Genomic DNA, 72,089 nt, shown 5'->3' on the forward strand with positions numbered 1-72,089 from the left:
GGGACCTCAATGAATTTAGCATATCACCAAAGGGCGAGTGCTGAAAGATATCCGCGGTGGTGAACTCCATGATCGGCGCCCAGTCGGATTCGACAGGCACGGATGTAAGCGACTCGGAGTCCGTGGCCGGAGGTGAATCCAGTGGTTCGGCGACACGGCTCTCGTAAGCGGTGAAGTCAGTATCCGGCTCCATCGCCACTGAGAGTGCGGTCTCCATGGCGGGGTCTATCCCTCTGCTCTCGGATGGCACGATTTGCTCTGGATTGATGGCCGGAGTAGTTGCAGATGCGATCTCCCGAACACTGTCCGGTGGCAGAGCTACGTCGTGCTAGTCGTGACTGTGCGGCGCACCTGACACAGGCTCGAATCCATCGAAGATCAAGTCTCTGTGGACGTCGGCAATGTAGTTTAAGTTTTCGAATCTGACCTGATGGCCAGGGGCGATGCTTTCTATCTGCTCCAGATGGCCAAGTGAATTGGCCCGCAGTGCGAAGCTACTGAATACGAAGATCTGTCTGGGGAGGAAAACCTCACCCTGGACCGCATCACTACCAATGATCGAAGGAGCCATCAAGCCTTATGGTGACGACACAGTGGAACTCTAAATGAAAGCACCAATGTCGGTGTCAAAACCGACGGATCTCGGGTTGTGGGTCCCGAACTGTGCATCTAAGGCGGATGGTAACAGGAAGCAGGGGACACGATGTTTTACCCAGGTTCGGGCCCTCTTGATGGAGGTAATACCCTACGTCCTGCTTGATTGTTCTTGATGATATGAGTATTACAAGAGTTGATATACCACGAGATCATAGAGGTTAAACCCTAGAAGCTAGCCTATGGTATGATTGTATCTTTCCCTACGGACTAAACCCTCCGGTTTATATAGACACCGGAGGGGGCTAGGGTTACACAAGGTAGGTTACAAGGGAGGAGATATACATATCCGTATTGCCTAGCTTGCCTTCCACGCCAAGTAGAGTCCCATCCGGACACGGGACGAAGTCTTCAATCTTGCATCTTCATAGTCCAACAGTCCGGCCAAAGGATATAGTCCGGCTATCCGGAGACCCCCTAATCCAGGACTCCCTCACCGACCAAGCCGCAACGGCATTCATTACTCCATACGGCCCCTTCTGTTTCAACACCATGCCTTTCGGGCTCAAAAACGCCGATGCAACCTATCAACGCATGATTCAGACATGCCTGGAAGCACAAATCGGCAAAACAGTGGAGGCATACGTAGACGATGTGTTAATTAAAACCAGACACGTCGAATCTTTGATAGACGACTTGAGGCTCACGTTCGACAATCTCCGAACATATGACATTAAGCTCAATCCGGAAAATGCGTTTTTGGCGTACCCGCAGGAAAGCTCTTGGGCTTCATCATTTCCAATAGAGGAATTGAAGCGAGTCCGACTAAAATCCAAGCTCTGTCACAGTTGGCTATCCCAACAAACCTCAAGCAAATCCAGAAATTTACTGGATGCATGGCTGCCTTAAGCCGCTTTATCTCCCGATTGGGAGAAAAGGCATTACCTCTTTATCGCCTTCTTCGGCACACCGAACACTTTGAGTGGACGGACGCAGCTACGGCCGGTTTGGAAGAAATAAAAGCTGCCTTGGCCAGGAACCCAATCTTGGCCGCGCCAAATATCGGCGAACCAATCTTGTTATATATAGCGGCAACACACCAGGTTGTAAGCGCAGTGCTCATCGTCGAACGAGAAACGGTCGGACATAAGTTCCCGCTTCAAATTCGGTATACTACGTATCTACTGTCCTCACATTATCAAAAGATAGCATACGTGATCTTCATGGCATCCCGAAAACTACGACACTACTTTCAAGAGTGTTCGATTACGGTGGCCTCCGAGGTTCCACTCAACGACATTATAAACAACCGTGATGCCACGGGCCGGATTGCTAAATGGGCTATTGAGCTCCTCCCGTTCGACATATCATACAAACCACGGCGAGCCATTAAGTCACAAGTACTGGCCGATTTAGTCGCTGTCAGGACCCCGACTCAATGCCACATCGATCTAGCATGTAACACCTCATATCACTTTGCAGCCTCACGCACGGTATCCCCATGGGTGTCGCCTTACCTTTGCCCGGGACCGTTTGCGCCTTTTGGCACACGTATATGATAGTGTCGCTAGCATCCATATGATAAGGAGCCCGGGCTGACATGGCTAGTCGTAAACCCAAAGTGGCACAAACTTACAGGGACAGGCATCCATGACCCAACATCGAACGTGTCGGTCATCAGCGAGTGAATCCAGGCTGTAGCACTGGGCTAGCAGGACTCCGGTGAACCGGGCTGTAGCGGGCTAACAGGACTCCGGTATTCATCGCGTGACATTTCCCCGAAGGAACAGACACAGGAACGAAGAAGGACACATGCCGGCCAGCCTAAGTGTTCCGGAGCAGTAGCAAGCTACCATGGCTCAGTGGAAGCACTAGGAGACATTTCCCGGTAAGAGAGGCTACTAAGGATAAAGAACTAGATAGTCAGATCCCACACATACCAAGCATTTCAATAACATACACACAATATGCTCGATGTGTGCAAATACAACATGGCATCACAACATGACTCTACGACTCAAAGTATTATTCAATAGGCTCCGAGGAGCGAGATATTACAAACATGGGTCTCATGACTCAACAATCAGAGCATACAAGTCCAAGCACATGCGGAAGCTTAACATGTCTGAGTACAGACATCTACAAATGAAAAAGGCTGAGAAGCCTGACTATCTACCAGATCCTGCTGAGGGCACAAGATCGTAGCTGAGGTAACAAGCTAAACGTCGAAGTCCACGTGGTACTACTAGCGAGACTGAAGTCTCTCTGCAAAAACATAAATTAAGCAACGTGAGTACAAATGTACCCAGCAAGACTTACATCAGAACTAACTACATATGCATTATTATCAACAAAGGGGATGGTGGGGTTTAACTGCAGCAAGCCAGCTTTGACTCAGTGGCTAACCTGAACTACGACTGCAAGTAACTCTTTTGAGGTGGCGCACACGAGTCCACATATTCACCATATCAATACACCACTATGGATCCGCTCCCGTCTCCCTACGAGAACGCCATCCATAGCACTCACACTTATCTTGCGCATTTTAGAGTATCCACTTTCACTTGTCTATGAACTATGCAAGGGGTCCAAGTTTCCATATCCGCGGAATCCGGCTATTCGAATAGATAATGATAACCCTGCAGGGGTGTACTTCTTCACACACGCTCCCGCCACTTATCGCCCTGTACACGTCATGTACCTCGGCAACCTTCAAGCGGAAGCCGGGCGAGGGAGTCGGCCACGACCTGACTAACCACACAAGTCTCTCGTCCAGGTTTATCGCCTATTCGGGTTCCATCCGCAAGGAGATCCGGCCGGGGTGTCGCTCACGGCCCCAAACGATGTGAGCAGGGTTCCCAAGCCCACCATCCGGGTGCCACTTGGTACACCGTGCCACTGTGCCTAGTCTGTCCCAAGCCCACCTGTACCGGGTGCCACTTGGTAGACTACTAACACTACCTACAAACACCAGAAACTAGTTGCAACTCCTGGACAGAGATCATGTTGATTAATAAGTCGAGAGGGGTCGAGTTACCGGAACCAATGTGTGGTAGTAACTGGTCATGGATCACAAACACAGAACTCAGTTCCTGAAGACGGCTGCAATGAGACAACCCACCATGTACTCCTACATGGCCTCTCACCGCTACCTTTACCAAATCGTGTTCACACACTTAGCTCTCAACGGTAGGACATGTTCACACACCTCTGATTCATCCCCGATGAATCAGACCTGACTCAACTCTAAGCAGTAGCAGGCATGACAAACAAGCATGAATGAGTAGGCACAACAGGGCTCAAACAACTCCTACTCATGCTAGTGGGTTTCATCTATTTACTGTGGCAATGACAGGTCATGCAAAGGATAAAGGGGTTCAACTACCGCAGCAAGTAACAGATGAATCGGTGTTGTCCTAATGCAGTAAAAGAGAGCAGGAGCGAGAGAGTAGGATTGTATCGGAATGAACAAGGGGGTTTTGCTTGCCTGGCACTTCTGAAGATAACATTGAGTCTTCATCAGTGTCAACGATCACATCATCGGTACAGCGTCTACCGAGGGGGAACAACACCGGCAAACACAGAAGAAACACGATCAATGCAATGCACAATATGATGCATGCTATGACATGGCAATATGAATGTGTTTTGGGCTAATGCATCTAGCAACAGGTTAAATGGGGTTGGTTTGAACACTAGGTTCAAATTCAAACTCCATATGTGAGAGTTTAAATGCCATTTAATTGATTTGTGCTAAACAGCAGCTATAAGTTGTTCTAACATGCATGAAAATGGTACAGATGGATAGATTGGATTTTTCTGATCATTTTTCATATATAAATTATTTCATTTGGAGTTACGGTTGATTTTATATGAATTTTAGAAGTTTGCAACAATTTCTGGAATTTCCTGGATTATTTTAAAACCAGAAAATGATTTATTGCGTCAGCACTAGGTCATGCTGATGTCAGCAGGTCAACTAGGCGGGTCCAGGTCAAACCTGACCAGTGGGGTCCACTGGTCAGTGACTGGGGCTGGTTAGTGCCGCTGATGTGTGGGCCCAGTCAACGGCCACGTCAGCGCGGTCAAAACTGACGTGTGGGGCCACTGCAATTAGATTAAACCTAATCTATTTTAGTTAGCCGGTTAGTTAGGCGGTGGGGCCCGGCTGTCTGTGACACGGTGGTGATTAGTGGCTAATTAAACCAACCACGTCAGCAAGTGACGCCGGCGACGACGACGTCGGCGAGACCTCGCCGGAGTTGCTCGGGACGGCGCTACAGCCCGCGGCTGGTCGTGCTGAGGGCACCAAGAGGGAGCCCGTGCTCCCGCGCATCTAGGGGCGCACGCAGCTGGGCACAGGGAGGCCGGGGTCGACGGCGGCGACCACTTAGGCGGCGGCCGGAGCTACGACAACGACGGGTTAGGCGATGCAGGGCGCCAGGGGAGGCGTTGGTGAGTGCTATGTGCTCCTGGGACTGTGGTGAGCACGGCGGTGGGCTCGAGAACAAGCTGCGGTGGCTGTGGCCACGGCCACGCCATGGCCGGCGGCGAGAAGCTCTCGGCCGTGGTGGGAGATGGGGCTAGGGGGCGAGAATGGAGGGGGCGAGCACAGGAGAAGCAGCAGAGGCTCACAGCGGATCCATTCGAGGCGGAGACGAGGCCGGGGGGGGGGGCGTCGGAGGCAGCACAGGGTCGCCGGAGATCCGGGCGGCTGAAGGTAGAAGACGACGATGGCGGCGACGTTGCAGGGCGCCTAAGGATGCGTGGCTCATCTGGGATGATGCGGACGACGAGGCGGAGCCGACGAGCACGATGGTTGCTCGAGGGACGGCCAGTGAGCGCGGTGGCGGTGTGCGGCAGCGACGGAGGCGTTCGGGCGCGAGAGGGGAAAAAAGCAGAGAAGGGGGAAAGGGTCGGGGGAGAGTGAGAGAGAGCCAGGGGGTCCAGGGGGTCACGCTGGCGTCGTCTAGGCGCGACGAGGGGGAGCCAGGTAGGCTAGGAGGGAGGAGGTGGCCGGGGCGCGTGCGTGCGCGCGTCGGCCGCACGCGCGTCCTCCTGGCAGAGGAGGAAGGCGACAGGGGGGGTAGCGGTGGCGGGCTGGGCCGGCTCTGGTGGACTGGGCTGCTGGTGGGCTGCCAAGTAAGGCCAGGTAAGTGGCCAGGTATGTACTCTGTTTTATTTTCTGTTTGTTTTATTTTTTTAAATTTTTTTTCCACTGTTTTGAATTTAAAATAATTCAAACAATGCCAAAAACTCCTCTGAATATTTTTATTTTGCTAGATGGACTTTTCCAAAAGCTCATAAAATATTTCAGGGGTATTTGAAATTATATTCTAGTTATATGAATATAATTCAAATTCAAATAGCTAATGATTTAAATTCAAAGTCCCAAGATTAAGTCCTTAAAAATGTTCAATATTTTGGTTGGGACCAGAACCCTTTGCCAAAATTATCAAACATTTAAGAAGAGCATTTTGGAACAATGAATGAGATTTTAGGGTTTTTGCCCTTCTTTTATTTAGGGTTTTGAGGCTTCCAAATTTCCCCAGTTCAAGTTCAAAAATTTAAACATGATGCAAACACTAGGCAGCACCAGAAGCTAGGGATGTGACAACTCACCCCCACTAAACAAGAATCTCGTCCCGAGATTCAAGCGTAGGGTAAGATGAAGGGGGAATGCAAACTAACACAATATTCATGATCCAGGTTGCACTCCAAACGAACGTTGATTCAGTCACGATCTTTGCCTTGTCGTCTTGCTCTGAGAACTCCAGCCAACATGACCACGAGAGGAGAAGGAGACTCTAGAAGGATCGATCTTCTCGAAGATTGAACAACTTAGGATCAACTCACAGAATGAGGCATAGTAACACCACTCGAGCTGAGACACAAAACACACATCTAGAGGGATGGAGTGGAACAAATGATGAGGGTTCACTAGGTAGACAACAATTCCACGCTTAAAAGGGTGGTGAACGGTTGTCAACGTAGCGAGGAGTTGAGTTTCCATGATGCCACAGCGGAACATCCTGGAGGAGGGTGATTCGTAGATTATTACCTTAAGTGGCAAAAAGAATTACCTTTGATTCAGAGATCATCGAAAATCTTTTATACCAACCTAAGGCAATTCTCGAGCGACCATTTGGAGGGGTTCGGTAGAATGGCATACCCGGATTAAAATGGATGATGTGGATTACCTTGTTGAAAACAACACAAGGGATGATTTTAGTAACTAGGGAGAAGCTCAACAGTAGAGAGTAAGTCCACTGTTTAAAAGGTTATAGCATTGCCGGGGAAACTAAGAGCACTATACAGTTAATGCCGACGATCAAACCTAGCACGTGCGCGTGCTCTCAAGAACTTGAGCATTTCCATAATCATCAAGATTTTACCAATATCCGTGTCAAGGATCCTGGCAACACAACTTGCTACCATGATGAATGATGATGGATGATGCAGATGCAAAGGAAGATAACACTTTCTCAGATTTCACCCTTGGCGGGGCCAAGGAAATAAAATCTGGATGATCGACCGAGAGACATTTAGCACTCCGCCTCTAATGTTCTCCTCGATGCGCTAGTGTATCCCATTCATAGATATGGTTTGATATCTAGAACATCAAGTAAAAGGTCGGACTTCGGAACACAAAAATCCATAAGGAACAACTAGGGAGTAAATCCTACGAAATCCTTATGGGGAGGTGGCCAACTTCCTCAATCAAGATACTACAATAACAGGTCTTCCGGCTGGGTGTGTTGGCCACGACATCCACTTTACCGGTTATAGAGGGACCAATATTGTAGTTCTTGGGAAACATTCCAACCATCAAGTCTGCCTGAGATTCAGATCTGGTTGGTGTCAGAATATTCCAGACCCATCGAGTCTAGGAAGAAAAATGAAAGTTTGCAACACCAATCGACGAGATGACGTTGCGGGATTCTCGGGAGATGAACTACGATAGCAAGCTCCAAAACATGAGCTGGTTCTGCTACACACATGTGAACATGTTGTCCCAGACAAACATGATCACATGGTAGTCTTACAATAAAACACTACCGAGTTCAGGTGGGGAACCATCATTAATGACATCGAAGTCTCCACGCGTGGAAGTCCAAAGAGTTCACCTTGGACAGACTCCTTTATCTTTGAACAACTCAATCAGTGGCTTGGTGTGCTAGGATATACATATGGAATGAAGATGATCAGTCTAACAGACCACAGAATTCTTCGCACGTGCATGACTGACTTGGGATGATTCCAAAGGAGGTAAAACAAGCCTTCTCAAATTCATGGCGGCAACTTGCATCAAGTGCACATGAATTAGAGGGACTCACTTCTTTTGTCCAAACATATGCTTCACGAACAAGTCATGAAGATAATGCTTACACAAGTTTCCAACACTAGCTTAATGTTCAACAAAATCATGGAGGAGATAAGGATGTTGTCAATGGGCTCAACAACAATTTATCCAGGTTCCCATGGAGATGGAATTCCATAACTATGTGAACAAGGTGATAGTATTGGTCAGACCCAAAAGACATAATGGTGTATCCTCGAGGGAAAATCCACGAGTAAGACAACATTACGAACATCGTTGGTTCTGATTTGATTTGAGAATAGCCCACACTCAAATCAAAGTTTTGGCAAGACAATAGCTCCAACAACTGGTCTCGAGGATCAATTGATGAGGATATCATCTTTCTTCAACACACATACAAGACATCCCTTAAGATGAACTAAATCGGACAAGCTTCCATCTTCCAACTCTCCAAGTTGTTGTTCAGCTTAGCCAACTAGCTCAGGGGTACCCAACACAGACTCTTGGAGAAGGGGTGGTTTACAAGGAACCAACTTGATCACGAACTCAACATAGCGGTCAGGTAACAACCTGGTAATACTTCCGAGAAGAACTTCGGAAAATCACGAACCACCAATATGTTATTAAGCTCGAGAATGACCTTGCTTTTCAGGGCAAGACGATATGATCCAAGAGCGAGGGACTGACTCAATCCTAACTCATTGATCAGAGGGTGCACCAGAAATAAAGACTAGGTAGCACGATCAATCTTAGAATGATGACTCAATAATCAGCATGCTAAGAATGAGATTGTTGTCCATTTAACTACCAAGCAACGGAGTTGCTAGCAGTATTGATTTCACACACCACGATTCACTTGTCGGCATTCCGGTTACAATAACATAGGAACCGAGGAATGAACAATGATGGCAAGAAGTATCACTGTACCAAGAGTTCATAGGATGGTGTGCAATTCCTATAACAATCCCGATATAAAGATGGTAATACTCCAAGGTAGAGCAGAACAAAAGCTGGATTAGCAATTTGATCTGCGGAGCACAACTTCTTTGACCCGATCCTGGATATGGATGAGGTACTGGAGTTTGTTTCTCCTAGTCATTCCAGAATAGAATGGCTCGACGGACCACAAGAATAATAAGCATCGATAACACGAATGCACAATTACTCTTGACTATCAACGGATAGATGAAGACTGGAATACAACTAAAGAGGGACAACTCAATGGAACATACAATTTTCTGAGTTGTGGATACATGGATTAGTATGCCGAACAAATTCGGCATATTTCTTTCGGATAACCCATGCTGAAAAGGGAGGACATGCAGATTCACAATGTGGAATGGAGAACTCATCAAGAGCACTCTGGTTGTGATCTTTTGATCCAACAAACTTCTGCCATAAAGTGGTTTATAGTATTTGGAAGAAGGAAATACCACGAACTTCGAGGACTATCGCAAGGTTACTAATATCCTAAAGGAACTAGCAAACACTATCAACATGAAGTAAGTAGAGTGAATCTCGGGTTCAAAACCGAGGAATAGAATACCTACTATTAAGTAGCATCACCGAATGCTTTCGAGGATAAAGGCCAGAATCATCACACTGGGACACAAATCATGGCTAGACCACTAGATGATTCCCTAAGCACTTAGGGTCATAATTATTAACTCCAACATATATGTCGAGGCAATAAAGTACCTCAACTCACTAATTTGTGTGATTAATCTGACCAAAAGGACATCGGGAACGGGAAGAAGGGATTTGCAAATGCATCAGACTGTTTAGAAACCTGGGATGACTCAGACAACATAACGGCTGTAAATGCTCAGAAAAGATTTGAGACATTCACAAAAATGGTGGCATAACCACTCAGAAGCACAATATCAAGGTTTCGAGATCAACAATTAATATACGGAAGTAATAGGAACTGAAACGAGGCTTAAGTCCAACAATCTTACAAGTCTACAGATTAGTAACACGTGATCCTGATAGAAAGAAGAGAAATCCTAATTCCTTAACCCCGTAGGAAAGATAAGATGACTCAGATCAGAAGGGCATAAGGTATAAGGAGTAAAAAGAGCCTTACGTTCCATCCCACAATCAATTCCCTTATATAACTAAAGAATTTCTAGACTCAACTTCGACCAGTTTGGCTTGGTAATCCTACAGGCAGTCAAGCTCTGATACCAACGCTGCTAGGACCCCGACTCAATGCCACATCGATCTAGCATGTAACACCTCATATCACTTTGCAGCCTCACACACGGTATCCCCATAGGTGTCGCCTTACCTTTGCCCGGGACCGTTTGCGCCTTTTGGCACACGTATATGATAGTGTCGCTAGCATCCATATGATAAGGAGCCCGGGCTGACATGGCTAGTCGTAAACCCAAAGTGGCACAAACTTACAGGGACAGGCATCCATGACCCAACATCGAACGTGTCGGTCATCAGCGAGTGAATCCAGGCTGTAGCACTGGGCTAGCAGGACTCCGGTGAACCGGGCTGTAGCGGGCTAACAGGACTCCGGTATTCATCGCGTGACATTTCCCCGAAGGGACAGACACAGGAACGAAGAAGGACACATGCCGGCCAGCCTAAGTGTTCCGGAGCAGTAGCAAGCTACCATGGCTCAGTGGAAACACTAGGAGACATTTCCCGGTAAGAGAGGCTACTAAGGATAAACAACTAGATAGTCAGATCCCACACATACCAAGCATTTCAATAACATACACACAATATGCTCGATATGTGCAAATACAACATGGCATCACAACATGACTCTACGACTCAAGTATTTTATTCAATAGGCTCCGAGGAGCGAGATATTACAAACATGGGTCTCATGACCCAACAATCAGAGCATACAAGTCCAAGCACATGCGGAAGCTTAACATGTCTGAGTACAGACATCTACAAATGAAAAAGGCTGAGAAGCCTGACTATCTACCAGATCCTGCCGAGGGCACAAGATCGTAGCTGAGGTAACAAGCTAAACGTCGAAGTCCACGTGGTACTACTAGCGAGACTGAAGTCTCTCTGCAAAAACATAAATTAAGCAACGTGAGTACAAATGTACCCAGCAAGACTTACATCAGAACTAACTACATATGCATCATTATCAACAAAGGGGATGGTGGGGTTTAACTGCAGCAAGCCAGCTTTGACTCGGTGGCTAACCTGAACTACGACTGCAAGTAACTCTTTTGAGGTGGCGCACACGAGTCCACATATTCACCATATCAATACACCACTATGGATCCGCTCCCGTCTCCCTACGAGAACGCCATCCATAGCACTCACGCTTATCTTGCGTATTTTAGAGTATCCACTTTCACTTGTCTATGAACTATGCAAGGGGTCCAAGTTTCCATATCCGAGGAATCCGGCTATTCGAATAGATAGTGATAACCCTGCAGGGGTGTACTTCTTCACACACGCTCCCGCCACTTATCGCCCTGTACACGTCATGTACCTCGGCAACCTTCAAGCGGAAGCCGGGCGAGGGAGTCGGCCACGACCTGACTAACCACACAAGTCTCTCGTCCAGGTTTATCGCCTATTCGGGTTCCATCCGCAAGGAGATCCGGCCGGGGTGTCGCTCACGGCCCCAAACGATGTGAGCAGGGTTCCCAAGCCCACCATCCGGGTGCCACTTGGTACACCGTGCCACTGTGCCTAGTCTGTCCCAAGCCCACCTGTACCGGGTGCCACTTGGTAGACTACTAACACTACCTACAAACACCAGAAACTAGTTGCAACTCCTGGACAGAGATCATGTTGATTAATAAGTCGAGAGGGGTCGAGTTACCGGAACCAATGTGTGGTAGTAACTGGTCATGGATCACAAACACAGAACTCAGTTCCTGAAGACAGCTGCAATGAGACAACCCACCATGTACTCCTACATGGCCTCTCACCGTTACCTTTACCAAATCGTGTTCACACACTTAGCTCTCAACGGTAGGACATGTTCACACACCTCTGATTCATCCCCGATGAATCAGACCTGACTCAACTCTAAGCAGTAGCAGGCATGACAAACAAGCATGAATGAGTAGGCACAACAGGGCTCAAACAACTCCTACTCATGCTAGTGGGTTTCATCTATTTACTGTGGCAATGACAGGTCATGCAAAGGATAAAGGGGTTCAACTACCGCAGCAAGTAACAGATGAATCGGTGTTGTCCTAATGCATTAAAAGAGAGCAGGAGCGAGAGAGTAGGATTGTATCGGAATGAACAAGGGGGTTTTGCTTGCCTGGCACTTCTGAAGATAACATTGAGTCTTCATCAGTGTCAACGATCACATCATCGGTACAGCGTCTACCGAGGGGGAACAACACCGGCAAACACAGAAGAAACACGATCAATGCAATGCACAATATGATGCATGCTATGACATGGCAATATGAATGTGTTTTGGGCTAATGCATCTAGCAACAGGTTAAATGGGGTTGGTTTGAACACTAGGTTCAAATTCAAACTCCATATGTGAGAGTTTAAATGCCATTTAATTGATTTGTGCTAAACAGCAGCTATAAGTTGTTCTAACATGCATGAAAATGGTACAGATGGATAGATTGGATTTTTCTGATCATTTTTCATATATAAATTATTTCATTTGGAGTTACGGTTGATTTTATATGAATTTTAGAAGTTTGCAACAATTTCTGGAATTTCCTGGGTTATTTTAAAACCAGAAAATGATTTATTGCGTCAGCACTAGGTCATGCTGATGTCAGCAGGTCAACTAGGCGGGTCCAGGTCAAACCTGACCAGTGGGGTCCACTGGTCAGTGACTGGGGCTGGTTAGTGCCGCTGACGTGTGGGCCCAGTCAACGGCCACGTCAGCGCGGTCAAAACTGACGCGTGGGGCCACTGCAATTAGATTAAACCTAATCTATTTTAGTTAGCCCGTTAGTTAGGCGGTGGGGCCCGGCTGTCTGTGACACGGTGCGGTGATTAGTGGCTAATTAAACCAACCACGTTAGCAAGTGACGCCGGCGACGACGGCGTCGGCGAGACCTCGCCGGAGTTGCTCGGGACGGCGCTACAGCCCGCGGCTGGTCGCGCTGAGGGCACCAAGAGGGAGCCCGTGCTCCCGCGCATCTAGGGGCGCACGCAGCTGGGCACAGGGAGGCCGGGGTCGACGGCGGCGACCACTTAGGCGGCGGCCGGAGCTACGGCAACGACGGGTTAGGCGATGCAGGGCGCCAGGGGAGGCGTTGGTGAGTGCTATGTGCTCCTGGGACTGTGGTGAGCACGACGGTGGGCTCGAGAACGAGCTGCGGTGGCTGTGGCCACAGCCATGCCATGGCCGGCGGCGAGAAGCTCTCGGCCACGGTGGGATATGGGGCTAGGGGGCGAGAACAGAGGGGGCGAGCACAGGAGAAGCAGCAGGGGCTCACAGCGGATCCATTCGAGGCGGAGACGAGGCCGGGGGGGCGTCGGAGGCAGCACAGGGTCGCCGGAGATCCGGGCGGCCGAAGGTAGAAGACGACGATGGCGGCGACGTTGCAGGGCGCCTGAGGATGCGTGGCTCATCTGGGATGACGCGGACGACGAGGCGGAGCCGACGAGCACGACGGTTGCTCGAGGGACGGCCGGTGAGCGCGATGGCGGTGTGCGGCGGCGACGGAGGCGTTCGGGCGCGAGAGGGGAAAAAGCAGAGAAGGGGGAAAGTGTCGGGGGAGAGTGAGAGAGAGCCAGGGGGTCCAGGGGGTCGCGCTGGCGTCGTCTAGGCGCGACGAGGGGGAGCCAGGCAGGCTAGGAGGGAGGAGGTGGCCGGGGCGCGTGCGTGCGCGCGTCGGCCGCACGCGCGTCCTCCTGGCAGAGGAGGAAGGCGACAGGGGGGGGGGGGGTAGCGGTGGCGGGCTGGGCCGGCTCTGGTGGACTGGGCTGCTGGTGGGCTGCCAGGTAAGGCCAGTTAAGTGGCCAGGTATGTGCTCTGTTTTATTTTCTGTTTGTTCTATTTTTTTAAATTTATTTTGCCACTATTTTGAATTTAAAATAATTCAAACAATGCCAAAAACTCCTCTGAATATTTTTATTTTGCTAGATGGACTTTTCCAAAAGCTCATAAAATATTTTAGGGGTATTTGAAATTATATTCTAGTTGTATGAATATAATTCAAATTCAAATAGCTAATGATTTAAATTCAAAGTCCCAAGATTAAGTCCTTAAAAATGTTCAATATTTTGGTTGGGACCAGAACCCTTTGCCAAAATTATCAAACATTTAAGAAGAGCATTTTGGAACAATGAATGAGATTTTAGGGTTTTTGCCCTTCTTTTATTTAGGGTTTTGAGGCTTCCAAATCTCCCCAGTTCACTTTCAAAAATTTAAACATGATGCAAACACTAGGCAGCACCAGAAGCTAGGGATGTGACAGTCGCCGAATGGACAGAAGCCGAACTCCCTAAAGAATATGGCGCGTACTCCAATTGGATCATGCACTTCAATGGCTCTAAAATGCTGGCGGGTCTGGGGGCAGGCATCGTCCTAACATCACCAACCGGAGATACAGTCCAATACGTACTCCAAATATTATACACAGACTCCAACAACGCAGCGGAATATGAGGCCTTGTTGCATGGTCTCCGGATGGCAGTCTCCATGGGCATTCAACGCCTAGAGGTGTGCGGGGATTCGAACCTCGCAATATCCTAGATAAATGGAGATTTTGATGCCAAGGACCCAAAAATGGCAGCTTATCGCAATGCCGTCCTCAAAATGTCAGCTCGATTCGAGTGGCTCGAATTCCACCATGTGGTCCGAGAAAACAATCAAGCGGCGGATATCCTCACCCAAATCGGCGCTAAGCGCGACCCTGTCCCACCTAATATTTTCCTGGAAAGGTTGTTTAAGCCATCCGTGGTGTGGGAAGGGGAGACCGACAACAACAGTCCGGATCCGGCCACAACACCAGCCCCCAAACACTCTGACGTAATCGGAGGCTTCGCCACCGAGATAACACCTTCGGCCCACGTGATTATGGCTATCATCGCCCCGTGGACAGAACCCTTCTTGGCTTACCTAAATAGGCAAGAACTCCCAGAGGACCAACATGAGGCACGTTGCATTGTGCGGCGGTCTAAGGCCTACAAGGTCCACGAGGGAGAGCTTTATAAGAAAAGCGCTACCGGAGTACTGCAAAGTTGCATCTCCGAGGAGGAAGGACGACAACTTTTGGCAGAAATTCATGCTGGACTCGGCGGCCATCACGCCGCAGCTCGGACCCTTGTAAGTAAGGCCTTCCGTACAGGTTTCTACTGGCCGACAACTCAAGCAGACGCACAGGTCCTCGTTCAACATTGCGTCAGTTGCCAGCTCTTTGCAAACCAAAGCCATATGCCACCTACCGCTCTCCAAACAATCCCCATTACTTGGCCCTTTGCGGTCCGGGGGCTTGATATGGTCGTATCCCTTAAAGGAGGAAGCCATAAGAAAAAGTACCTATTGGTCATGGTGGATAAATTCACCAAATGGATAGAGGCCAAACCAGTTAAAACGGCCGAATCCGGACCAGTGATAGATTTCATATCCGGGGTTGTACACCGCTATGGTTTCCCCCGCAGTATCATCACCGATAACGGCTCGAACTTTACAGCCGATGAGGTAAAAACTTGGTGCAACAAAATGGGTATTAAGCTCGATTATGCATCTGTCTATCACCCTCAAACTAATGGTCAAGTCGAATGAGCAAATGGTCTTATAATGAGCGGTATTAAACCCAGACTAGTGCGGTCCTTGAAGGAATCAGATACGCACTGGGTCGAGGAGCTCGACTCCGTACTATGGGGGCTGCAGACCACGCCAAATCGCACTACCGGATACACACCTTTCTTTATGGTGTACGGCGCAGAGGCGGTACTGCCCTGCGACATCATTCATGACTCACCTCATGCGTGCATGTACGAAGAGAAAGAAGCCGAGCTAGATCGGCAGGACAGTTTGGATGCCCTGGAGGAGGAGCGTGACATGGCAAAAGCCTGATCCGCATTCTATCAACAACAGGCTCGATGATATCAAAACAGAGAAGTACAGGCCAAAACTTATAATGTTGGCGAACTCGTTCTACGCCTACCAGAGAAGAAAAAGGACAAGCTCAAACCCAAATGGGAAGGTCCCTTCATTATTGACAAAGTTCTGACCGATGGAGTGTACCGTCTGCGGGATGCATCAGACAATCGACTCGAGCCAAACCCATGGAACGCGTCCAGACTCCGAAGGTTCTACGCCTAGCGCCGGACTCTGTGTTCGTCTCCTTACCTCCGTCAATTTTTTATATATATGTTATCTATATTTTCTGTCTTTCTTCCTTTTCTTCACGGCCTTCAAAGGTTAAATTGTGCCTTGATTGCACAATTTGTACGTGCTAAGCGTGCTCATTATACCGGGGGGCTTCTTATATAGAAGCTGAATATAATTATGATTTGGGCTCTATGCCTGCCGCACATGTGTTATTTTTACACATGCACCTTTTCTGTGCCATTATATGCATCGATATGACTTAAGTTTTGGCCAAGCTGGGTTGCCTGGCTCTTGTGTTTATGCCCTACGTTCCCGTTAATTCGGCTAGGGCATAAGGGGAGCACCTCTACGATTGTTACTGCCGGGTCAGCCGGACGTGTACCTCAGACTGGGTGAAGCCGAAAGCTAGCGTTCTTAAGGGAGTATTCGGTCAGTGAACAAATGATGACTTTTTTACTTATTAGAATACATACCCCCAGATGTTTATATCCTGCGTCTCTTGTTGCAGTTCGGACATGCACATTAAGCATGCGTACCCAGGGAAAGGAACCCTTAACGGAACTATTCTCCCTGGAAGATGTTTCTTACTATCCATGTAATATAACATAACTAGTTGGGTACTTGTCTGTTCAAGCACTTATGACCCCTACACCTGGTTTCCACGCGTACCCCGGTTTTTACATAACCGAGCGGGTATTCGGATACACTCCAGACTGTCGGGTCCGGAGGTCGAAGCGAAAAGGTCCATCATGACAAATGATTTACAATCCGGCTAGGGACAATATATGTCACTCTAAGTACAAAGTCACTTAGACTGACTAAATTCTTCTTCTATACCATCCAACAGGCTGTCTAGCCTACAATCCTGTTGGGAATACTTTGCGGCTAATTTCACCTGGTCATACACCAAGCTGACGGGGATCTCTTTCCCGTCAGGCCCTATAGGTCCGACCTCGGCCATATGGTTGGGATCAGCCTTGGTATATCGAGTCTTCACCATGGCCCAGGCTTCCCTTGCACCTTGTTGGCAGGCAGATATCTTCCATAATCGGAAGCGCCGCCGCGCTCCCTTGAGTATGTGTACAAGCTCTCCCATGCCTCCTAGCAGGGACGCGGACGACCACAAGGCCTGGGCAAGGTCCAGCATTACCTGCCGAACTCGTTCATGCAGTTGTGAGAGCTCTGGCAGAAGATCTCTCGCAGACCCGGGCATCTCCTCTCCGGGACGGCCGGTCAGCATACCTACAGATATAGCTCTATTAGCTGGTTTCTTCGCCGAACTCTATAGGAGTTCGCTCAAGCACTTACTGAAAATGCCGCGTCGAAGCCTTTTATTCTCCTTTATGGAGTCAGTCAGCTGGGCCCGAACATCCTTCAGTTCAACATCCAGCCGGGTATTGGCATCTTAGAGATCGTTTTTCTCCCGCCTTACTTGTGTAAGCACGCGCTCGCCAGCCTTCAGCTGTCGTTGAGCATGTTGCTCCTCCGGATTCACTCCGGGATCATCTGCATAATCTATTGATTAGATTAGCATGCAAGCCAAATATTAACTGGTACATCTCGTTCTTTTCGATAGGAATAAGGGTTACCAGATGGGGCCTTCTGGGACTCCTCCATTTTGGAAACTGCGGCCCGTAGCTGGGCTTTGCAATCCTCCAGCTCTTGAGACAACTAGGTATTCTTCTCAGTAAGAACCTATGCAAATAATGATCCTTAAATCAGTTTTGCCAACTATTTCAAGTCTTAGGGGCTACTGGTATATATATAATTATCAGATTTTCTTACCCGTATATCCTTTACATACTGGTCCGTGGCTGTGGCAAGACCATTTTGAGCAGCTTGGATGTACACGCCCCCCAAGTTGAAGGCATCAAACGCCTCTTCAAAAAAACCGGGGTCGCGGAGTACGGCCCGGCGACGCCTGTGCTTCATGGCACTCTCCACTTCGGAATTTGTGGCGGACAACCTATCCGCATCCTCGGTAGGAGGAATATCCGGCGCTATCCCCACGTTAGCATCTGCCTCCAAGTCCGGCTCTGGAGCCCGGCTGGTGGAGGCATGGCCGACAGGCTCTCCGGATACGGTCCGACGAGCGTTTTTTCTGGTTTTAACCACAGATGTTATTATATTTTAAAGACAATAACCACGGAGCAGGGTTCTTTTTCATACCTCCGCGATGGCATCTTAGTCCTGACTGCTTTCCTTTTAAGCCTACCCGGTTTCGGTGCCCCTTGTGGAGTCACTGCGGGTTCGGCATGGCGTCCTAAGGGCCATCCCTGCAAGGCACCATACGTGTGCGGTGGGTGAAGTGCGAAAAAGGGGATCCTTCTCGGAAGTTGGGACTCCGGTTTTACTTACATGTGATGCCAGGAGCAATCTAGGATAATCGGCGGTGGTGGCCACCAAGGCACCGTCGCAGCTTAACTGATAAAACATCCTGTCGATGAGCTCCACGAATATGTCCGGATCTTCTTCGAGTCCGGGATCAAGGGCCCGATCAGGGTCCTCTGGCTGTGGAGATGGGCTGTGAATCTCCCTCATAGCTTTTCGTAGTTCCTGCTATGAAATAGCAAGGTAAATATTTATGACAAAGAAAGCGGGAGTTGTACATGGAGAATCCATCCCGTAGCTTAATACGGATGAACTCCTCTTCCTCTCTCTTATATAAATCAGACAGTATTTTCACCAGAGCGGCAGCGGAGTCCGGACCTTTTCGTCCGCAGTGGGTGCCATCGTTTTCTCCATTGAAGTGCCACATGGGTTGTCCCCGATATTGAAGTGGCTGCACCCCCCGCATTATACATACTAACATAACCTCGATTATTGTCAGTCCTGATTCGGCCAATGTCTTTATCCGGCTCATCATGTAAAGGACCTCTCTGTTATCTTCCTCCTAGGGGCTCCGAGGGCACCAGCTACGGTGTTTCTTCAAAGGGGCGTTGTTGAACTCAGGAAGGCCCATCCGAATAGGGTCCGGGAGGGGAACATCCTCCATATAAAACCACTCCAAGGGCCAGTCTTCGGATGTCTTCTTCAGAGTACCGGACAGGTATCCGGTCCCGGTGATGCACCATATTTCGTCTCCGCCCACTTGAAATATTGACCCCTTCTGTGTATGGGGCACGAGGCAGAATAGCCTCTGCCATAGCTCAAAATGAGCTTCGCAGCCGAGGAACAGCTTGCAAAGGGCAACATAGCCTGCGATGTGTAATATGGAGGCGGGAGTAAAATTATGCAGCTGGAGGCCATAGAACTCCAGGAGCCCGCGGAGGAATGGATGGATTGGAAATCCGAGTCCCCTCAATAAATAAGGGACGAGGCATACCCGCTCCCTCGTGGATGGGCTGGGGAAGCTTTCCGCTTGCTCTCCGCCATTATAAGTGGCTAGTCCGGCTTGGACGGGGACCATGTACACAGGAGGGAGAAACCTCTGGGTCTGCAACTCCACTAGTTGGCTATGGGGAATAGAACACTTCTCCCAACTACCTGGCTTAGGGCTACAGGGTGAGAGGAGGAGCTATGGTGGCCAACCATGATGGGTTGGATTTTTCCGGGAATGCTCCGATGGATACTCGCTGTGGGAAGGTGGTGTGATATGGATCTGAAGATCCCCGACTATTTAAATAGACGATTCATATACCTGGTTAGGGTGGTAAATGTAAAAATACCCCGACCTCTCGCATTCGCTCTACACGTGGAAGATAGCCATTGTTAAGGCACAGAAGCTGAGGAGTGCAACATTCATGGGAGGCCGGACACAACTCGCTACGACAGGTACTCAGGACTTGGAGGAGAACCCGCCTTGCAATGCCGAAGACAATCTGCGCGCCGGACTCGTCGTCATTGAAGCGTAGTTCAGGGGCTACTAAGGGAGTCCTGGATTAGGGGGTCCTCGGACAACCGGACTATATACTTTGGCCGGACTGTTGGACTTTGAAGATACAAGATTGAAGACCTCGTCCCGTGTCCGGATGGGACTCTCATTTGCGTGGAAGGCAAGCTTGGCCATTGGGATATATAGATCTCCTCCCTTGAAACCAACTCTGTGTAACCCTAGCCCCTCCGGTATCTATATAAACCGGAGGGTTTTAGTCCGTAGGACAACAACAATCATACCATAAGCTAGCTTCTAGGGTTTAGCCTCTTCGATCTCATGGTAGATCAACTCTTGTAATACTCATACCATCAAGATCAATCAAGCAAGAAGTAGGGTATTACCTCCATTGAGAGGGCCCGAACCTGGGTAAACATTGTGTCCCTCGCCTCCTGTTACCATCCGCCTTAGACGCATAGTTCGGGACCCCCTACCCAAGATCCGCCGATTTTGACACCGACACCCAACTCCATGGCCAACAAATCAAACTTCAATCGATATCCTTGCATCTCCTGCTGTACACCAGAACACATCCCATACAATTGGCCCGAAGAGCATCAATGAGCAGGCCTACTAAATAGGCATAGAGATACATTAGCCGAGTTTTCTTACAACAACCGCTATCACTCTAGCATCGGAATGGCACCATTCGAAGCACTCTACGAGAACCTTTGTCGTACCCAGATTTGTTGGGGTTGGCACATACCGACCGACGAGGCCACAGAAGATGAAGGAGAGTGCCGAGAAGATTCCACTTATTCTAGATTAAAAGCAGTTCAGGACGAGGTACGCCAACCACGATATTTGGAGTTTGCAGTAGGTGATCATGCTTGACTTCGGCTTGAACCTACAAAGGGTGTGATGTGTTTTTGAGTGAAGGATTAGGTATAGCTGACCGATACATCGGACCTTTCTTGGCCCATATCCCCCTAGCCCTTACTCCCTTGTTTCGGTGGTTGGTCTCTACCTTTTTCCGTCTCTTGTCTAGTTTGTCTTCCTCTTCATTTTGAGGGTAACATAGTAAAAATCCGGATTTCCCTTTTCTTTCCAAACGAATTTATGCTTAGTCTAAAATTGGTAAATACCAAATAATATATATATATATATATTATTTCAAATATGTACCAGTTTCCTGAAACTAACAAATAGAGTTATACTTTGATTGACTTACTAGCTTACGAGAATGCTTTGAATCTCAACTTACTTTGAATGAGTGCTTCCCACATATATTGCTGGAAAGAGGAGTGAGCCAGGGCAGAACTTGAAGCACGGGAGAAGGAAAAAGAAGTATACAAGGGGTGTGTAGTTGGTATATGTACGGTATAGACCTTTCTTTGTGAATAGCTAGTTCAGTTACAAGGGTGTATACAAAGGTCTAATTATAGGTTGAAAAAGCCTGTAGAGATAGCCTAGATATCTATCTAATCTTATAAAAAGTAGAGTTGGTGATGATGGTGTGCCTGCCATCCTGTAGTATAGGCCGTCCGATTTATATCTGACGGATAGGAAGGAAACTATGGCAATTTTGCAAAAATATACCCACACCCCTCTCCACATTTGCAAATAAGGCCTTCCCTCATTCATCCTTTTCTCCCACAAGATAAACTACTCATACAAATGCATATTGATGTTAGCCTTATTTGCAAATGTGGAGAGGGGTGTGGGTATCTTTTTGTAAAATTGCCATAGTTTCCTTCCTATCCGTCAGATATAAATCGAACGGAACATCAAGATGCATTTGTATGAGTAGTTTATCTTGTGGGAGAAAAGGATGAATGAGGGAAGGCCTTATTTGCAAATGTGGAGAGGGGTGTGGGTATCTTTTTGCAAAATTGCCATAGTTTCCTTCCTATCCGTTAGATATAAATCGGATGACCTATACTACAGGATGACAGGCACACCATCATCAACAACTCTGTTTTTTATAAGAGTAGAGTAGAGATAGAGATAGAGACTACTACTACCAATGTGCTGGCCTGTGCGTTGCAATGGATCCAAAGTAGTAGAATAATACTTGTTCACGGGCTTGAAAAATAAACACTCTAGTTTTGATATACATATATCAGTAAAAATAAATCATGCTTCACTCAAAATATATTCCTCGGGTTGTTTTGATGAGGTGAGGGACGGGTGTGGCTGTGTCGGTGCACAAAAGGAGGGGTCCTATTTTGTACCCCTTTACTTATGCGCAGGCAGTTGGAGCCGCGCCCACGACCACACCTAGCGGAGCAGAGGAAGGAAGCAAAGCCACAAGACAACCAGAGCAACGCCAAGCCAGAAACACGAAGAGAAGAGGGGCGAGGTGAACTCCCCCGGCAAGGCCCTTGCCGGGGCAGCCTCCACAGCCCCGGCAAGAACCTTGCTTGGGCAACTTGCCCTACACCAGCAGAGCCGCCACCCTTGAGCCCAAGAGTTCCAACACCATCAACCACTTTGGAACCGAGGCTTGGGAGGCACCTCCATGGTGGCATGAAGATCTTTGTGGAGACCAAAAACACACAAGACTAGATGATAACCAGAAGACGACGATCCTCGGCAAGATCCTTGCCAAGTATACCCACAAGACCCCCGGAAAGACCCTTGCCGGGGATGACCAGGATCCCATGGCAAGACCCTTGCCGGGGCCCCGGCAAGACTCTTGCCGAAGACATCCGCGGGGCCGTGGCCAGGCCCACATCTGCCAAGACTCCACCGCCGTCCCCATGCAGCTGCCAGCCCACCAGCTAGGCAAGCACCTGCGTGGCGATGTGCGGCCTCTAGGCCGACTCGGCAAGCACCTACGAGGTGGCATGCAGATCTTCGTGAAGACTCTTCCACCGCACCAACTCAGCAACTAGCCAGCATGGCGCTACACGCCTCGTCAGTTTGGACGTGCATCGAAGCCAGGCGAGGCGGAGACAACTGGGACGAGCTTCCTTGCCGTCCCCGATAAAGCAAGAAGGGCACGTCGATAGCGCATTAAATGCGTTTGTCCTATGGTGCCAGGAGATAGACTTGACTACTGTATAGCTTTCCACCTCCTGTGTGCCACTTTGGCAGCTCCTTTGACTATAAAAGGAGGCCCACGGCGTACTGAGGGAGGATTGAGATTTTTTGGACCCTTCACGCTTTGTAGCTAGTCCAAGAACACCAGATATACATAAACCAACAGGAGTAGGGTATTACGCATCACTTGCGGCCCGAACCTGGATAATCCCCCGCGTTGATCTCTCAATCCCGCTCTTTCCACAGCCCCACACCCGCCAACCATAGCAAAAGGGATTCCTCGTGATCCCGTAGGTGTCATCTCCCCCAACATCTTTGGTGCGCCAAGTAGGGGGTGCGCAAGCCGTGGAAATCTGGTTTTGGAGCCGACGCGTCGACTCTTTCATGGGGATGGCTCAAAGGAAGAAGGCGGCGTCGATCAGCCGCCCTCTGGTGCCGTCTGCAGCTTCGGCAGCCATCCGCGTGGCCCTGAAAAGCTAAGTCATGCAAAATTTTGGCTAATTTCATTTATATAAGTCCGTCCTCCTTGGAAGATCTCTTTCCTTGTATGGGAAACCTGCACGCAATGGGACCCTTCCGCTATTGGCAACACCCTTGTCTCTGTCTCGAGTCCGCTCAACAGTTTATGCATCCGCGCTAAGAACGGCAAGGTGGCCTACCCGCTACTAGCCGCGCTCTTGTCCTGTCTAGAGTCCACTCGACAGTTCAAGCGACCACGCTCGGAGCGGCAAGGTGGTTTGCCCGGCAGCAAGTGCCCTCCCGTCAGGGTGCTAAGGATCCGTCCTCAAAGCACCACAGCATGGGTTTACGCGCCGGCAGCCTTATCTCACCAAGCGTAGGGTGCAAACATACAAAGAAAGATCTAACAGGAAGAAAGCATGCTTGATATTGAAGTGCTGTAGAGTTATATTACATCAAATAATCGCCGCGGTTCTAACTTAAGATAAAATTGTCTTGGTCTTGAACTCGCAGCGGCAACGAGAAACGGGGTGCCTAGTCCCAGCGCTGGCCCTCTACCCTCTCAACTCCATCGATGCAGTTGATGATGTCAGGACCCCGACTCGATGTCACATCGATCTAGCTTGTAACACCTCATATCACTTTGCGGCCTCACGCACGGTATCCCCACGGGTGTTGCCTTACCTTTTCCCGGGACCGTTTGCGCCTTTTGGCTCACGTATATGATAGTGTCGCTAGCATCCATATGATAAGGAGCCCGGGCTGACATGACTAGTTGTAAACCCAAAGTGGCACAGACTTACAGGGACAGGCATCCATGACCCAGCTTCGAACGTGTCGGTCATCAGCAAGTGGGTCCGGGCTGTAGCACTGGGCTAGCAGGACTCCGGTAAACCAAGCTGTAGCGGGCTAATAGGACTCCGGTACTCAATGCGTGACATTTCCCCGAAGGGACAGACACAGGAACAAAGAAGGACACATGCCGGCCAGCCTAAGTGTTCCAGAGCAGTAGCAAGCTACCATGGCTCAGCGGTAACACTAGGAGACATTTCCCGGTAAGAGAGGCTACTAAAGACAACCATTTACTTGTCTATGAACTGTATAGGCAACCAAGTAGTCCTTTACCGCGGACGCGGCTATTCGAATAGATCATGATAACCCTGCAGGGGTGTACTTCTTCATACATGTTTCCACCACTTAGCGTCTGCACACGACATGTGCTCGGCAGACTTCATGCGAAAGCCGACGTGGGTGTAGACCACGACCTACCTAAACACCTAAGTCTCTAGTCCAGGTTTATCGCCTATTCAGGTTCCATCCATGAGGAGATCCGGCCGGAGTTTCGCTCACAGCCCCAAACGATGTGAACAGGGTTCCATGACACCAAACGGGTGCCCGGTTTACCCGGCCACGTACCTACCGCATCACAGCCCACCCCTACGGTCAGCGCTGTCCACGGCCTCCAGTAGGCTACAAACACCAGAAACTACTTGCAACTCCTGGACAGAGGACTAGGGTGAATAAGAAGTCGAGCGGGGTCATATTTCAGGGCCCAATGCATGGTAGTAGCTGTATCTTAAATCACACATACAGATCTCAGTGCTTAAGGTCGGCTTCAATGAAACAACCCACCATGTACTCCTACATGGCCTTTCATCGATACCTTTACCAAATCGTGTTCACCACACCACTCTCATTACCGACATAAACATTTCACTCTAGTCCATCACCCAGATGAACCAGACCTGACACGACTCTAAGCATAGCAGGCATAGCAAGGTAGGAACAACACATACATATGGCTCAATCAACTCCTACACATGCTAGTGGGTTTCATCTAGTTACTGTGGCAATGACAGGTCATGCAGAGGAAGTGGGTTCAACTACCGTAGCACACAGCAGTTTGAAACGCGTTGTCTTAATGCAGTAAAAGAGAGCAGGAGCGAGAACATGGGATTGTATCGATATGATCAAATGGTTGGTTGCTTGCCTGATGGTTCGATGCACTGATACGGTTCTTCGTTAGGGTAATCACGGTACTCCTCGGAGGCAGAACCTGCCGCAAAGAACACCGATACACAACCATCACCAAACAATGTGCAACAATATGATGCATGCATGAAACATGGCAATATGAGTGTGTTGGGCTAATGCAACTAAGACTAGAGGGGTTTGAACCAATTTGAACCAAAGATTCAAATTTCAAACTCATACATGGCCCTTTAAAGTGTTTTACCTTGTTCTGCATTAAACATCAAGTTAACTTGTTTAATCATGCATGAAAATATTACAGATGGATAGATTGGATTTTTCTGATCATTTTTCATATATAACTTGTCTGATTTGGAGTTACAGAATAAAAGTTATGAATTTTTGAAGTTTAAACTATATTCTGGAATTTCCTATATTAGATTAAATCCAGAAATTAATTTATTGCGTCAGCCTGACGTCAGTGTGACATCAGCAGGTCAACGGGACACGGTCCGGTCAAACCTGACAGTGGGTCCCGCGTGTCAGTGTGATTAGATTAGTTAAAGTTTAATTAAAACTAAACTTGTTTAATTAACAGGGCTGGGCCCCACCTGTCATTGACTCAGGAGAGTCAACCAGGGCCCACCTGTGGTCAAACCCGGGTCGGCTGCACCGGCGTTTAGCCGCCGGCGAGCCCGACGCGGCGGCGGAAGTGATTTTTGCCGTTCCGGCAACCAAACGAGCCGCGGAGGCCACCGGAGAGGAGCTGAGGTCGAGCCGCAGCTCTTGGTGGAGTCCGTTGGGGTCGGGGTGGCCGGAGTTGGCGCCGGCGACGACTTTGGCAGCCACCGAAGTTCGGCCGAAGTCGAACTTGTTGCTAGGGGGGTCGGTGAGGTGCGGGGAGTAGCTAGTTAGGTGCTACGTGACATGGTGAGCATGATGGACACAGTGGAGTGGTCGGATGGTGACCGGGAGCACGTCGGCGACGAGCTCCACGGTGGTGGGTGCGGTTGAGCTCCGGGAGGTCGCTACACGGCTCGGGAACGAGAGAGGGAGGGTAGGAGGGGTAGCTAGGCTCACAGCGCACCCGTAGAGGCCACCGGCGGGGTCGGGGACGAGCTGAGGCGGCGACGGTGTTGAAGGGGATCTCCGGCGACGGCGGTTCGGGCGAGGTCGTTGCGGTGGACTCGGGCGTTGCGAGCGCTCGGGGCTCAGCTTGCTCGATGAAGTGGACAGCGGCGGAGCTCCTGGACACGACGAGAGGACGCACGGGCGGCGGGGAGCGCGGCTACGACGTAGGCACGGCGGCGGTAGCGTCGGCCATGGCTGGGGGGCGCGAGGGGGAGGAGCTGGAGAGGAGAGGGGGTGTCTGGGGGTTCGGGGAAGAGAGGGGGAGCGATCCACGACGTCACCGGGCAAGGGGAGCGGCGAGGCGGCGAGCAGGTGCGTGGCGCGCGCTGCGGTCGCCGTCGGGCACCTGCCTGCCTGCCTGGCCAGCAAGCAGCTCGCTGGAGCGGCGCGGGGCTGGGCCGGCAGGTGGGCCGGGTGCTGGGCGCCAGGTAAGTTTTTCTATTTTTTCCTGTTTTTTGTTTTTTTTAATACTTCTGCAACTTTGTTGATTTATTAAAAATACTTAGGCAACTCCTAAAATCACCAAACTACTCCTGGTCCATAGTTGGATTATTTCCAACATGAAACATTTTAGTTTGGAGATATTTGGGCATCTGAATATTTTATATAATTTTAAATGCCCAAATTCAAATATCTATGATTTAATTCAAAGACCCTAGGATGACCTAGGAAAATGTGCATCACTTTTGTCAGGGGTTCTGTCATCCCCATTTCAGGTTTCTGATGAAAGAATAAACATGATGCAACACTCTAATGCATGAACTAGCTAGGGTGTGACAACTCACCCCCACTCAAAAGAATCTCGTCCCGAGATTTGGGTTCCTCCGGAAAAAGGGCGGGATACTCGAGTCGAAGACGATCCTCCCTTTCCCAAGTTGCTTCATCCTCAGAATGGTGCGACCATTGAACTTTGAGAAACTTGATATTATGACGTCGAGTGGTATGCTCGGCCTGATCGAGGATACGAATGGGGTACTCTCGATACGTGAGATTATCTTGGAGATCAAGCGTTTCGTGGTCCACTCCACGGATAGGATCCGAGAAGCAACGCCTGAGTTGAGAAACGTGGAAGACATCGTGGACTCTGGAGAGATGCGGAGGTAGTTCCAACTGGTAGGCAACTTCTCCTCGTTTAGCGAGAATACGAAAAGGTCCAATGTAACGAGGAGCCAATTTGCCTTTGATACCGAAACGATGGGTTCCCTTCAGAGGAGTAACCCGAAGGTAAGCCTTCTCGTCAACCTCGAAAGTCATAGCCTTATGTTTTCGGTCATATTGACTCTTTTGACGAGATTGGGCTGTTTTCAACTTTTCACGAATGATGCGAACTTGCTCTTCTGCTTCCTGAATCATATCCGGGCCAAAGAATTGTCTTTCCCCGGTTTCTGACCAGTTAAGGGGTGTTCGACACCGTCGTCCATAGAGAACTTCAAAAGGGGCTTTACCCAAGCTAGATTGATAGCTGTTGTTGTAAGCGAATTCGGCAAATGGAAGGCATTTCTCCCACTCCATTCCGAATGAGATAACAGAGGCTCGAAGCATGTCTTCTAGGATCTGGTTGACACGTTCCACTTGACCACTTGATTGAGGGTGGAAGGCGGTGCTAAAAGAGAGACGGGTTCCCATAGCATTTTGGAAACTTTCCCAAAATCGAGAGGTGAAAAGACTTCCTCGATCCGAGTTAATTTCCAAAGGAACACCATGGAGAGACACGATTCGGGAGATGTATAAGTCTGCCAACTGACTAGCGGTTATACTCTCACGAACAGGTAAGAAATGGCCCACTTTGGAAAGACGATCGACAACGACGAAGATAGCATTATTCCCTCTCTTGGTTCTGGGAAAACCGGTAATGAAATCCATACCAATTTTATCCCATTTCCATTCAGGAATAGCTAAGGGTTGAAGGGTGCCAGCAGGCCGTTGATGCTCTGCTTTTACACGACGGCAGACGTCGCAATTAGCAATGTACCGAGCAATTTCTCTCTTCATCCTAGTCCACCAGAACCTCTGGCGTAGGTCCTGATACATCTTGGTACTACCGGGATGAATGGTGAGAGGAGATTCATGAGCCTCCTTAAGGATCAACTGCCGTAGATGCTGGTTCTTGGGAACCACTAAACGGTTCTCAAAGTACACAACACCATGATCATTTGTGGAAAAACAACTAGCACCTCCGCTAGCAATGTTCTCCTTGATTTTAGATATTCCCTTATCTCGCTTTTGGGCAGCGATGATTTGATCCGTAAGAGTAGGTTTCTCCACCAAGGTGGAAAGAAATCCTTGAGGAACAATGTGAAGGTTAAGCTTCCGAAATTCCTCATGGAGAAGCGGTTGACTTTGTTGTAACATCAGGTTGTTACAATAAGATTTACGACTTAGCGCATCAGCCATGACGTTGGCTTTCCCCGGGGTGTAAGTTATTCCTAAGTCGAAATCTGTGATCAACTCAACCCAACGTCTTTGCCTGAGATTCAAATCCGGTTGGGTGAAGATATACTTCAGACTTTGGTGATCAGTGAATATTTCGCAACGATTACCGAGAAGGTAATGTCGCCAGGTTTTAAGTGCATAGACTACAGCTGCAAGCTCTAGATCATGAGTAGGATAATTCTCCTCATGTGGGTGCAATTGCCGTGAAGCGTAAGCAATTACGTGTCGATCTTGCATGAGAATGCAACCTAGTCCTTGTCGCGAGGCGTCGCAGTAGATAACAAAGTCCTTAGAGAAATCTGGCGGTACCAATACGGGAGCAGATGTCAGGCGTCTTTTCAGTTCCTGAAAGCTGTGCTCACATTGTGGAGTCCATTTGAACTTTTTATCTTTCTTGAGGAGTTCGGTTAGAGGTTTAGCAACTTTGGAGAAGTTCTCGACAAAGCGATGGCAATAGCTCGCTAAGCCCAGAAAACTCCGAACTTGCTTGACCGATTCAGGTGGAGTCCAATTAAGGACGGCTTGAACTCGCTCAGGGTTAACAACAATACCTTTACCAGATATTACATGACCCAGATAGGTCACTTCTGACAACCAGAATTCACATTTAGAAAATTTGGCATAAAGGCGATGCTCTCGAAGTTTCTTCAACACTAGCCTTAGATGTTCGGCATGTTCTTCCTCGCTCTTGGAGTAGATGAGTATATCATCGAGGTAAACCACGACGAATTTATCCAAATACTCCATGAAGATTGAGTTCATTAACCGAGAAAAGGTGGCTGGAGCGTTGGTTAAACCGAAGGACATGACGGTGTACTCGTATTGGCCATAACGAGTAACAAAGGCCGTTTTAGGAATGTCCCCGTTTCTAATTTTGATTTGATGGTAGCCCAACCTCAAATCCATTTTGGAGAAGACTGAGGATCCAGCGAGCTGATCATACAGGTCGTTGATCCTGGGGAGCGGATATTTGTTCTTGATTGTGACCAAATTGACAGGTCGATAATCTACAACCATCCGGTCCGTACCATCCTTCTTCTTGACGAAGAGGACGGGGCAAGCCCACGGAGATGAACTAGGTCGGATGAAATCCTTTTTCAAGGACTCATCGAGTTGTTTCTTAAGCTCGGCTAGTTCTAGTGGTGCCATCTTATAGGGTCTTCTAGCAATCGGGACGGTTCGTGGAATGAGGTCTATTACGAACTCAACATCCCTGTCAGGTGGAACACCTGGCAATTCCTCTGGGAAGACATCCGGGAAGTCACGGACTACCGGAACGTCCTCAAGGTCTGGCAAAGGGCTGGTGTTAAGAGAATATAATTGTCGCTTGGCTAATCGGGTCAAGACATTGACTATCTTCCCCGAAGGATGGGTGAGTTGAACAGTCCTAGAGAAGCAATCAATTTTGGCATGATGAGCTGACATCCAGTCCATACCCAAGATGATATTAATATCTGAAGATTTGAGAGCTATCAAAGATGCAAGGAAAACAAGTCTATCGACTTGGATTTTATTTCCATAACTTACCCTGGAGGTTTGCCATCTAGAACCGGGAGTAGAAATTTCCATAGTGGATGGCATGTCACAGAATGCGGTGTTATGCAAACGAGCATAGTTCTCGGATATAAATGAATGAGATGCTCCTGTATCGAAAAGAACAGATGCCGGGTGGCAATTAACAAGGAGCGTACCGAGAACGACGTTGGGATCCCCTTGAGCTTCTTCGGCAGAGATACAGTTGACATGGCCATGTGTAGCGGTGGCTGGCTTGGCGTGGAACACTTTACCTGTCGGCTTTCCACGGCCAACAGCTTTAGCAGATTGGTTGGGGTTGGTTTGGGGACACTCACGCATATAGTGGCCAGATTCCCCACACTTAAAACAAGTCACGGCACTGGTACGTGGAGGAGCACTGTTGGTTGGACCACCATAGGGCTTGGCTGGTGCAGACTGTTGAACGGGGCGAGGCGCCTGGAAGGATGGCCTCGGTGTGAACCTGGGTGGCAGGGCGGTGTTAGGCACCCACACGCGGCGCTTCTGAGGACCAGCACCAGATGAGGAACCCATGTCACGGCCATGCTTGCGTGTTGCGTCATAATCGGTCTGACCAGTTTCAGCACTGATGGCCTTGTTGACAAGCTTCTGAAAAGATGTGCACTCATGCAGACGGAGGTCGCGGCGAAGCTCAGGACTAAGTCCCTTACGGAACCTTGCTTGCTTCTTAGCATCAGTAGAAACTTCCTCAGTTGCATATCGTGCGAGGTTACCAAACTCCCTGCTGTAAGCATCCACAGAGAGTCGGCCTTGGGTGAAACTGCAAAATTCCTCACGTTTACGGTCCATGAGACCCTTCGGAATGTGATGTTCACGGAAAGCCTCGCTGAATTCAGCCCAAGTAGTGACATGGCCCGCTAGGCGCATAGCTCCATAATTCTCCCACCATAGACTGGCGGGGCCTTCAAGATGATATGCAGCAAAGGTGACCTTGTCAGCCTCGGCTACTAGCGCGGAGCGCAGTTTGTGAGAAATACTGCGAAGCCAGTCATCAGCGTCGAGAGGCTCGACGGAGTGGTGGAACGTGGGTGGATGTAACTTGATGAAATCACTGAGTGACACCACGTTAGTCCTATGATGGTGTGCTGTGTTCTGTTCAATACGCTCCAAAAAACGGTCGGTCTCCCGCTTGTTTCTTTCGGCTTCCATCATAACCTCGGCTAGGGAAGGAGGATGAGGTAGATTTGCATTCCTGACTTCACTGCCTTCGGCCTGCTCTTGAGGAGCAGGGTTATTGCGCGTGTTGACCATCCTAGGTAAACAAGACAATGATTTAGTCAGAATGATAAGATTCCGACATAGAATACAGAATGTAAGGAGTAACTCGGAATGCAAGATGATCATCCGTATGACATGGTAGATACAGAAACTGCTTCTTTATTCCATCGTCATACACACCATACAAGGTTTAGTACAAGACCAAACAAGGTACTATTATGGTGAAAGGAGGATTACATCTCATCGGAGGCATCCCAAGCTCCTATACATTATTTTTCTACACCTCCGGAAGGCGGTACAAACTAGGTCATATCCCACGAGTCACGCAGGACGATAGACGACACAGCTAGTACGAACTAGTGATACTACCACTAACTCAGACCGATCCGTAGTAGTCCTCGTAGAAGTCACCTTCATAGCCTAGAAGCTCAACATGATCATCCGGAAACAGACGATCTCGCGGAGCTTGTGGACCATAGGGGCTAGGATGAGGTCTTGGACCAACAGACGGTGGCCTGCGGGGACCGCGAGGTGGGGTGATGCCTCCTACATCACGCCAACCCATCACATCTGGCAAAGCAGATCTCACAGGATAGAGATCACGCATATCCGAATATCCAGCTTGCACCGCCGGTGCAAACCGAGTCAATGTGGCCCAATGGTCAGCACGGGTATTGAAAAGCTCTAGCCTCAAGGCCCGGTTTTCACGGTCCTTATCCTCGAGCATCTCAGCACTGGTGCGAGTCCGTGAATCCTCCTGAGTGGGGTCAGCATAGATAGCCTGGAGATACCCTTGTGCTCCCGGAAGTGATCCTGGCATATACCGGAAATCAGAGTCCCGAAATAGGCCAGACCTGACTCCCATGATGGTCATCATAGAGTAGGCGGCGTCCTGCACAGCCATCTCAATAGTAACCCCGAGTCCATAGGAGCAGTGAAGGGGCTCGGTGGATCCAGGATAAGATGGAAATATCCTGACAGTGCAGAGATACTGGCTTTGATTAAAGTCTCGGAATTGCTCTTCGACCGTGTACTCAGGATACCAACGGTATCCAGCCTCAGTCATTACCCTGACCAACATGGCGGTATGGCCGGGTACATCTAGGCATCGAGTCAGGCGAACCACTTGATTAAGGTCGCGAGTGGCCATCTGAAAGCACAACCATAATGCAAAGGCATTAGAATTTGTAGCAAAATTTCGGCAGCATAACAGCTGTAAATGCTCAAGAAGGATTTTGAGACATTTGACAAAGGATTTCATACACACTCAACATCATCATATCAAAGTTCCGAGTCCATCCTAACAACATGATGTGGTAGTAGAACTGTACTAGGCTTGTATCCATCAAACCTATAAGGTACTACTGATTAGTAACACGTGATCCTGATAGAGAGAAAAGATCCTAATTCCTTAACCCCCGGTGGAAGAATAGACTGACTCAGATCAGAATGTCATAAGATAAGGAGTAAAAAGAACCTTACGTTCCAACCCACAAACAATTCCCCTACATATAACTAAAGAATTTCTAGACTCAACATCGACCAGTTTGGCTTGGAGAACCTACAGGCAGTCCGGCTCTGATGCCAACGCTGTCAGGACCCCGACTCGATGTCACATTGATCTAGCTTGTAACACCTCATATCACTTTGCGGCCTCACGCACGGTATCCCCACGGGTGTTGCCTTACCTTTTCCCGGGACCGTTTGCGCCTTTTGGCTCACGTATATGATAGTGTCGCTAGCATCCATATGATAAGGAGCCCGGGCTGACATGACTAGTTGTAAACCCAAAGTGGCACAGAATTACAGGGACAGGCATCCATGACCCAGCTTCGAACATGTCGGTCATCAGCAAGTGGGTCCGGGCTGTAGCACTGGGCTAGCAGGACTCCGGTAAACCGGGCTGTAGCGGGCTAACAGGATTCCGGTACTCAATGCGTGACATTTCCCCGAAGGGACAGACACAGGAACGAAGAAGGACACATGCCGGCCAACCTAAGTGTTCCAGAGCAGTAGCAAGCTACCATGGCTCAGCGGTAACACTAGGAGACATTTCCCGGTAAGAGAGGCTACTAAAGATAAACAACTAGATAGTCAGATCCCACACATACCAAGCATTTCAATAACATACACACAATATGCTCGATATGTGCAAATACAACATGGCATCACAACATGACTCTACGACACAAGTACTTTATTTAAGGCTCAGAGAGCCATACATAACATACACATAGGTACGGGTCACACGACCCAGCATTCAAGTCATACAGTCATACAAACCAGCAGCGGAAGTAACTTGTCTGAGTACAGACAACTAGTAAAATAAAAGAGGCTTGGAAAGCCTAGCTATACTACGTGGTCCTTCACAAGCTCAGGATCACCACCTGGGCCTTAGCCTACTCATTGATGTCAACGTCTACGAAGAACCCATCAGAAGGGGTTGCAGCGTCTTCTGTAAAAATGTAAATTATAGCAACATGAGTACAAAGGTACTCAGCAAGACTTACATCAGATCCTACATACATGCACATTATCAAGAAGGGTTGGTGGAGTTATTGCAGCAAGCCAGCTTTGACTCTTGGCTAGGCTATCCTACGAGACTCCAACTTGAAATGGTTTTGCGTACACGAGTCCACTACTCACCACTTCAATACACTACCGAGGATCCACCTCCGTCTTCCTACGGAAGGACCATCCTCGGCACTCACACTTATCTTGAGGCTTTTAGTAGTTTCCATTTACTTGTCTATGAACTGTATAGGCAACCAAGTAGTCCTTTACCGCGGACGCGGCTATTCGAATAGATCATGATAACCCTGCAGGGGTGTACTTCTTCATACATGTTTCCACCACTTAGCGTCTGCACACGACATGTGCTCGGCAGACTTCATGCGAAAGCCGACGTGGGTGTAGACCACGACCTACCTAAACACCTAAGTCTCTAGTCCAGGTTTATCGCCTATTCAGGTTCCATCCATGAGGAGATCCGGCCGGAGTTTCGCTCACAGCCCCAAACGATGTGAACAGGGTTCCATGACACCAAACGGGTGCCCGGTTTACCCGGCCACGTACCTACCGCATCACAGCCCACCCCTACGGTCAGCGCTGTCCACGGCCTCCAGTAGGCTACAAACACCAGAAACTACTTGCAACTCCTGGACAGAGGACTAGGGTGAATAAGAAGTCGAGCGGGGTCATATTTCAGGGCCCAATGCATGGTAGTAGCTGTATCTTAAATCACACATACAGATCTCAGTGCTTAAGGTCGGCTTCAATGAAACAACCCACCATGTACTCCTACATGGCCTTTCATCGATACCTTTACCAAATCGTGTTCACCACACCACTCTCATTACCGACATAAACATTTCACTCTAGTCCATCACCCAGATGAACCAGACCTGACACGACTCTAAGCATAGCAGGCATAGCAAGGTAGGAACAACACATACATATGGCTCAATCAACTCCTACACATGCTAGTGGGTTTCATCTAGTTACTGTGGCAATGACAGGTCATGCAGAGGAAGTGGGTTCAACTACCGTAGCACACAGCAGTTTGAAACGCGTTGTCTTAATGCAGTAAAAGAGAGCAGGAGCGAGAACATGGGATTGTATCGATATGATCAAATGGTTGGTTGCTTGCCTGATGGTTCGATGCACTGATACGGTTCTTCGTTAGGGTAATCACGGTACTCCTCGGAGGCAGAACCTGCCGCAAAGAACACCGATACACAACCATCACCAAACAATGTGCAACAATATGATGCATGCATGAAACATGGCAATATGAGTGTGTTGGGCTAATGCAACTAAGACTAGAGGGGTTTGAACCAATTTGAACCAAAGATTCAAATTTCAAACTCATACATGGCCCTTTAAAGTGTTTTACCTTGTTCTGCATTAAACATCAAGTTAACTTGTTTAATCATGCATGAAAATAGTACAGATGGATAGATTGGATTTTTCTGATCATTTTTCATATATAACTTGTCTGATTTGGAGTTACAGAATAAAAGTTATGAATTTTTGAAGTTTAAACTATATTCTGGAATTTCCTATATTAGATTAAATCCAGAAATTAATTTATTGCGTCAGCCTGACGTCAGTGTGACATCAGCAGGTCAACGGGACACGGTCCGGTCAAACCTGACAGTGGGTCCCGCGTGTCAGTGTGATTAGATTAGTTAAAGTTTAATTAAAACTAAACTTGTTTAATTAACAGGGCTGGGCCCCACCTGTCATTGACTCAGGAGAGTCAACCAGGGCCCACCCGTGGTCAAACCCGGGTCGGCTGCACCGGCGTTTAGCCGCCGGCGAGCCCGACGCGGCGGCGGAAGTGATTTTTGCCGTTCCGGCAACCAAACGAGCCGCGGAGGCCACCGGAGAGGAGCTGAGGTCGAGCCGCAGCTCTTGGTGGAGTCCGTTGGGGTCGGGGTGGCCGGAGTTGGCGCCGGCGATGACTTTGGCGGCCACCGGAGTTTGGCCGAAGTCGAACTTGTCGCTAGGGGGGTCGGTGAGTTGCGGGGAGTAGCTAGTTAGGTGCTACGTGACGCGGTGAGCATGATGGACACCGTGGAGTGGTCGGAGGGTGACTGGGAGCACGTCGGCGACGAGCTCCACGGTGGTGGGTGCGGTTGAGCTCCGGGAGGTCGCTACATGGCTCGGGAACGAGAGAGGGAGGGTAGGAGGGGTAGCTAGGCTCACAGCGCACCCGTAGAGGCCACCGGCGGGGTCGGGGACGAGCTGAGGCGGCGACGGTGTTGAAGGGGATCTCCGGCGATGGCGGTTCGGGCGAGGTCATTGCAGTGGACTCGGGCATTGCGAGCGCTCGAGGCTCGGCTTGCTCGATGAAGTGGACAGCGGCGGAGCTCCTGGACACGACGAGAGGACGCACGGGCGGCGGGGAGTGCGGCTACGACGTAGGCACGGCGGCGGTAGCGTCGGCCATGGCTGGGGGGCGCGAGGGGGAGGAGCTGGAGAGGAGAGGGGGTGTCTGGGGGGTTCGGGGAAGAGAGGGGGAGCGATCCACAACGTCACCGGGCGAGGGGAGCGGCGAGGCGGCGAGCAGGTGCGTGGCGCGCGCTGCGGTCGCCGTCGGGCACCTGTCTGGCTGGCAAGCAGCTCGCTGGAGCGGCGCTGGGCTGGGCCGGCAGGTGGGCCGGGTGCTGGGCGTCAGGTAAGTTTTTCTATTTTTTCCTGTTTTCTGTTTTTTAATACTTCTGCAACTTTGTTGATTTATTAAAAATACTTAGGCAACTCCTAAAATCACCAAACTACTCCTGGTCCATAGTTGGATTATTTCCAACATGAAACATTTTAGTTTGGAGATATTTGGGCATCTGAATATTTTATATAATTTTAAATGCCCAAATTCAAATATCTATGATTTAATTCAAAGACCCTAGGATGACCTAGGAAAATGTGCATCACTTTTGTCAGGGGTTCTGTCATCCCCATTTCAGGTTTCTGATGAAAGAATAAACATGATGCAACACTCTAATGCATGAACTAGCTAGGGTGTGACAGATGATGGGCTTGATACGCTCCTTGAGCACTGCGAGGTCCGCCTCCTCCGGCAAGCTCTCCAACGTGTCGGCAAAGTTTACGGTGGGGTTACAAAATGCCACCTTGGTGAGCACCTTGGTCAGGGTGCCCCGGCAGAGCCTCCGGGACTCGTTCGCCAGATAAGTTGCCCGGTTGGAGCGGAGCTGCTCCAGGGCTCCAAGAACGCCCTCGAAGAACATGGTCAGTCTGGCATTGGGACTCATGTTCGGCTCTAGGAGGTACCTCACATTCGGCATCCCCATGGCAGCCAACTTCGTGGTGATCCTGCCGGCGACGTCGGCGAGGCGGCTGACCCAACAGTATATGCTCTATGCGTACTCCTTCTGTTCGGCGGCATCATTCCTCCTCAGCTGCCTCTCCTCCTCCAGGCCCTTGGTCAGGGTCTCTTCCCCGGCCCTGACCTCCAAAAGCGTCCCCTCAAGGCCCTCCAGCTTCAGATTCAGGTCATTGATGGCGTCGTTGGCCTTGGAGAGCAGCTCGGCCTTGCCAAGGACTATGGCATGCGCCTCCGCCAAAGTGCCGTTGGCCGCATCCTTCTCCTCCGTCAGCTTCAGGACCTATTCCTTCAGCCCATCCCGCTCCACCTCTAGCTTCGCCACCTTGCCGGCATGAACCAGGGCTTGAGCATTGAGTGCCTCCTTGTGCCTCTGCTCCAGCTCCTGGGTCCGCTACATGACGAGCTTATCGACCTCCTCATCCTTGCCGCGGAGTGTGGCGGCAAGCACCTCCTCACGAGCGGCAAGGTCCTCCTCCTGGGAGTTCAGCTCGGCCTGGTGCTAGTGCCCGGCGGCCTCGTCCTTGGCGGCCTGTTCCTTCGCCGCCTCCTGGGCTTTCTCGACATCAGCCTGCTTCAGGATGAGCAACTTTCAGTTCATCATGGGCCTGGCGGAACCAGGCCTGCGTCTCAGCGACGTGCTCCTCGAGGTCCACCTCCGCTTTGTCCACCACCGCCATCCTGGATTTCGCCTTATCCAGGCAGGCACGGTGAAGCGCCTGGAGCTTCTAGAAGTTGGTGCTCATGGCTCGAAGGAGCTGCTCCTCTTGGGAACCGCCGCCACCGGCGCTCGGTTCGTCGACAATCTCAAGCCCAGCGGTGGCGAGTGCCTCATCATTGAATACCTCCCCCTCAATTGGCACCCTTGTGCTCGCCGTTCCTCGGAGGTGGACGAACATGTCGTCGCTCACCTTCAAATATTTGCCCGAGCCAGAGGCAGCCGAGGAGGAAGGTTGATCGTTGACCAACCCCTCCCCAGTAGGCCCCTTGCCAGTCTCCTCGGCAGGCCCCTTGGCGGTCTCTTCAGCAGCGGTCTTGGCGGCCTCCTCGGCGGCAATCTTGTTGGCCTCGTCCTCAGTGTCCTTGGCGACCTCCTCGATGACGGTGTCGATATCCTCCCGGACTGCCGAGGAAGGGCCTGGATACCAAGAAGGGGAATGAGACGGAGCCAAGATCAAGATTCAAAAAGAAGAAGAAAGAACAGGGACGAGAAGCGAACAACTTACCCACACCAGGCTGGGAAGATGTGGCGCCTTCCCCGCCAACGTTCATTGCCGGGGCAGAGCCACCGACACCCAAGCTCGCTCCCTCCTCCTCCATATGTGTGAGCTCTGTGGTCGATGCCCTTGCCGGGGATGCCCCTCTGGGCGGTGTAGTCGAGGGGGCGGCGTGTAACACCCACAATGCGGCTATATCTCCCACGTGTCGGGGCATGACTTAGAGGCATAGCCGCATGGTAGGCATGTCGCAAGAGGGGTAATCTTTACACATCCCATGTACTGAATAAGAAAGGGATAAAGAGTTGGCTTACAATCGCCACTCACACAATACATAAATAATCCATACATCATCCAGAATACAAACAAGGTCCGACTACGGAACCAAAATAAAGAAAGACAACCCCAAATGCTAGATCCCCGATCGTCCCAATTGGGCTCCTCTAGTGATCATCCGGAAAAGAAACATAGTAATGGCCCGAATCCTCATCGAACTCACACTTGAGTTCGGTAGCGTCCCCTGCACTAGCATCATCGACACCTGCATCTGTTTGGAAGTATCTGTGAGTCACGGGGACTCAGCAATCTCACACCCGTGAGATCAAGACTATTTAAGCTTATGGGTAGGAAAGGGTAATGAGGTGGAGCTGCAACAAGAACGAAGCATATATGTTGGCTAACTTACGCAAATAAGAGCAAGAAGAGAAGCAACACAACAGCCGTGAAGCTAGAAATGATCAAGAAGTGACCCTGAAACTACTTATGTTCACGCATAACACAAGAACTGTGTTCACTTCCCGGACTCCACTGGGAAGAGACCATCACAGCTACACACGCGATTGATTCATTTTAATTAAGTCAAGTGTCAAGTTCTCTACAATCAGACATTAACAAATTCCCATCTGCCACATAACCGCGGGCACGACTTTCGAAAGTTCAAACCCTGCAGGGGTGTCCCAACTTAGCCCATCACAAGCTCTCACGGTCAACGAAGGATATTCCTTCTCCCAGGAAGACCCGATCAGACTCGGAATGCCGGTTACAAGACATTTCGACAATGGTAAAACAAGACCAGCAAAGCCGCCTGATGTGCCGACATCCCGATAGGAGATGCACATATCTCGTTCTCAGGGCAACACCGGATGAGCAATCCGTACAACTAAAACCAGCCCTCAAGTTTCCCCGAGGTGGCGCTGCAAGGGGCTCTAGTTCGGACCAACACTTAGAGAAGCACTGGCCCGGGGGGGGGGGGGTTAAAATAAGATGACCCTCGGGATCGCGAAAACCCAAGGGAAGGTTATAGGTTGTTAGGCAAATGTAAAACCAAGGTTGGGCCTTGCTGGAGGAGTATTATTCAAAGCGAACTGTCAAGGGGTTCCCATAACACCCAACAGAGTAAGGAGCGCAAAAATCAAGGAACATAACACCGGTATGACGGAAACTAGGGCGGCAAGAGTGGAACAAAACACCAGGCATAAGGCCAAGCCTTCCACCCTTTACCAAGTATATAGGTGCATTAAAGTAAATAAGATATAATAATGATATCCCAACAATATCCATGTTCCACCATGGAACAAACTTCAACTTCACCTACAACTAGCAATGCTATAAGAGGGGCTGAGCAAAGCGGTAACATAGCCAAACAACGGTTTGCTAGAAAAGGTGGGTTAGAGGCTTGACATGGCAATATGGGAGGCATGATATAGCAAGTGGTAGGTAGCGTGACATAGCAATAGAGCGAGCAACTAGCAAGCAAAGATAGAAGTGATTTCGAGGGTATGGTCATCTTGCCTGAGATCTCGCAAGGCAGAAGAATGAGTCCATGAAGAAGACAAACGGACGTAGTCGAACGAATCCTCACAAACGCGACGTTATCGGAACCAACCCGAAGAAGCAACACCGAAAAGAAGTAAACAACATGGTAAACAACCATCACATAATCATGGCATGATGCACAACCAATTATGATGCATGTCCGGTTTAATGAGGAATGGCATGGAAAAATGCACAAACAATCCTACAAATTAAGTGGAGCTCAATATGCAACTCCGTTGCATATTGACGAAACACCATGTGACTTATTTAGTTCTCTCTCGTTTAGGTACCCATCAATATTAAATGTTGTTAAACATGGCAAGGGGTGGAGCAAATAAAAACTACCTATCTAGGCAAGTTTAAATGAGGTCGGAACAACAAACAACAAGTCCGGAAACTCCTCATGTGCATATTTTAGGTTTGGTAATGTTCTGCCCTAAACCATATTTTAGAGTTGTTAAGCATGCAAAGTAAAGCCACCATGTTAAACTAGGCATTTTTCTACCCCATTTACATATAAAGATTATTAAGTTTGGAGCTACGGTTATTTAGTTATGAATTAAAGCATTTTAACATGACATTTGAACAAATTTAAACAAACAACAATTTGACCATTTTAAACATTCATGAAAGTTGGATATAATGAAACTAGACAAGATTCTAAACATTTTTCATATAAGGTTTGTTCAATTCCGATGTATGGTTATTTAATTATGAGCAATGCAAGAAAATGGCATTTGCTGTAAATATGCATGCACTGGATAAATTGCAAAATTCGCTGGACAAAGAAAAAAACAAATGGGCCGAAATAGAACTGAACTGGGTTGGGAAAGCTCCTCACATTGTGCTCGGGCGGCCTGGCGCACCTGGCAGCCCACACAGCTGGCCAGCGCGGTCGAGGACGGAGTCAATGCGGGCGACCCTGCACCCTGCTCGATCTGAACGAAACGAAGGGAGCGCGCGCAGGGGAAGCAGGATTTGACTTTGCTTGAAGCAAGGGAGCTGGGCGCGCGGCTGGACTTGCAAGGAAGCGGCGGCGGCAGGAGCTTGGCGGAGGGCGGCAGATCTAGGCGATGGCGCGTCAGAGCGGGCGCGAGGGCGTCCCTCCCTGGAACGAGGCGGAGGCGGCGGGAACCTCCAGGAGCTCCATGGCTGGCAGGCTCTTGTAGAACGGCAGCGTCGCGACACCTTCAGAGGGAGCGAGAGAGAAGAAGTGGAGGAAGGAAGGAGAGGGGCGACGGGGCTGGTCCTGCTGGCATTTCTTCGGCGACGGAGGGAGTTCCAGTGGCCTGGCTGGCCGGCGGGGGTGCCCTCCTGCTCGGAACCAAGGAAGGAGGAGGCTACAGGGATGGGGCGGTGCGAGCGGTGATGCAGTGAGGCGCGGCGTGTGGGACGAGCTTCTGTGGTGCTTCACCGGCGACTGGGCTCGCCGGCACTAAGCGACCGAAGGTGGGGAAGAAGTGGAGGACGACCCGCAGCGGCGGCTTGTGCGGGACTCTAACAAGGAGGAGGTCGAGGCTGGCGCACGGGGCTCAGGGACGAGCACGCTCGGGTGTTCGCTCGATCTCCTTGGGCAGAGAGAGAGAGAGAGAGAGAGAGAGAGAGTAAAGAAGGAGAAGGAAGCAAGGGCTCGGCTTGCTGCTCGACGACGCAGAGGTTGGCGGGAACGCGGGGATTCGAGCACGGCCGACACTCGATGGCGGCGGAAGGGCAGCTGCGCTCCGGTGGCATGGGGAAGCTGGTGCCTGCGGGCTCGAGGAGAAGCAGTGGAGGCCGCAAGTTGAGGTGGAACGATGCTGGTTTCCGGCGACAAGGCTGGGCTTGGTGAGGAGCACGACATGGAGGATCCCCTCTTCTGTTGGGCTCGGTGATCGGGACAAAGCAGAGCAGGAGGGGGTTCGAGTGGAGCTCGGGGATGAGGGGAGCTCGGGCTCCTGTGGGATTAGAGCGGCGTGGCTTGGTTGGTTCGATTTGGATGGAGGAGGAGACCGAGGAGAAGGGGATCGGGGAGGATCCCGATGTGTGATTTGAGTGTGGCGGCGGCAAGGAGGAAGGATGGGACATCTCTCCTAGTTTTTAGGGTTGCCCCATTATATACGCTGATGGATTAGGTTAGGGGCTAACGTGTCCCTCCGATCGTAATCGGACGATCGAGAATAAAAGGTTAGAGGAGTCCAAATAAGAAAACAGAGATATTTTATAGATGTTTGGGGATGATCCGGACCCAACGATGATGACTGCCCGGGTCGGGTCCGGGACAACTTTTGGACGTGCGCGCGAGGAGGGCCGTGGGCTGACGAGAGAGGTTAGGTTGGGCCTGATGGTAGGTACTGGACTGTGTAGACGGTCTAGTGAGGGAAAAAGAGGGAAAGCCCGACAACAGTTTTCGGAGACCGAAAACGTCCGACGGTTTGACCGACTATATTGTCGCTATAGTTATCCGTTGGGGCGTCAAACAGACTCCGAATGCGATGAAACTTGCCAAGCGGCCTACTAAGAACATAACAACACCACATGCCAACTTTCAACCCATTCCGAGAAAATTTTCCGACCACTTATAAAATAATATTTTGAACGTGCCGTGGGGGCGTGCAAGTGTGTCTGGGCTCAGAACGGACAACAGAGAGAACTGGGGAACCTGAACGGATGCAAGTTTTGAAAACATGCAGATGCAATGTGGATGATGACATGGCAAGATGCAACACGCAAGCGAATGACAAGGCAACAACATCAAATAACTGGAAGACACATGGCGCAACGGTCTCGGGGCGTTACACGACATGTTGGGGGTGGCCCTCGGCGGCTCCTCATGCTGCCATTCTTCTCCTGCAAACCCAGCAAGGTCAGCATCAAAGATTCACACGCCAAGGCTCATCATTGAAGGAGTGAGTGGCGGACTCACGCTGGGGGCTGAAGCGGGGGCTACTTCGGGGGCTGCTGTCTGGGCTAGTCTCCTCCAATAGCAGCGTATGCGAAGTACCTGCAGGGGGCTTGTCGCCCGCTGAGGCCTTGGCCCTCTTCGCCACCCTCTGTGCCAGCGTCTCCGTGTCCCTGTGAAGATGACACCAAATCAAAGGAAGATAACACAGACGTAAGGTCAGGAGATGATGGGGGGCAGAATACTTACTCGTTCTCCACCTCCTCCTCCGCTAGCTTCCTCTTCCTTGCTAGGCTAAAGGACCCGAGGTCGAACTCGGCCTCCAAGGTGCTGTCCGAAGGAGGAGGAGAAGGGGACAGGGTCCGGTGCCGCTTGGAAGAGGAAGAAGCAGTTGATGTCCTTTTCGCCACTGCAGCCTTCACCACCTTCTTCGCTACCGCGACCTTCATCGCCCTCGTCTTGCGCACGGGTTGCCCCTGGGCCGGCTGCCGCTGAGTGGTCCTGCCGGGCCGGACCGACTCGCCAGAGGTAGCCCGCCGCAGGACGCGCTGCCTCCCCGCGGCTGGGGGGGTCGTTCACCTCGACCTCCTCTTCGGACGACTCGTCGCCCGCGTCTTCAACGAGGGGAGCCTCATCGCCGGTGCCGCTGGCCTCCCCGGTAGACTCCGCCCACTTGGTGAGCTCCCTCTCCTCCGCGGCCGCGTCGGCCTCATCCTCCATGCCGTCGGTGCTGCCGTCCTCCCTGGCGAGCGCCGCCTCCGCCGCCCTCATCTACATAATAGGTCGGGGCTGATTTGGTAACTTCCGGTTCCCCCACCACACAACACCCCCATTTCCTCTCCCCTCCCACAAAAATGACTAACTCCACATCACCAGAGCATCTTACATCACGCCTTCCGTACTCCATCGACCTTTCTACCCCTCCCCTCTCGAAACCCTAGACTGTTTATCCACCGGTGTACCAGAGCCCATTCACTACCAGCGGCATCCACCTTGCGGGATCTGCTTCTGCAGCCGCATCTACCCCTCCCACCTGCACTAGAAACAAGTAGACTTCTCATCCACCACTGTACCACAACCCATTCAGTGACGGCCTTCTCCATGGCGCCGGATCTGCTTCGCCGGTACTCTTGTCAACCGCATGGCATCTATAGTGGCTCATTCGTACTCCCCACCGGAGACACTTCGTCCACACCTCCCGGAGCCGCCCCACCGACAGCCCCGTCGACGGCCTTTGATCCTCTTTGCCGACACCTTCCTCAACCCTACCGGAGCCGCTTCGCCGACACCATCGTCAACCCTACCGGAGTAGCTTCGCCTATACCGTTCTCAACCCTACCGGGGCCGCTTTGCCAACTCACAAGTCCACGGCCTCAGATCCGCTTCGTCGCACCCTCATCCAACCTACCGGAGCAGCTTCTGACGCCCCATGCACAACCACAGATCTGCATCGTCGACACCATCCTTAACCCAACCACCGGAGCAGCTTCACCGACGCCCTCGTCCACGGCCACAGATCCACTTCGCCTACACCGTAGTCCACCCTACCAGAGCCGCTCGACAAACACCCTACTCGACGGTTCTAGATCTCATTACCGGACCCTGACAGCTAGCATAGCATCATCAACCTTGACGTTTCTAACCTGATTCCCACCGTTTGGCAAGATGCCAAGCACCCGCCACGGCCTAGGTACTTGTCACCTCTAAACCCGTCCAGCATCACCTACCCGATGTACTTCAAATATACTAACAGGTCGCTGTTACCTGTTATGCAGCTGGCAAAAACTACAAGGGTGATGTTTCTTCTAGATCTAACAGCTTGGCCAACCAAGATCCTGGACTAAGGCATTGCTATGATCTTGTAAGTGCGTCTCTCTCTCTCTTGTATTGCTGTGTGCCTGCCAGCGTGCTCTGCTAGGATTTTTGACCAGTAACCCCTTTGTGTAGACAATGATTTCTACTACTGGTTGCTAAATTAGATATGTAGATGTCATACATGATACTGCCTCGTACTTCCATTCCTAAATATAAGTCTTTCTAGAGATTCCACTATAGGCTACATACGGAGCAAAATGAGTGAATCTACACTCGAAAATGCATCTATATACATCTGTATGTGGTCCATATTGGAGTCTCTACAAAGACATATATTTAGGAATAGAGGTAGTACATCACACAAAATTGTATGTGGCATGTAGGAATTCCAGTGCACTACATTAGGCTCCCTTAGAGTGCCTGCTAGTCTAGCACACAGAGTAATGGCTAGTTTATGCTACGCACACAATCGTTAATTGGTGGTTTAAATATGTGCAGGGGATATGCAATGCATTATCATGTAGAGATGTCTGAAATTAGCCGTGTCAACTTGCAGATAGGGTGACACAGTGAAAAAGTACAAGATGTATGTGGAAATTTCATGGAACATCACAAAAAAGGAGAGGCAATGGTGAGCCTATATAGTGTGCTATGGTAGGTCACTCCTCCATTGCAATCATCATGACATGTTATTTGTATGTTAGTTATATTGGACAAGTTTCTTAGGGACAGTTATTACGAGTTATCCTAAGAAAATAAGCACCTGTGAATATAAGCTCCAGGTAATAAGCCAACCAGTTCTTTGCATTGCCTTCCTTTTCAGCTTATCTTTGGTATGATCAGTGAAAAGTCTAGATTGCATTATATTTTGTCATTTTGCTACCCGTATGAAAATTAATTTGACTTGCAAACATCACAAATTGAACCCAGTGCTGTAACTAAAATGATAGGAAAACAGACCATCACTATTTGTTCAAAATGCAAATACAAAGATACCATCTACTTCGCACAATCTACTTTGGTCAATGTCGTCCATAGAGAGCCCATTGCCTAATTTAAACGAAGAACGCATGACCCACATTTAAATGAAGACCAATTATTTATTGAAATTTGATGGTCCAAGTGGCTGGTTATTATTATCATATAGCAGCACCACCTAAAAGCATCATATAGCAACAGCAGCTGATAGCAACTCATCATACAACAGAAGCAATGTGCAATTCATCATATACCAGCAGCAGCTCATAGAAATTCATCATATAGCAGCAGCAGGAGCAGCTCATAGCAATTCATCATATAGCAGCAGCAGGAGAAGCTCATAGCAATTCATCATATAGCAGCAGCAGGAGCTGCTTATAGCAACTCATCATATAGCAGCAGCAGTAGCTCATAGCAATTCATCATATAGCAGTAGCAGCTCATAGCAATTCATCATATAGCAGCAGCAGGAGCAGCTCATAACAATGCACAATATAGCAGCAGTAAAAGTAGCTCATAGCAATTCATCGTATAGTGGATCAGAATGAAAATTTGGCAAAAAAAATCAAAAGAGATCCTCACCTTGTTGGATGAGCTCATCCTTCAATAGCACCTCAATGCCATGGCCTGGGAGGAGGGGAGGGGGAATAAGGTGCCTTCTGCCGCAGTGTGGCATCAGCCATAGTTGTGCGGCACCCGCCAGAGTAGTGCGTTGGACGGACCATAGTGGAGAAGCTGCTGGAGACCATGAGAATGAGGGGCGGTGCCAGAGGGAGGAGCAGCCGGGGAGATTTGGCCCTACCCGCTGGCCATGTAGCCTAGATGGACAGAGCATCATCGAGGACCAGGCCAGATGGGACCAGTGGCAACGGCTCGCTGGAGGAACCCTAGTGCTGCAGGCAGGGGATCGAGGTAGAGGGAAAGGGGAGAGGAGATGCAAGCGGGCAGGGAAATGAACGCTTGCGTGTTTGTTTTTACTTGAGGGTCAGGTGTGACGCGGGCGTGAGCAGTTGCATTTTGAGTGTAATATAGGCAGACAACAGAGTCATTTCACTATTCCCCTTCCCTTAAATTTTTAGTGAGCTTCTACCCATAACACCCCTCCAATGCGAAATAAGTTAAGCCCAATCCCATATCTCAAAAATGACTTCTTTACATCTTTTATGGCTCATTTTGACAATAACACTACAAAAAAAGACACATCCGTGGCATTTTGGGCCGAACGAATTTTTTTCCTGTCATACTTATGACACTTCTATGACAACAATTGTGAAAAAACACGGTATCATCATAGATGTGGTGGGGTCCTACTTCTATGACAAAAAATCATGACAGAAAATGGGCTTTTCATCCTGGGCGGGCCAGAGACGCAACTGCATGACATTCTTTGGGCCGTCCATGACAGAAAAAACCATGATAGAAGCGAGGGCGAGGAAAATATCAGGGTGTTCCCGGTTATGGTGGGTGGTCGGGGCCGAGCGATGCACGTTTCTCTCGTACACGCACGCGCGTGGGTGCGAGGCGCTGGGCTCTAACTGAACCCGAGCGAGGCGTTGGGCTCTAACTGAACCCGAGCGATTGCACTGCAGGCTACGCGTTACTGAATTCGGGCGATTGATCGATGGCTGTTAACTTGTGACGCCCCGAGACCAATGCGCCAGGTGTCTTCCAGTTATTCGCCGTCATTGCCATGTCATTCGCTTGTGTGTTGCATCAGCTTGCATCCGTCCCGGTCTCTTCGTTCTTTCCATTGTCCGTTCTGAGCCCGGACACACTTGCACGTGCCCGCGGCACCTCCGAAATATTATTTTATAAGTGGCCGAAAAATGTTCTTGGAATGGGTTGAAAGGTTTCATGCGGTGTTTTCATGTTGTAGGTAGGCCGCCTGCCAAGTTTCATCGCGTTCGGAGTTCGTTTGATGCCCCAACGGTTAACTATAGCGGTAGTATAACCGGTCTTTTTGTCGGACGTTTTCGGTCTCCGGAAACCGTGTCGGGCTGCATCTCTCCCCTCTTCTCTCAGACCAACCCTCTCTCCACAGTCCACCTAGGCCCATGCCTACCCGTCTTCGCGCCCGGAGCCGTCCGATGCGTTTGCACGGTCCGAAAACCCCTCTTTGCTCAGAGCACAAACTCCCTCGCATGCGTGTCCGAAACTTCCGCGAACCCGACCTAGGCAGTTGTCACCGTTGGACTCAGAACATCCCCAAACATCTACAGAACATCTCCATTTTGTTAATTGGACTTCCTAACATATATTTTTCTCAACCGCCCGATTACGATCGGAGGGTCCAACCTCAATTGTTTTTACCTATATATAGTCCACCGCCTACTAAATCAGATCAAACCCTAGTCTAAACCTACCCCTAGACCCTCCCCTAACCTCTCAGCCGCCAGCCACCTACCCCCACTCCTCAATTTCCGAAGCCACCCTCTCCCCCGCAGCCACTTGGCGCCTCCTCCACCACCAGCCGCCATGGCCCGTGAAGCCCATCCGGGGCCCGTCCAGGCCCGGATCTCTCCACCGTCGCCTGTACGCCGCATCGAGCTCGTCCCGCTTGATCTGGTGCATCCACACGCCGGCCGAACCTCCACATCCTCCTCCTTACCTCGTCGCCGGCGAGCGCCATCGTCGGACAAGCCGACCAGGCCAGTACCCCGCCGCGCTGCTCTTTTCCCTGGCCGTCTCTTTCTCCTCCTCCCTCTAACCTCTCTCTCTCCCGCCATGTTCAAGGTTTCCCCTGGCCACCGGATCTGGGTGCCGCCGCCGTTGTCCTACCCGTTTCCGGCCTCCCCTGCCGCTGCCTCGCCTGGATCAGGTGGATCCGGCAAGCTCTTCGTTGCCGTCGTCCGCATCGAGCTCCTGCTCGGTCCCTGCTGCAGGAACGAGTCGAGGACGAGCCAGCCGCGCGTCCTACATGCATTGACCCAAGCCGCACCAGGCCCAGATCCCGCTAGTACCCGCCAGCGCCGGGACCCCTTTGCCTCGCGTTGACCTCGCCCTACCTCCGCTTCGATCTGCCTGAGAGGCCCAGCGTCGCGCCAGTCCAGCCTGCATCCCCACCGACCGGGCCAGGCCCAGCTCGCGCCGGCCCAGTGGCCACGCTGGTGAGCGGCCGCCCAGATCCCTGTGCACTTCTGGGCCTGCTAGTTTCAGCCCGACTTTGTTTTTTTTCCCGTTCTTCGATTTTGTCCAATTTTCCAGAGTTGGCAGTTTTGCAGAAAAGCCCTCATACTTCATGCATATCATATCTCACAAACCGTGCATCACATGTAAATAAGTTATATATGTAAAATGCTTAGAATTCTGTATAGTTTAATAATCTCCAAATTTCTCACATGTTTAAAATGTTTAAAATGCTGTTTGGTTAAATTTGCTCCTATGCCATGTTAAAATGCTTTAATTCATAACTTAATAACCGTAGCTGGGTTTTAAATAAACTTTATATGTAAATGGGGTAGAAAAATGCATAGTTTAACATGTTGGCATCTCTTTGCATGTTTAGAAACTCTAAAATATGGTTTAGGGCTGAATAGGACCAAACCTAATATTGCACATGAGGAGTTTTCGGATTTGTTGTTTGCTGTTCCGGCCTCATTTAAACTTGCCTAGATAGGTAGTTTTCTTTTGCTTCAACTCTTGCCATGCTAACCAACATTTAATTTTGTTGAGTATATAAATGGGAGAGAACTAAATAAGTCATGTGGTGTTTTCGTCAATATGCAACTCTGTTGCATATTGAGCTCCACTTAATTTGTAGTGTTGTTTGTTGCACTTTGCCATGCCATGCTTCATTAAACCGGACATGCATCATACTTGGTTGTGCATCATGCCACGTTTATGTGATGGCAGTTTACTATGTTGTTTGCTCCTTTCCGGTGTTGCTTCTTCGGGTTAGTTCCGATAACGTCGCGTTTGTGAGGATCCGTTTGACTTCGTCCATTTGTCTTCTTCATGGACTCGTTCTTCCTCCTTGCGGGATCTCAGGCAAGATGACCATACCCTCGAAATCACTTCTATCTTTGCTTTCTAGTTGCTCGCTCTTTTTGCTATGCTACGATACCTACCACTTGCTACATCATGCCTCCCATGTTGCCATGTCAAGCCTCTAATCACCTTTCCTAGCAAACCGTTGTTTGGCTATGTTACCGCTTTGCTCAACCCCTCTTACAGCGTTGTTAGTTGCAGGTGAAGATGAAGTTTCTTCCATGTTGGAACATGGTTATTGTTGGGATATCACAATATATCTTATTTACTTTAATGCATCTGTATACTTGGTAAAGGGTGGAAGGCTCGGCCTTATGCCTGGTGTTTTGTTCCACTCTTGCCGCCCTAGTTTCCGTCATACCAGTGTTATGTTCCTTGATTTTGCGTTCCTTACATGGTTGGGTGTTATGGGAACCCCTTGACAGTTCGGTTTGAATAAAACTCCTCCAGCAAGGCCCAAACTTGGTTTTAACATTTGCCTCACCACCACCTACCCTTCCCTCGGGTCGGCCAACCCGAGGGTCATCTTTATTTTAAGCCCCCCCGGGCCAGTGCTTGTCTAAGTGTTGGTCCGAACCGAGTAGACTGCGGGGCCACGTCGGGGAAACTTGAGGTTTGGTTTTACTCGTAGGATGTCTCATCCGGTGTTGCCCTGAGAACGAGATATGTGCAGCTCCTATCGGGATGTCGGTGCATTGGGCGGTCTTGCTGGTCTTGTTTTACCATTGTCGAAATGTCTTGTAACCGAGATTCCGAGTCTGATCGGGTCTTCCTGGGAGAAGGAATATCCTTCGTTGACCGTGAGAGCTTGTGATGGGCTAAGTTGGGACACCCCTGCAGGGTTTGAACTTTCGAAAGTCGTGCCTGCGGTTATGGGAAGATGGGAATTTGTTAATAGCCAGTTGTAGAGAACTTGACACTTAACTTAATTACAATGCATCAACCACATGTGTAGCCGTGATGGTCTCTTTCCGGCGGAGTACGAGAAGTGAACACGGTTTTGGATTTATGTTTGTGCGTAAGTAGTTTCAGGATCACTTCTTGATCACTTCTAGCTTCTCGACCGTTGCATTGCTTCTCTTCTCGCTCTTATTTGCGTATGTTAGCCACCATATATGCTAGTGCTTGCTGCAGCTCCACCTTACTACCCCTTCCCTACCCATAAGCTTAAATAGTCTTGATCTCGCGGGTGTGAGATTGTTGAGTCCCCGTGACTCACAGATTACTTCCAAAACCAGTTGCAGGTGCTGATGATAACCGTGCAGATGACGCAACCGAGCTCAAGAAGGAGCTTGATGAAGGTCTTGTTCGTGGTGTTGTTTCGTTTCTAGTTGATTAGTAGTGGAGCCCAGTCGCGGTGATCGGGGATCTAGCATTAGGGGTGGTCTTCTATTATTTTGGTTCCGTAGTCGGACCTTGATTGTATTCTGGATGATGTAATGCTATATTTATGTATTGTGTGAAGTGGCGATTGTAAGCCATCTCTTTATCCCTTTCTATTTCTGTACATGGGATGTGTAAAGATTACCCCTCTTGCGACATGCCTACTATGCGGTTATGCCTCTAAGTCGTGCTCCGACATGTGGGAGATATAGCCGCATCGTGGGTGTTACATAACTGAACCCGATCGAGCGATTCCTTCGCTACTGCTGCTAACTGAAGCCGGTCGATGCTGCCTCTGGATGAACAGTGAGCGTTTCTGGGGGGGGGGGGTTGGATGAACAGTTCCCGATGGAGGTGGATGAATAGGGCCTCGTGGTGTTGCCTCTCGATGAACAGTGAGCGTTGCTGGGGGGTTGGATGAACAGTTCCCGGTGGGGGTGGATGAACATGACCCCGTGGTGTTGCCTCTGGATGAACAGGACCCCGATCGATCGAGCCAGTTGGGGCTAGATGAACAGGAACCCGTGGAGGGCTGGATGAACAGGACCACCCCATGGAGGGCTGGGTGAACAGTAGATGGTGGAGGGCTGGATGAACAGTAGCCCGTGGAGGGGTGGTTGAGCAGGAGCCCGTGGAGAACAGTAGCCGGTGGAGTAGCGCGCGGTGGAGGCTGGATGAACAGGAGCCCGTGGATGAACAATCACATGTGGAGGCTGGAGGATGTCGACGATGGATGAGTAGTAGCACATGGAGGCTGCAGGGGGTCGACGGTGGAAATGAACAGTATCCCGTGGAGTCCCGTTTTGCTGTACGCCACACCCCGGTGAACAGGACCCTCGTTTCGACCATAGCACTCCAACACAAGTCTGTTTCCTCTGTTTTGCGGTATGCCACACCCCTCCTGATCAACATGACCCCCATTTCGACCATAGGAGGTCTGTTTCCTCCGTTTTGCGGTACGCCAGACCCCTCCCGATGAACATGATCCCGTTTCGAACGTGGCCGGTCGAACACAAGGCCGTTTCCTCTGTTCTGCGGTACGCCAGGACTCGTTTCCATCGGCTGTTCCGTCCAAGCCGGTTGTCTCCCACACATTCCGTTGCCTCCCGATGAACATGACGCATTCCGTTGCCTCCCCATGAACACGACGACGACGCAGTTTCTCCGTTCTGATCCAGCCATGTACACAAGCCCTGGCCGTACGTACGCGTGAGTAGGCATTCAAGACCCCACCCGTATGTACGTACGTGGACATATTTACTTTCTTGCACCCTGGCCGCTGTACGTACGTGTCATGCTACGTGCGCGCCTCTACTACGACACGTGCGCACCTATACATCGACCAGTATGTACGTACATGTTCACGACCAGAATGAAAACACTACATACGCTACAACCAGGTGGGTCCCGACCGTCAGGCACTTCCTTGCGTGCGAAGATGTAGCTGGTGGGTCCCAGCAGTCAGGGGGCGAATCTTTTTTTTGCCCGGATGCACTTCCTTGCGTGTGAAGATGTCGCTCGTAGGTCCCAGCAGTCAGGGGGAAATGTTTTTTTCGTGAAATAAGGTTGCCCGTCCGGTGGGTCCCTGTTGTCAGGTGGAGGAATCATTATTTTCCGCGTAATAAGGAGGCACTTCCTTGCCGCTTCCGTGGACCCAACTGTCAGCCTCTCCACGTACAATCCACGTCCGATGGAAGTCATTCCTTGACCATGTTGACAATGCCGCGCCGAGAGCACCAGGGCGGTGGACGACGACGAGGCCTAGGAAGGGGACGACGCGGAGCCGGGGAAGACGCGACATTGGATGCCCATGCGTAGAGGAGTATGAGGGGTGGGGTGCCGCAGAATAACATGGGGTGTGGGTGAGTAGAGGGATGGCCTGGCCAGCGGTGGGAGTAGTAGGGGGCGGTGAGGCCTCCGCGGCATCGCAGCCGGCCACGGGAGGCAGGAGCACGAGGCACGACCGGTGCTACTTTGGACGGCTGGAGCAAGAAGACCAGAGGTTGAAGAAGCACTACGGCCATTGGATGGACATCGTACGGTCACTGGAGCTAGAATCGTTCATATTGACTAAGTTGACAAAGCCCTCCGTCCCCGTCAACTTAGTTGGCCCACAAGTCAGCCTCCCACTATTGTGGGTCCTAGCTAGTAGGGGGTATTCATTTTTTGTGCATAATAAGGAGGCACTTCCTTGTGTGAGAAGATATAGCTGGTGGGTCCGACCTGTCAGCGGTGGGAACATTTTTCGCGAAATACAGAGGCCCTTCTGGTGGGTCCCAGCTGTCAGGTGGAGGAATCATTATTTTGCGCGTAATAAGGAGGCATTTCCTTGCGTGCGGCCTTGGACCCAACTGTCAGCCTCTCCACGCACAGTCAATTTCTGATGGTGTCGTTCGTTGACCACATTGAGCACTCCACGCCGAGCGCATCCAAGGTGGTGGACGACGGCGAGACCCCGGACAACAACGAGCCGGAGATGGGAAGACGCGAGAGTAGAGTCGTAGACGGGGAGGTGTACGAGGGTTAACTGGTTCTGGTGCGGTGTGGTTTGGCAGTCGGTGGAGAAGAACAGGAGGTGTGGAGGGGTGGAGGGATGGCCTGGCCAACGGTGGAGTAGCGCTTCACAACGAAGCGTGCTAAGCAGAGCTGCTAGCAGCAGGAGGCGGGAGCAGGTGGTCCCGGCGGCGCCGGAGGAAGAAGACGGGAGATTGAAGATGGATGCCGGTCGTTGGATGTAAATCCAATGGCTAACGATGTCAGAATCATTTGTTGACTAAGATGACAATGACTTGCATTGGCTTCGACCTATTGGCCCACATTTTAGCCTCCAAAAATGTGGCACATATTCAACCCATTTTTTCAGAATTTATTGTCTTTTTTTGCGGGGTAGAATTTACAGTCCATTTGATCTTTTTTTGAATTACAGTCCATTAGTTGGGCTGGGTGAACAAATAATGTAGCATCCATGCGGCCCATTTATGTTTTTCCTAAAAAATTATAGGCCATTTGCACTTTCTCGAAATACACAATTTTGCTGGGCTTATTCTAATTATAATGTTGGGGTGGGCGCAGCAATGTTATCAAAAAATAAACAGGGCTGAGCATTTTGTTATATATATATATATATTTAAATAATAAGTGATTTATTATTACATTGGTCCTTAAATCTTACCAAGCTTTTGTACACAATCACCAGGATTTTTGTTGCCAAAAAAATCCAGGATTTTATTGTTAAGAAATTATTTTATAAGTTAATTAGATGTGGGGTATTGTTTTCTTACATATGTAAGTATCTGTTAAATATATGATGACAATAACAATAATATATAATAACATTAACGTATAAATTAATTTAAATATATATAATATAGTTAGAAGGGAAACATAAGTTGGACCAGGCGTTCCTATTCTTATATAGAAAAATAGAACAGACCTTTGTGTTTTCTTCAAAAAAATACATAAATTGGGATGCCGATGTTTCAGGAAAAATAAAACCTCGGATGGGAGGTCCATGGGCCGTTCGATACATGACGACCCTCAAGAAAATACAAACAGGCCTATGGACCTCCCATCCGAGGTCGTGGGCTGCGCATGTTAAAAAAGAAAGCCTAGACGGGGCAGCCTAAAACCCAGCTGATACTTGCTGCCCTAGTGATAATAAATGATACCTGCCAGCTCCCCGGCTTCGTTGTGAATTTATCTCCTATAGTAACTATGTTGAAGCACCTAAAAATGTAACTATGTTGACAAACCCGTGGGCCCCAACGTCAGTATAGAATTAGGAGCAAGTATTTTTTCGATGAGGCACTTGCTTGCGTACGGCCATAGACCTGGTGGGTCCCGACTGTCCGCCTCTCCACGTACAGTCCTCTCCAGATTCCTCTTGTTTGTTCAGCATGTTCACAATGGCAGACAGCGGCATCACGGTGAGCGCACAAAGGCGCATGAGAAGATCCGGCCACCTGATGAAGTGCCTTATTAGTAACAAAACAACTAAACTAGCCTAGTGGCCGAGTGACACTACCCGACAGCTGTTCCGCCCGGGTTCGATTCCACCTATGCAGAGAAAATATCTCCAATTTTTTTGCCTCTGCCTTTATTGACATGTGGGTCCCAATTGTCATCTACGCACACCACGTCCAACACTTGCCAAAACTTCATCCCTCGTTTTCTCTGTTTTTCGCACACTTGACATTGTGTGGGCATCTTGAAAATAGCATATCTTTTTGATTGTGCATCATATGAAGATGTGCTATGCAAGAATGTTGATCAACATGATGTTAACTGGCGGGTAGTTCCAGTTTCGAGCATGAATAAAACTTCCAGCATGATGTTAACACTGTTTGAAAAGGCCGTGTTAATATAAATGCTCTCCCTCTGAAAGTTGCAGTTTCTTATCTAAAACTGAACTTGGAGTTTGTTATCTGAAACTAAAACTTGCAGTTTCTTCTCTGAGAATCACCTGTCAGCGACCGAAAGGCAGGGGAACCTCTCCTCTCCATCATCTCCATTCCAAAACCACCATCTCACCTCTCCCTCTTCTCCATTTCAAAACCACCCCTCTCCTCTCCATCATCTCCATTCCAAAACCACCGTCTTGCCTCTCCCTCTTCTCTATTGCAAGACAATCGTCTCTCCTCCCATCTTCCAAAGCTAGAACCAGACCACTCAGAAGGACATCTATGGAGGGGATGCAGCAGCGAATCAGGCAGATCACCGGCGGTGACCAGGCAAAGTTAGCCAGGTTAAAGGAGATCCTTACTTGGTTTGACAATGAGTGGGAGATTTCGAGGACGGTGAGGGCCATGTGGCAATGTATGCAAAAGAGCGAGACGACGGTGATGAGGGCGACAATGTACTCCTCGGCGGCAGTCACACCACAGTCCTTCGAGTTCATCGAGTATCTCCTCTGGGCGATGGAGCAGACAGATTCGCCCGAGGCGAAAGTCAGACGGAGGTGGTGGGCGTACAGGTCGAAGGTCGAGCACCCAGAGGATAACAAATCGATCGAGTATGGTGTGCCGTTCGTGAGGGTGCAGAGCCAGCCGGAGCCACAGGAGTATTCGTTCTCCCACCGCAAGAGGAGGCCAGATGGCACGACGTCACTTCCCCGCCGTTCTCCACGGTTCCCTCGATGCTCGCCTCATTTCAACGGCGTCGGTAGGGTTTAAGGTATGCTTCGCACTAACCTAATCTTCCATCTGCTCATGCTTACAATTAGTGTGACAACTAATAAAAATCATGCTTACAATTAGTCTCCGAGTACTACGCCAATCACCCTAAAATAGCTCTGGACCTTTGGGTCAAAGTTGTGACACTATGTACAAATAAAGAAAAATAGATTGGTGCTTCTTTCAGAAAAGAGTACACCCCTAGAAAACTGCCAATATACACAACTAGTATTTTTTAAAGTCTAAGCTACTAGTATCTGGTTAGAGGATTTGCTGCCAAGAAAGATCCGTCCATAGTGAGCGCCACACATCCCACTGATGGTGGTGGATGCCAATGCTTAGATGGAGCAGGGTTGCTGTCAGTAATTTTTACTTGGCACCTCGCACTCTGCATATATGCCGGTTCCATCTGTACATTTGTGCAGTTCCACCAAAATGCAGCTGAATAACCCTATTTGCATAGATAATGAAAAGGCGTGATTACATTATAGTGGCACTAGTTGATGAAACATACACTAATAAACAGAAGAAAATATTACATCATACAGGAAATCGACCCAAGTCTCCCTGATACACCTTCTGCCAGTGATGAACATCAGTGTATAGCGGTAGTACAAGGAGGGGCCTTGAGACATTCAAATCTCTATATTTGTGCAGATCAACTAAAATTAAGCACCCTAGTGTGCAGAAACGCTTAAACATTAACAATGGGACTAGTTGATGAAACATAAATTAACAAAGAGAAGCACTTTCTTTATCTACATTGGAAATGAAATGGTAGAGAGGACACTTGCTCTATTCTAACTGTACTATTACTTCATTTATCAGTGACACTAGGGTCGAGCAGGTGGTAAATGAGGTGTACCATGCATCGCAAGGATGAAGGCTGGGGGTGCTTAGACTGGGATGCTGAAGCTGGCTCTTTCAGTCCCTATCTTCCCCCTGATGTTTCTGTGGTAGCATTTGGGTTGTAATCCAAACTTGGTCGAGCTGGTGCTGCGTCCCCCTACCTGCCTAGCTTATGTGGCGAACTTGTCTCCTGCTAGTACTCAGTCCGTTCTAGTAGTAGTTGCATAACTGCCCGTTTACACTGAGATGTTGTCGGATAATGGTTCTCTATGGTTGGGTTTCTTTAATGAAATCGGAGGGAACCCCCTCTTTCGATATATAAAAAACAGTGGCACTAGCGGTGCCAAAACATTGCCTCAAATTAATAGTGCCACTAGATTAAGGTGCAAAATAATAACATTACTGCTTTATCATGGCAGTGCCAAAACAGTAGCACAAGAGCAGGATCAACATGCAGGATCTTTGGCAAACAGTCAGACCAAAAAGGAACATACCTCGTGATGGGAACCATATCTGCAGTCAACGCCATCGTAGAAGGGATGACACCAGTCACCAACATGGATGATTCAATTCATGGGACCTTTTGGTGCAGTTCACCTAAAATGAAGCAATGTCCCATGAGCTAGCAGCTTCTTCTTCTTTTTTAAGAAAAGGGCTCCAGCCCCGGTTCCATTTCCATCAGAAAACGAAACCCACAGAGCTTCTTCTTCATTAGTTGCAATAAAATTGAGCAACATCAAGGTTGGGCGTGAAGCTCCTGGAGAGTAGGCGGACCAGGACAGTTGCATCTCTAATGAAAAGAAGCAACTTATCTTAATGGGAAATTTAGCAGGACATGAAAAAAGTGCCATTGATTCATATTACTGGAGGCATTACATTGAAAACAACATTGGTTTAACATGTCCTTACTTTTAACAGTGCGACTGCTACATTTTACCAGTGGCATTACATAAGAGCGGCTCGGGGCAACAAACATCATAAGAGGAATCTAGGTTGGTCCCATTTTTGTTTGGTATATAGCCACCTTATACTGTGTGAAGCTAGCAAATCTAGTGCTAGACTTACTCTGTTGACTTGTCCCCCAGTCCCCACTTTCTTTCCTTTTTCAACCAATAGATCGGGTTTATATTGAGTTTGTACTGTGTTCCCTTTATTTCCCTATTAGACCTAGAGACCAGTTGGATAGCCAGTCTCTGCTACTTTTCACCCCCATTATTTCCTCTTTCGACCAAGTCCTAGATTCAGGTAACAAATCTTCCCCCACCCCACCCCCTTTCTTCCTTGTTTCAACCAAGTACTACTAGATTCGAGTGCATGAACTAGTTTTACCTCTTAACAGTAAAAAATTAGGTGGTTTTCGATCCTATCTACACGAGAGGGGCTGAGAAATAGTAAAAGATACAAATGCAACGACGTCAGGAGCTCGGGAAGTAGAGCAAGGCCGGTTTCTAAGGAAGTTATACCTGAGGGTCCCCAGGATGTCGCTAGGTGGGCGGTGAGAGGCCGGATCTGCCCACACTACGGCAGCAAGGAAGAAGGGGTGGGAGGCCCTCCCTCGCCAGCGATGCTTGGGAGAGAACGGCAAGGCACGCTGATCGGGACACGCCGGCAGTGGGTAAGAGCCCGTCGCCGAGGACGACCGCGTGAATGTTGCACCTTCTCACCTTCCCCGGCGGAGAGGATCTGGCTGGATCTGTGACCAGCGGTGAGTAGAGAGAGAGAGAGTGTGGCCACCACTGTCGTCTTTAGATATGGAGAGGATGAGACAGTGTGAAGAGAGCAACACTAGCAAGCAAGCGCGGAGGCTCCTGCCTATATAGTGGAGTACTAGTTTTCTTTTGTCTACCGGCCGGACCCGGCTTGACCTCGACAATGACTGTCGAGAAGTCTTCATGCACGTGCCCCGGAGGCACAGTTGTCGTCATTTTGATCTGAAGCACCGGATTATAACATATAACATGAAAAATGCCACATGACAAGAAATCATAACCTCACTGCCCAAAGGAGACAAGATGAATCCTGACGGACAAACTAGACGAGGACCAAAGCTCAAATTAAAGATAAACTCGTAGAAAAGGGGTCCGTCGATAGATGTCCTAATTAACATAGCCGGCTTGACCTAGATGGCAGCTGAGTAGTCTTCGTGCATGTGCCCCCAATGACTAGCCCAACTCAGTTGTCGCTGTTTAACCCTCATAGTGATCCGAAGCACATGACACCTAATTTTGTGAGATGACAAGAAACCTTTTTTAGATTTCTAACCAGAACTATAGCCCTGTACAACACAGCCTGCATGATATGTAGACGATAGCCAATCCAGGCGTGTCTGCTCGAGTCTGGTCACATGCATGGACGAACTGATCTTTCGTGTCTTGCAGGGATCGTCCAGGTACCAACGTATGTGCTTCTATTAACTCACCCGACTTGCGGGGCTGAGGAGTGTGCCTATGGTCGGTTCTCAACTGCGGTCCCACATGTGTGTGCAAACACAATATGACATGTGTTCCATTCGGAGAGCGGCGTGCCAGACCGACCGACCGTCTGGGGTGCGAGGCGAACGTGATGGGCGTGCTGTATAGTCCGTACATGTGTACCACCATTTTCTTGAGGCTTTGCTCCATGGCGCAATCCATGGATACAAAATTAGTATGTTGTACTATTTAAAAGTCGAGGGCGGGGCTTTTCCCGCGTGGTAGGCTGGGCAGTTCTGCCTAGTTGGTTCGACAGAGACGTGAGAAGATGAGGGAGTAGGCTGCTGCAAACGTAGGGATGTGTGATTTGACAATGAGTTATTGCCGGACAGGTGGGGCCCGGTGATTTGACTTGCCATTATCATTTTAACTGCGGTGCTACGACCGACTTGAACTCCCGATTCCTGACCACCTCCATATAGGTGCCTCTCCCGATGCTCCACCATGTAGAGGCTAGCTCTTGCTTGAGAGCCCACTCCTCCACTTTTTCCTTGCCTCTTTCCCCCACATATGCAAAAATGCCATGTAAAGCGGGCTTATATCCCACTATTGTACTTGATCCTACAGGTGCTAAGCCTGCCACATAGGCATAATGTCTGATGTGGCAAGTTAATTAAGAATAGAGAGACTAGTTTGGTGACCCGAGGAAGAAACGATGATAAGCACGTGTACCTAGATGAAGCAAACTTAGCAACAAAAAACTAAGCACCTATGCATTGTGGACTTGAGTTGCTAAGCCATTTAATGCCCATAGCACCTCATCTAAGCACCATTTCATTGGAAGAGGTCACTCCATGGAGAATGCAATAAATACTACAAAGAGAGAGAAAGAGAGAAGTAAACAAAAAAAACTCTTATAGCCAACCTTATAGCTAACCTTGTTGTATGAGTGACTAAGTGATGACTATGTATGACATGCCAACATCAGATAGCCTAACGCACCGTGTTAAATCTCCAAGGGCGCGATCGCACGAGCGAGGCGACGGTCGTGGTAGGCGTGACCATGATACGGGATGCTGTCAGCCCTTGGATCTGAGATCGAACGGTCGCATGCTAAGTTGCTGAAAATTTGCAGAATAATCCTCCAGGATAGGATATTCACCCATAGGTCTAGAATCACGCCATGCAACTGTTCGATCTCAGATCCAAGGGCTCTCGGAAGCCCGTATCATGGGAGAATGGAAAGCTTCGTATCACCTGTAATTTTCCCGACGCTTGACATGACATCGAAAGCCATTTAATTGGGCGTCGAGTAGACATGACATCTAATTGGGCCCCCATAGTACTATGCATGAATCCATTTATCCACCAGGCAAGCCACTACCCTGCCATTCGCATGCGCCCCCACTCGACATTTTTACAATCGATAAACCGCTCCTAGTTGTCCCATCCTTTCACATTACGACAGTTCCACTAATCTTAACCCTCCTCCCAAATGCATGGCGTCCCAAATCTCCATGATTGGCGGTGAGTACAAGGTTAAAATCATCACCGGCGATGAGTTCTATGTCATCTACACCCGTTCTTCCGCAAAGGTCAAAGAATGCCTTGCTTGCTTCAAACGCATGTTCAAAAAATAAAATGATGAGTGGGTTGCTGGGCTAGATGTTGAATACACCACAGTCCTGGGAAGCGAGAAGAATCTAAAGGAGGCAGAGAAGAAGAAGACCGCTGTGATCCAGGTTTGCATGCATGACTTATGCTTGGTCTACCACATATGCCATGCCGACGTTGAGTGCCAGGATTTTAAGAATTTCCTCAAGGACGGCCGAGTCAAATTCGTTACTGTAGACTTTAGGAATGATAGGGATGTCCTGGATCAGATAGGCCTCGTTGTAGGCAACCCCTTCGACCTTCAGAAGAAAGGGCTGGTGCCCTCCCATGATCAGCCTTCAATGTTGACCCTGGTAGGAGCCATGGTTCATCCTTCATATGGTACACTGAAGAAACCTCCATTCAAGTTTCATCCTGCATGGGAGTGGTATGTACTAGATATAGACCACATCCACTACGCTGCAATGGATGGCTACCTTTGTTTCAATATCTACAAGGGTTGGATGAAGAGCAAGGGCCAAGTGTGTGGTTCCAGCAAAGAAGTATCGGCCAAGAGGAAGAGGGACAAGGACGAGGTCGAGGACGTGGATGAGGAGTCCGAGTAAGGTGGCAGTGTTGTTGCTCATGGTGGTTCTAATGCAGTGTCTACCGGGTTAGTTGCTTAGTTTAATTTCACGTGTGCTTAGTTTTATTTGAGGGGTGTGTTGTGCTGAGCCCCCAGCAGAACTATGTTATGTTTTTTCTCGTTATATTTCGTAAATTTCATCTTTTAGTTGGTATAGTACTACCACTCGTTTCTTCACATTATATACGTATAATATATATGGCCAACATCATATAGCCAGCAGTTTAGTTGTCAAAGAATTCCAGGGTGCTTAGTTTTGTCAAAGAATTCCAGGGTGCTTAGTTTTATTTGAGGGGTGTGTTGTGCTGGAGACCATTAACTTATCATTGTGAGAATCGGCTTATTTTTGTCATGTAACATGGTCAACGGGTTTGACGTGAAAATAACAATGTCTAATGGCATTTCTGAGCAAACATCTAACTTAACGATGGCATTTTTAGATATCTAATTGCAATTTTGAGAAGGCATCTCACGGATCGATGGCATTTTTTGAGTAGTTGTAACTTTTAATGGCAAAACTGAGTAGTGATACACAACTAGTGGCATAAATAACAAGAACCCAAGAATTAAATAGGTATGCCAATTTCTTTATTTCTTTATACCTTTGTGTGCGAAACAATATACACTGCCTCCCCCCAGATTTTCTTTACAGAGGCAACATAGAACTATATGAGTGCCCTATTAAATTTTGGAATTATTCCGGGTTCGTTGGCCTTTTTATACATTAATTGAGTTTCTGGTCACTTAATGTGCATAATTTGAATTTGAACTACAAGCACATGCTCCCGTGCACCAAAGTTGATTGAAAAATCACATGTTTGTCCTCGGGTGAATTTCTAGGTCACATGCAAGAAATGGGAATGAAATTCAAACATCTGGGCATCATGGTTCGGTCGAGAACATTGAGAAGCTTGGTTTTAAAATTCTTGTAAATCCAAAACACGCCTGAAAATCATGAAACTTGGCATGGTGTCATGTCATGGTACTACCATGCCATGGTAAAAAAAATTGCAGAATAGGAACAAGTTTTGGTATAAGTTTCTTGCAAACCGGAGCTTCTCTCAAGAAGGCTCGTGGTTCTGAGAGGGAACGTGTCACCTTTGTGTGCATAATTCAAATTTTAAATACAAGCACATGCTCCAGTGCACCAAAGCTGGTTGAAAAATCACATGTGTGTCCTCGGGTAAATTTCTAGGTCCCATGCCAGAAATGGGAATGAAATTCAAACATCTGGGCGTCATGGCTCGGCTGGAAACATTGAGAAACTTGGTTTTTTAATTCCTGTAAATCCGAAACACGCATGAAAATCATGAAACTTGGCTTGGTGTCATGACATGGCACCAACATGCTGTGGTAATTTGGTGTCCGATTTGCGAAGGCGCACACATTAACAATCAACAAAGTCATTTTGGAACATGTGTTGTCATGTTACAATCGGAAACACAAGTATTATCAAAACCGTGGGCGTTCTATTTACCATTTACGTGCCGCCACACGTCCCCTTTTTTATTAGCTAGGAGGTGCCGTGCAGGGTAGCTATTTGAGTACGGGAGGCGTGCGAGGCCTTTGACCTCCATCTGCCGTCCACCTCTCTCCCAAGGTCTCCATTAATGGCGCCCGAGCCTCTGTTTAATGGCGTGGCAATGTCTCACTCGACTGAGATTTAAGAGAGAAAAAAGAAAATCTGAAAAGAAAATTTGGCACGGATCTTGATGTAAGATCCGGCGGACCTATATAGCATCTATTGCGACTTATAGCAAGACTGATGAATATATATAAGGACAACGAGAGTGGATAATAATTGTCTTACATAATTAGGAAGATAATTAAAAAAGCCACATGCGGCTATGCCCGAAATACAGAAGGGCAAAAGAAGAAGGAAGACGCATACAATGATCTGGCTCGTTGATCTCTTCTTTCTTTATGCGCCGCAGGTCGCGGAGACTAGTTCTCGCGGCGGGCGATGATCTCTTTCATCAGTTTCATGTCCTTAATACGCTGCTTGGCACCACCCATGGATTCCACCACCAGCCTGTTGCGCTCGATGCAGAGCATGGCATTCTCGTCCATAAGTTTCTTGATGATGACGCCCATCCTCTGCAACAAGGCAGCGGTCTCCTCCTCCTGCTTCGCCCTTCCGGTGATCTTCGCCCTCAGCAGGCCGCACTCGCCCTGGAGCTTCGCATTGCCCTCCCCTAGTTGCCGGATGATGCCAGTAGCCTCGTCCTGCATCCTCGCCCAGCCGGAGATCTGATCCATCTAGCTATGGACTATCGCATACATGCGCCTGTAAGAGTCCTCCCCTGCCCACGAGAAATTTTCCCAGGACGCCGCGGCATGGCGGGACCTCCCTACTGCTTCGGCAGCGTGACGAGACCTCCTTGCTGCTCCCGCGGCGTGGACGGACCAGTCTGCTACATCGACGGCGCGGCGGGACCTCCGTGCTGCTTTGGCGGCATGGCGGGACCTCTGTGCTGCTACGCTGCGCGACTGGACATGTCGGCTGCTTTTGCGGTGAGGCGGGACATCTCTCGTGCTTCCTCTTCCATGCTCACCTCTCCCTGGTGGAAATCTCTCGACCCAGAACTCACGTTGGCTATGGCTTGATTGTTTTTTGTGGATGAGGAGTTGAGGAGGAATGTGCAGTCATCTTAGCATAGTAGTATTTATAACCGAGTACTACTAATACGCTCCTAAGTGGGAAACCATTTAGGTTGTGATCCGTGTGAACAGGTTTGCAATTAAATATAGCGTGGTAGTAGTAATTTGGAATGTGATGAGACGCGCTCAAAATTTCTTGACGGTTGTAGTTCGAAGTGCGACACTTTTCCCGGATGGCGTAACAGCGGCACATTTTCTCGGCCGTGGTGTAGCATATGCCATGGTACTAGTTCTTTTTCTACTGCTATGTAGATGCAAAAATTGGCACCGTCGGATACATATCTTACGCTTGGCATTCGACAGGAATAGCCTCGTGGCAAGCTATAGACTAGTCTTTTTTCAGACGCATTACACCTATCTCTCGGGACTTCTCGCACGCACCATCACTGCTCCCTAGGTCGATGCCACCCACATACAGTTGTACTCTGAGAAGAGGTGCACACATGCACTCGTCCTCTCACACACACGCATCTGTAGCTACGAATTGTAGTGTTCTCAACCATCCGATTGGCTCTATCATAGGTTTCATGGTTCTCCTTGGCCTTGAGATTGAGAAGTTTAAAACGCGGAGGCTAAGATGGAGGTGCGAGGTTTTGGTTAATGTGCGGGCTGCACACAGCACCAACACGACACGAGCTTCGGCTTCCTGGTGCGCATGCAGTCGGGTGAGTTGTCCAAGTATAGACACAACCAGGCCCTCGTTGGTATCCGTGCCTCGACTTTGGCTGGTTATAGTGGAGAGTAGCATATACTAGTTACTAGTCTATGTTACTAGTACCTTCATAGTGGGTAGTGTCATATAGTATATGCATAATTTGGCGACGAGCGCTCTCTATATGTACCACCTTTTTCTTTAATTACATCTTGTTAGTTTTGCTCCATGGCGCAATCCATCGATACTACTACTGTACAAATGTATACATTTTTAAAAGGCTAGAGGGCGGGGCAGTCTAGCTTGGTCCTTTTCACGAGAGGCGAGGGCCTTTGTGATTTGACGGCTCATTACTGCTGGAAGGCGGGGCCTTGTGATTTGACTGCTCGTATAAATGTGCCGACGACCTGAGGAGGAGCAAAGAACCGTGCGGTATACTCAAGTTTTCCACTGGAGTACGACGGAGGAGCATGAAACACGGCAGCCCAGTGCCATATCCTCTACTCTCTACTCTTATTATATATTACTAGCAAGAGGCATTGTTCTATTGGCGATAAAGAATGATCTAATTTGCTAGTCATCTCATTTTTAGCATTGTTCTATTCATGCCTCGCAGAGAAGGTGACACGTGCGGCCAAACACCCGAAGCAAAATAAGAAACACAGGAGCAAAAGAAGAGGAGGATTATCACCCCCAAAAAAGAAGGAAGATGCACACACAAGTCTGGGGCGCTGCTCTCACTACATGAAGGGTTGCTGGCCGCGGAGTCGTAACTGCTTCTTCATCGCCTCCACGACCTCCATCTCCTTGCGCGTCTCCTCCGCCATCTTCATCATTGTGTCCATGACACGGGATTTCTCGACGCGAGCCTTCATCATCTGTTCCACGGCCGCATTACGTACCTTGACAGCAGCCGGGTGCTCGATGCGGAGCTTCGCCAACTCCTCCTTCTGTTCCATGACGAGGGCCTGCAACATCTTCATCGAGGAACTACTATTCTCATGCAGCTTCTTCCAGCCGGCGTTCTCCTCCTTCAGCAGGTCGAGCTCGTGGCAGAGCTTCGCCTTGTCCTCCTGAAGTTGCAGGATTTCGCCGGTCGCCTTCTTCTCTGAGGCAATGCTCTTCTTCAGCAGCATCACCAAGCCGGCGGTCAACTCCCCCTGCTCATTGAGCTCAGCGGGCATGTCGTCGAGGCTCTCCTTCAGCAGCTCCACCAAGCCGTGGATGAACTCCTTCTGCTTATTGAGGTTCTTATTGAGCTGATCGGGCATGTCGTCGAGGGATAACGACTCCAGCGCCGCATGTTCGCCTCCGCGTCTAGGGCGCTCCTGGGAGCCATCGCCTGCCCGTGAGAGATCTTTCGAGGTCTCTGCGTGGCGGCGAGCCCTCTCTTTTTTTCCGCAGCCTTGGTTGCCGCTCCCTTGTTACGAGTAGTTCTCGACCTAGAGCTCTGCACACCGGCCATGGCAAGGACGACGAAGAAGGAGGACTTATGAGGAGGAAGGTAGAGTAATTTTCGGTTAGGTAGTTCCCCTTTTTATAACCTAAGTACTAGCACTAGTACTAAAACCTGCATAGTGGGAACACGTTCAGGTTTGGTACGTACTGGTAGGTGTGAGCAGGCTTGCACTTAATTGTAGCACTAGTACTTTCGAATGTGATGGGAACAAGGTAAAGATTAATTGATGGTTTTTGGTTTCGAGGCCCGAAACGGCTCCCGATGAGTTTAGTGGAACATAAATTTCAAGTAGACTACACTGCTCAGATGCGTAAATATTATGTTACTGTCAAAAATTGGCACAAAATACGAAGGAGACCAATGGAAGTACTACTAGCAACCCATGATTTAACTACTCGCATGCGCGCAGTGGAGTAGTAATGTCTTTCTTCCGCCCTCACGTCCACTCAATTTGCATGCGCTGTATTAATTGACCATCAATGAAGTGAAGGACTTTACACGCGTCAAATTATCACATGGGGTGGATCTTGGTACAAAATTGCGTCCGCCCGTGTACCCGCGTGTGCGTGCGAGGGAATGAGTGCGTGCGTGGCGTGCGTGCACATCTTCGCTTCGTGCATGTACCGCCAGTGCGGCTCAGGGAGGACGAGTACATTCTTCTGGAACCAGCAGCACGTCATTGTGATCAATCCACACAAGGATGTCGCGACAACGCCTCCACATGTGCCACGTGGCTTCATGAACTGTAAGAGAGACACTGTGTAGCGTGCCATTGTGTTTTGCACATACTCGAAGTACTAGTAAGGTACACGTGCATTGCACGCGTCAGATTTTGCAACCAAATTATGAATAAATACCACACTGTAGCATGTAAGCTCTCAGTCATATATGCCTGATGTAGACCTTCGTTTAATTCTTATAGTTCATCTCATTCAAAATCAATTAGTTTTTATAAAAAACGTAGGGCCTCTTTGATTCGTAGGATTTCCAAAACGCGGGAATAGGAAGAACAGGATTAGAGTGGAATGTCGTCTTGAATCCTACAGGATGGTACGAGTGTTTGATTGTGCATAGAAAAAACGCAGAATTCTTTCAAAGAGGTTTGAGTGGATGGGATGTTTCCTATGAAATCTAGTGCAAATGAATCATATGAAAAAATTCCTATGGTTTACAATCCTACGAATCAAACAACCAAGATAGGAAAAATTCCTAAGGATTAGAATCCTCCAAAATTCCTTCGAGAATCCTTTGAATCAAAGAAGCCCTTAATCTATTTTATGATTCATGGAATTGTGCGTTGTAAAGCATAAAGTAAAAACAAATAATGGCAATTCAACTAGAAAAAAGTTTGGGCAGTTATGATACGGAAGATTCTAGAACAAAGGAGAACCACTGTTGTTTTGAGATTTGTGCATTATGCTTAAGTTCAACCATGGAGTCTGCTAGATTGTACATGTGGCAAAATCCGGTGGGGGCTAGAAGATGGTGCGAGGGGCCGAGTGGAGGGAGACTATGAAGGAGTGCACAACTGCGAGATCGATATTTAGAGAGAGGGGGCGAGAACGTGCGCTGTTGCGCGCAGTGGCGGAGCCATGAAAAATGTCCCATGAGCTAGGGGGCCAAGCATTGCTAATCCTTTACGAGGAGGGCCAATTCATCAACTTAAACCATTTTTACCAGCAATTGTCTAATGATCACATTCATATTAGCCTCGATATATAGTGATGTTAGGGGGGGCAGGGCCCTTGCTGCCCCTGTCTTCGCCATTGTGCGCGCGTCTGAGAGATGAAGCGGAAGGCATGGATGATGAGAGGGGGGGCGTTGGATATATAATTAATGTGGGTGTATTAGCTATATATGTAATCCTATATAGAGAGGTATAGATTGATCGATGTGGACGTGGGAAAGAGGGTGAGACCTCACTAGATATATAGATTGATCGGTTTATGTGGAAAACTATGAAAGACCTAGCTATACACACACACACATAGAGGAACATCGATCGTTGCACATGCACGTGAGAGATAAAGAATGCCCGATATGATGGAGAGGGGGATGTGTGTGTGTGTGTGCCTTCATGGGAGACCGACCTGAAGAAAAAGATTGCATGTGTGCGATGGATAATGCCGACTGGTAGTGTGTGTGCATGCATGCACGAGAGAAAGTTAGTGGTACAATTATAAAGAGAAGACCAATGTGTGGGTGTAAAAGACTAGGTGAGGTCATAATCAATGTAAAGTTGAATTCAAATATTTGAATAAGAGATCATGATGTTTGAAACCCATGCATGCATGAATATAACGGAGATCTGCGCGGTGTGGTTTGGAAACGAGCATGTTGTAATGTATACACATTGAACAAGGTCAGACTAGTTTGAATTTGAGATACCGATGGCAGACATTGTTTGGCCAAATTGCATCCGTGCATGGACACACTATTCTAATTGGAGATGATGGGTGGCTTTCGCATCACATATCTATATCTATACCCCTATATATATATATTATATTTTATATTTTTTATATAGTGTGCGGATAACTTTAACTTTGAAAGATGGTCGTTGGATGAGGCCAATCCAATGGTGTAGAGCTGGCAAATTTGAGCACTACTGGCCATTGGATATCATCTAGATTCCACCAGATTTTGCCACATGTACAATCTAGAAGACTCTATGGTTGAACTTAAGCATAATGCACAAACCTCAAAACACAAGTACTTCTTCTTTGTTCTAGAATCTTCCGTATCAGAATTGCCCAAATGTTTTCTACTTGATTTGTTTTTACTTTATGCCTTACAACGCACAATTCCATGAATCTTAAAATAGATTAGCTTTCTTATAAAAACTAGATCATTTTGAATGAAATGAACTATAAGAATTAAACGAACATCTACATCATGCATATATGACTCAAAGCTTACATGCTATAATGTGGTATTTATTCATAATTTGGTTGCCAAATCTCATGCGTGCAATGCACGTGTACCTTACTAGTCTAAATGGTGTCTGTGTGTGTTATGCGTGTTAAACACATTGTACGTAGTATATCATACTAGTATAAATTGTCTTTTTTTCTTTTGGGTACACGTTAAGCTTGTTCTCCTAAAATTTCAAGCCGCGCCTTGTTATGTCGAAATTTCAAGCTAGTGTCTCCGTCTATCATGCTGTGCAACTCCCACCTCTTCAACCCGCGCCTTGTTACCCCGAAATATTTAAGATAAATCTTTGTCTCGTTGTGCTCCGACAACTCCCTCCTTCTCAACCCGCGCCTTGCTATTCCTAAATTACAATGCGCGTGAAAAGTCCCACCTCCCGTGAAATCCCGACACGTGAAATGCCCGTGATACCCCTGAACCGAAAGAACCGCCTCAAATCGGTGGGGGTACTTTCGTAACTTACCCCATATTTCGGACAAGCGCGTCCCAAAGCCATGGTTCCCCACTCCCATCCCATCCGCCCACCCATTCGTACACCAAGGCCGAGAAAACCCGCGAAGCCCCACACTCTCCTCCGTCCACCACCCAGCCGGAGCCTCTTCCCTGACGACGTCGTCCACAGCAACGCCTCGAAGTCCCTCATCCACCATACCGGATGAGGATCCGTCATCGATCTGGTCGTCCCGCTGGTTCACCCACCCCACCCTCCACTCCAAGGAGCTGCCCTGACGTTCCCCTCATCTTTCGCGCCACCTCCATTCCCACACCGCCGTCTTCACCTGCACCACCGAAAGAGCATCATCATCACCGTTTCCTCGGATGAAGCTGTGGCCTAATCAGTGCCACCAAAGAGGTTGTACACTAATCACCGCATTTTCTTCTTGATTCGATCTCACGGTGCTACTGGTGCTCGGCCCCGAGCCGACACGACGCAACTCCATGCAGGGCGGCGTCGCCGACCAGTTCCTCCACGGCGTCGCTCACTCGGTGGTGACGTCCACATCAGTAGGAGCTGCTGTTGCTTTAGCTCTCGCCCGCGCTGCTGCTCTGCTCTTGCTCTCGGTCCCCTTCCTGGTCTGCTCTTGCTAGCACTGCTGCTCTCGCTCTTGCTCTTGCTTGCGATGCTGCTCCGATTTAGCTACACTTCAGTCGACTGAATCGACTTTTGGGTCAGTCAATTTGCAGGGGGGGGGCTCACCGGAGTTAAGGAAGAACCAGCTGCAGTGGGGAGCGGGGCTCGCCGGAGAGGTACCCCACTATCTATCTTAGGGTTCAGGGTGGGGGCGGTGGTCGCCGCTGGTGATGGGGCGGTGGTGTCTGGATAGCCGGAGAAAAAGCTCGACACGGGGGGGGGGCTACAGGGATGGCCGGGGCGGCGGTGGACCGACGGTGGGGAGTGTTTTCGAGGCGGGCGAGGTGGCTCACCGCCAGCCGCGGGCGGCGGGTGGCGGCTGTTTGGCCGGTGCTGGCTGGCGGCTCAGGGGGGTGGAGGTTGAAGATGAACTGCAGGCCCTTGATTTTGTATCCAACGGCTACAAAATCGACTGACCAGAGATGAAAAAGTTAGTCGACTGACGTGTAGCCTCACCTCTAGTGTGTTCAGTTTCGACAGTAAAATTCAGTTTCGACAGCAAAATTTAGTTTCGACGGTTAAGTTCAGTTTCGACAGTTAAATTCAGCTTCGACAATTAAGTTCAGAGATGAGCGGCTGATGTATACATCTAGCACTTTGTGGTTATGTATTTTACGTCATCTATTGGAGATGCTATTAGAATTCCACTCAGGTTAACACTGTCTCTCTTGTCCTGCTTCAACCTCGGCGTCGTACAACTTACTGGAGCTGCTCCAATGAAAAAACCCTCCATCACAGCGGAGCAGTACCTCGAGCTCCATCTCCAGACGCCTAAGATCTTCTTCCCCTCCTCCGACAGCCAAGTCAGCCGGAGCATCCTCACCGGCCAACCCAATCATGCTGAGATCGACATGGCTTCGCCAAAG

The sequence above is a fragment of the Triticum aestivum genome, chromosome 4A, assembly GCF_018294505.1.
Source record: "Triticum aestivum cultivar Chinese Spring chromosome 4A, IWGSC CS RefSeq v2.1, whole genome shotgun sequence".
Taxonomy (NCBI): domain Eukaryota; kingdom Viridiplantae; phylum Streptophyta; class Magnoliopsida; order Poales; family Poaceae; genus Triticum; species Triticum aestivum.